At 36.1% G+C, this 65915-nt stretch overlaps 2 protein-coding genes, 1 long non-coding RNA gene and 1 pseudogene across 10 annotated transcripts; 2 read left to right on the top strand and 2 right to left on the bottom strand.

Moving 5' to 3' along the window:
• Nucleotides 1–9663: 9663 nt before the first annotated feature.
• Nucleotides 9664–11169, bottom strand: LOC115983474 (microfibrillar-associated protein 1-like). 2 transcript variants are annotated; one of them, XM_031106170.1, is made up of 2 exons: nt 10351–11169; nt 9664–10108 (listed from the first exon to the last, which is right to left on the bottom strand). In XM_031106170.1, the coding sequence occupies exons 1-2, from the start codon at nt 10815–10817 to the stop codon at nt 10105–10107; spliced, it is 471 nt and encodes a 156-aa protein (XP_030962030.1). In that variant the 5' UTR covers nt 10818–11169; the 3' UTR covers nt 9664–10104. The 2 variants fall into 2 exon arrangements, with proteins under 2 accessions (XP_030962030.1, XP_030962028.1); XM_031106168.1 differs by having other exon boundaries at nt 9664–10116.
• Nucleotides 11170–18821: 7652 nt separating this feature from the next.
• On the bottom strand, nt 18822–25023 carry LOC115985878 (annotated as a pseudogene).
• Nucleotides 25024–36017: 10994 nt separating this feature from the next.
• On the top strand, nt 36018–39658 carry LOC115983479. Its single transcript, XR_004090069.1, has 5 exons — nt 36018–36145; nt 37897–38002; nt 38773–39107; nt 39232–39363; nt 39586–39658. It is a non-coding gene; the product is annotated as an uncharacterized LOC115983479 (long non-coding RNA).
• A 4869-nt stretch (nt 39659–44527) lies between these two features.
• Nucleotides 44528–49888, top strand: LOC115983475 (hypersensitive-induced response protein 1-like). Of its 7 annotated transcripts, none has more exons than XR_004090064.1 (6): nt 44528–44757; nt 45238–45427; nt 45510–45592; nt 45960–46027; nt 48940–49036; nt 49126–49888. XR_004090064.1 is itself a non-coding variant. In XM_031106172.1 (5 exons), the coding sequence occupies exons 2-5, from the start codon at nt 45414–45416 to the stop codon at nt 49203–49205; spliced, it is 288 nt and encodes a 95-aa protein (XP_030962032.1). In that variant the 5' UTR covers nt 44534–44757; nt 45238–45413; the 3' UTR covers nt 49206–49888. The 7 variants fall into 7 exon arrangements, 3 of the variants coding, with proteins under 3 accessions (XP_030962032.1, XP_030962033.1, XP_030962031.1); XR_004090063.1 differs by having other exon boundaries at nt 44529–44757; nt 45931–46027; XR_004090062.1 differs by lacking the exon at nt 45510–45592 and having other exon boundaries at nt 44532–44757.
• The last annotated feature ends 16027 nt before the right edge of the window (nt 49889–65915 follow it).

Raw genomic sequence — 65915 nt, forward strand, 5'->3', positions numbered from 1 at the left:
AATCTGAATCATTGGCTCTACAAAAGAGCAAGCTATCATCCGCAAAGAATAAATGGGTGATTTTTGGCCCTTCTTTGCAAAGAGACACTCCACGTAGTTCTCCATTGTCAGCTGCCTATTGAATTAAAGAATGAAGACCTTCTGCACATAAAAGAAATAAGTAAGGTGATAGGGGGTCTCCTTGACGAAGACCCCTACTTGGGTGAAAAAATCCATGAGGTTCTCCATTAATCATGATAGAGAAAGAGACCGATCGAAAGCAACAGCCCACTAGATTCCTCCATTTACCATCAAACCCCAATCTCTCCATGATTTTATCCAAGAATGCCCACTCAACCCTATCATAGGCTTTACTCATATTGAGTTTCAGAGCCATGAACCCTGTTTTGCCTTTTCTTTTATTTTTTTAGGTGGTGGAGTGTTTCAAAGGCCACAAGAATGTTATCAGTTATGAGACGATTTGACATGAAAGAACTTTGAGTCTTGGATACGAGTTTAGGGAGGATTTTTTTAAGTCAGTTGGCTATGGCTTTTGAGATTATTTTGTATATGATATTGCAAAGGTTTATGGGGCGGAAATCTTTTAGGTTTATAGGGGATTTTGTTTTGGGGATTAGGGTAATGAAAGTGTGGTTTAAGTTTGGAGGCATTATTCCCATATTGAAGACAGATAAAGATGCATCTATAACATCAAAACCAACAGTATTCCAATAAGATTTGTAAAAGATTGGGGGCATACCATCCAGGCCAGGGGCTATCATAGGTTTCATTTGCTTGAGTGCTTGCTCTACCTCCATGGTTATGAAAGGTTGGGTAAGGTCGGCATTCATTTGCGTTGTCACTTTTGGTTCAATCCCCTGGAGGATTGGATCAAACCCGACTGTGTTGGCTGACTAGAAAATGGATTGGAAATAGTGCACAAAAGCCTCCCCGATCTTCTGTTCACCCTCCACAACTTCCCCACTGTCCAGGGTCAATTTGGAGATGAAATTTCTTTGATTTCTCTGGTTTGCACGACTATGGAAGTAGGCTATGTTAAGGTCCCCCGCTTTCAGCCAATTCACCCTTGATCTTTGCAGCCATAGGCACTCCTCCTTGACCATTAGATCATGCACCTCAGTCCTCAATCTTCTCACCTGGGAATGGTTGGATCCATTCATGGAATTTGCTTTCGCCTGCATTAGCAATTTTTTCTTTTATTGCAACACGTGGCGGATGTTGCCAAAAGAGTGCTTGCTCCAATCCTGAAGGGATAACCGGCATGCCTCTAATTGTTTTTCCACTCTACCCATCGGATTTTCCATTGCCTGGCTCTCCAATGAGTTTTTTTTGTCACTGCTTCACACCCTTCATCCCTTATCCAAACCGCTTCAAACCTAAAAGGTTTCTTTTTCCTGTAAAACCGTGCATTTTCATCATCAGTACAAATCCACAGTGGGCTATGATCCGAGAGCAAACCAGAGATATGATGAACTTTGGTTGATGGGAACATTTGAATCCAAGGGTTGGTTACTCCTTTATCCAACCTAATCCAAGTTACTGTACCATCAAATTGGTTGTTACACCATGTGAATGGAGAGCCAACAAAACCCAAATCCTAGAATCCACAGAAGTCTAGAGCATCCCTAAAGTCAATCATTTGTCTCTCTCGATGTATTGCACCCCTTAGTTTCTCTTCTGCTTTGACAATCTCATTGAAGTCCCCTGCAAAAATCCAAGGGAGATCCATCTTAAGGCTTAAATGTTTTAGTAGTGCCCAAGAATGTTCTCGGTTGGCCCTTACAGGGTTTCCATAGAATCCTGTAAACCACCAAGTGTCATCCACTCCTGGGTTCACCACTGCATCAATGTACGTTCGGGTTGCATCAAGTATGTGTAAGTTGATGTCTCTGCTCCAAAACAGTGCAAGGCCACCACCTGTACTATGTCTAGAGACTATGTGGACATTGTCTAACTACAGTTTTGCCCTTAAATTCTTCACGTGGATATCTTTTGATTTTGTTTCCATGAGAAAAACAGTTGTGGGGAGAGTATTTTTTCACCATCTCGGTGAGTTCTTGAACTGCACATGGTCGTCCCAAACCACGGTAGTTCCAACTCAAGGTGCTCATTGGTGTCGACGGAGCTGCCTGGTAGCCACCATCGTTGAGTAAGCTTCTGGGGATTCCTCATAGGGCACTAAGACTTTTTTTGTGGGACGGCCACCTTCTTCAGATTCATCACTTCTTTTGTGTTTTCTCTCAATCATGAGCACATCATTTGGGCTACTTTGTTTATCACGTGGAATTCTAACCCACGTTGTTTTGGTTGGCACAAGTTTTTGTTGGCTTTGTATGTTATTAGAAGGCTGGTGATTGGTGCACGACCCAATAGTGGTAAGGGTGTTTTGGGGTTAACTAGGTGTGTTGTTGATGGGCTGAAGATTGGTGCACGGCCCAATTTTGGTAGGGGTGGGTTGGGATTGGCTATGTATGTTGTTTTTGGGCTGTGGAATGGAGCTTGGCCCAATGTTGGTTAGGTTGTGTTGGGTTTGAATTTTTGGTTTTAAATCTAGTTTGGTATTGGTTTTAGTGTGTGTGGGATTTAAGTCTCTCTCTCTGCCATCAATGTTGTCATTGATTTTGGATTTTTCAACGGTTACCGCCCCAGTGCCAGGAATGCAGCCATTTTGGGTATTGAATGCGTTATTCTCCTGCCAATCAGCCTCGGATTCATGAGCATTTATGACCTCATTAATTGTCATAATAGGGATAGTTGTTGGGATTGTCGCCGGGGTTGGTGGGAGATCACGTGGCTGGGCTGTCGGTGGTTGGGTGGTTTGGCCGGTGAGTGTTTATGCTAGAGGTTTTTTGTTTGTTGGGTGTCGCGGTCTGGTTCCAGGTACAGTAATGGAGGTTTTTCTAGTAGTGAGGTCTATCTCTGCTCTCATCCAATCCCCAAAGTTCTGGTTTGACTTTTTCAGCGATCCTTTGCTTTTCAACCAATGCTCATAGTCTCTGTCATCATGAGAGACCAACTCGCACCAATAGCAGAAGTTTGTAGCCTAGTTGATTAATTTCAAACCAAATTTACCAACTTGATTAATATTATGCCAATTATATAAAGGTCCAATTTAGTTTAATAATAGTACAACCTTATTGCAAATATAAAGTGGAGTGAAAAATAAATTTCAATTACACAATATAATTATGAGGTTAATCCCTAATGGGGAAATTCCTTATGGGAAAAACCTTGTGGGGGTTTATCGTTGACCACTATACAGAAGAAATCACTAAGGATTTATTTGGTAGAAGGCTGGAAAAGTAGGAAGATAGAAAATGGTAGGAGGATGGAAAAGTGGGAGAATAGAAAAATAAAAAAGTGAGTTTATATAAATTACTCATACACTCTTGCTAAAAAATGATGACCAATTAAAACAAAAAAGTGATTAAAAAAAAGTAATCACCCAATTTATTAAAAAATAAAAATCATGTCCCCAAAAAAAAAAGTCTAATTAAACCAAAAAGAAAACTATCACACCCATAACCCAGGAAATCAAAAAAAGAAAAAAAGAAAAAGAAAAAGAAAAAAGGCAACATCTAGGAAAAATAAAAATAAAAAAAAGAAAGGAAAAAGAAAATAAAAAAAAGGAAGAGGCAACATGCCTAAGAAAGCACCAAAAAAAGAAGAAGGGGGAATTGGACTAATTGAAGCAGTCTCATTTTTTCCCTTCAGTTTTCTCTCCATTTTGAAGAGAAAACTTTTTGGTGGGCCTAGGGAGAACACATCTGAACCCCACCATTTATTTTCTTTCCTCCCCAACCAACCAAACACATTCCAAAAAAAAATTTCTTCTCATTTTCTCTCCAAAATTTTTCATCCATCATATTTCACCTCCAAACAAACACATCCTAAATATAATTTTGAAATTTTGCAATACAAGAATATGGACCTAGTCTTAGCATTTCTACTTATAGTAGATACTTGCTCATATGATCATATACATCTACAACCCAATTGGATTCTTCTATTTTTTAATCTCTTTGATGCAAATCTACTTAATTCGTGTCTAACATTACAACAATAACTTGATTGGTGTAGGTTGTTTATGCAGTAGCTTGGAACACTTATTAATCTTCAATATGATGCCAGAGAAGATACTTAATACAAAACTCTTGGCACACAACTGTTGTAACAAGATCTCTTCTTCTCAATGTATCATAACTTTATATACGTTTTGGAACCCTAGGGCATGAATCCTATGGCTTTGGTCATCATGAGCCAAAAATTAAAGATTTAATTTACCCCGAAACTTGATTAGTCAACTAGAATTGTGACAAGAATCAAACTTTAATGAAGCTCGATTGATAAAGCTACAGTTAAGGTTGCAGTCAAAGTGGCAGACTTGATAGCTTCTTGAACAATTCTTAAGTAGCGTATTGTGTTTTCAATTTACATCTTCAATCACACTTGAGACACTAATAACTTACAACTCATATAATATTTAATCCTAACAACATAAAATGGATAAAACCTTATCCAACCTAAGTCCTAACAATATCTCAATAACTTAATCTAAATTTTTATTAAAATTATAACCAAAAACCATATTTTCCAAAGTATTTAACCTTTTTTTAAAACACTTTGCAATATTCCTTCTATTTTTTCTTTCTATTTTATTTAAACAATCATTTTTATTATTTCATTTATATAATTATTTTTACTCTATACCCAAAAATTTCACAAGATCAATTGCTCCTCTCCTTATTTCCCTTCAACATTTCCCTTGTCTACAAACAAGCTCTGGATCACACTCTCTTCCTTCACAAAGTCAATCAGCACCTTGAGTCCTTACCCCCATCCCCCAACTTTCAAGCTATTTGATTTTATGATCTTCTCGGAGGGATAATGATATTTAAGTTTATTAATTATTAATTAAGTAATTATTAATTAAGTAACTATTTTTTGAAAAGGTTTTAACCATTATTGTACTTGTATATATACATCCATTGAATATGTGAATTTATTTCATGCACTTGTATATATACATCCATTCTTTAGGTTTGAACCATTATTCTACTTAAAAAAAAAAAAAAAAGGTTTGAACCATTAAGATTTTGCCACATCATTAATCATACTTAATTAATTATTTTAAAAACCTATAATTTATTATCCGTTATCATGTGTATTCAATTACTCCCACCGTCCCAAATTGTTTGGCCTGTATTCCATTTTGGGATGTCCCAAAATTATGTCATGTTTGAAAAGTTAATATACAAGATTAATATTATGGACTTTATTAATATTTCCTTTATGCCCTTATTTTATTTGTGGGATTTTTTTTTTAATTTAAAAAATTAAAAACCTAAATTTTGAAATCCACTATACATGTCATCTTTATTCAAATTATTTTTTAAAAAATGTTTTAAAATAATTTTTTGATAAATTTGTTTAAGGGAAATTTAGGAAATTTTTAAATTTTTTTAAAGAGATAAGACATTAAATGATGTTTCTCTAAATAATTGGGTTTTTCTAATTAGGCCAAACAATTTGGGATGGAAGGAGTATATTTTAAAGGATGTTTCTTGACCATTGAAATTTGATGTTGCATGATTTATCAATTTGATGTTGCTATTTTTACATGAAAAAAGTCCTTAATTTTTATTGTTAAAACTTAAAAGTGTTGATGATATTTTAAAATGAATTATCAATTCTTTTTATGGTTCAAAATGATATGTTTGTACCCTTGAACTTGAAATGATCATTTCACCCTTGAATTGGATTAAATGCCAATTGTAAAATAGGGTTTCTAGATTAATTAATTAATTCAAAGACTAAATTAAAGCCAAATGCAAGTTATAAAAGGTCTCACCAAATGCTCACACCACTTAATACCTTCTTTCCTTCTCCTTATTTCTAATATTCTTTTATTTTATCTTGGACATGTTTCTATGACAAAATGGCCCTTAATTGCTTATGGACACCACCATGTACAATATGGAAAATGCAACAGCCGTTACTAATTTTACTATATAATTTTTATAAATTGATGTGGTAATATTAAATATAATTATTCAATTTCAAAACATAATAAATATATATATATATATTTTTTGTAATTGATAACACATTAATTTATAAGCATTGTATAATAATATAATTTATAGAATACTATAAATTGAGAACAAAAGTGAAAATTAAACCGATTATTTTTTTCTAGTAGGTTCAATGCCTAAATTCTCTTGAAGACTCCTTGTCGGATAACATCGAAATTGTAAATTATACTCCTGTATATATCTGATGGAAGGTACACGTACGACCTTGCTATCGGCCTTGGGTCACCATAACCCTTTTAGCTGATTGCGGCCTCACAACATTTGGTAATTCAATCTCATTTTCCTGAGATGGAAAAAGAATAATAAAATGAAACCACTTTGACCTACAGTAATCGATGATGATGCATAAAATGAGAACTAGAAAAGGCACAACTATTACATACAACTTGAAAAAAATTATGATTTATCAGTTGGTTAATTACCCCCCAAACCTTAAACAGTTGGTTTTTCCACTTATCTATAATGATTAGAATAGAGGAGGACAAGGATTTGAAATTAGGAGGGCTGGAGTATAAGCCCAAAAAAAAAAAAAAAAAAAAATTCAAATAAGTATTTATATAGTGTTAACAAACTATTAATTAGAACAAATACACAAAATCATTGTTTCTTAGTCTTAATATATTAAGATGTAATCATCTACTAACAATGACAAAAGAAACAAAATACTATTGTTTCTTAATACATTATCTATGAAAAGGGTGAAAATGAAACTCGACGCTCTTTTAAATCTTCAAAATTATCTATGATTGAACATATTAAATGTCGAAACTATGTCCCTTTCAACGCATAACATCAAAGAGTCCATCAAAAAATCATTTTTCATTTTGTTATGAAGGTTATTTTTTACCATTGTTCTGAAGACTGTTTAAGTTTGTCAATTAGAACGAAATATTTCAATATTAGTTTATTTCGGTGTACCGTTTCGAAATTACTACTAACTAAAATAAATAAATAAATATATATATATATATATATATGTACACACACACACACACACACACACATATATATAATGTGATGAAACATGCATAAATTTAATATTTTGTGTTATATATATGGACAAAATTTAGCTACAAAATTGGTTGTAATTCACTCAATATATTTTTATTGGAAGTAAATTTTGATAAATCCACCATTGGATTATATCTTTTTCTTATATCCTCCATGTTTGCAAAATTTCAAGAAAATTAAAGATCAATAGTTATGTCATCAATAAATTTTTAAATTGCAAGTTTTTATAATTTAAAATTATGTATAAAATATAAGTTTATAGATTATTTAGTAAATAATATCCAATTGACACAAAATTTGACATGTGTATTAAGAGTGTAAAAAACATGCAATTCAACGATATACAGTAATATTTATTTTATTAAGTAAATTTATAATCTAAGACTATAACCAATTTTGTAACTAAACGATATATATATATATATATATATATATATATATATACACGCCAATACATTTAGGGGAGACTTTGTGTCTGTGCAAAGGAGCTAATAAATGCTTATCAAAAAAAAAAAAAAAAAAAGGAGCTAATAAATCACGCCATTCAAAAACTAAATAAAATAATAGTTTTAACTTCACCCTTAAAAGATTATTACCTAGGAACCTCCCGAACTTTACCAAACAACAAAAGTAGAGATAACCATTGTTCTCATAGCACTCTTGAAGCTGAAGGTTTAAGGAAACTTGAAGACTGAAGCGAGCGATGCAGTGAAAGAAAGATTATAAAGAAAAATGAAAAAGGAAAAGCAAAGCTTGGGCATGTAGATGAAGGTTGCCGATGACAACCATTTTTGTTAATCTCGTATTTTTTGGGATGTGTTTATTTTCTTTTGAAATTGAAGCTTTAGATCCTGTCAAAAATGTAAGCTAGATGTGTTAGGGTCTATGGGATGGAAAAGCAAAAAATGTTTTTTTCCTAATTTTGGTTAGTATGTACCTTGGGTTAAAACTTAAAAGGGTTAATGGGTTTTTAATTTTTTTGGTTTGGGCTGAGCTCTGGGCTGTTTGGGCAGGGCTGGTAATGGGGGCTAAGAATTTGGAAGATAGGTATCATATCTACTAATATACGTATCATATCTACTAAAAAAAAATGCTTTGGGCCAGGGGGCCCGGGCCCCCTTGGGCCCCGTACTCCCTGGACTAGAAGGAGAAAACTTCATAGATAGTGAACAGTGGTTTTCTTTCTAAAAATAATCACCTCCATTTGAAATAGAACACTTTCATGATTCAGATATTCTCATGACTCATTTAAAACTTTAAATGACAACAATTTGTACATCTTTAAATTTAAAAAATAAAATTTTGACCGTGAAATAAATTATCTCAATTTCAACTTTCAAGTGAAATGACTTTCCTACCAACTGAAACAATGCTAGTCAAAATGGTTAAACACATACATAACCTTACTTAAGATATTAGGGTAAATTCCATTAACATACCTAAGGTTTGGATTAATGCCAACTAAGTCCAAAATTTTTCAAAACTGACTAATTTTGTTCCTAAACCCGACTTAGGCCACATTTGGTACATTGTAGTGGTGATTATATAGAAATAATAATAAGTATTACAAGGAATGCAAGATGTTGTAATGAAATAATTATTACAATTAATTTGTTTGGTGACAACACATTAATACAATTCCTTGAATTTGTTTTTAAAATTAAATTTACTAAAATATTCTTATTTATAAATTAAATTTACACTTTTGTGCATCTAGCTTAACATCTTTTGATATATAAATTGAACACTTTTATATTAACGTCTCTTTTTTTCAAATTAATAACTCCATATATGTTTAAAAAAATGAAAAGAGTTTCATCCAAGCACAATAGCCTCTCTTCTTCCTCTTTTATGTTCTGCATAATCTCTGCATTTTGCTGCTCAAGTTCTTTGTTTTTCTTGACCAAAATTTCACACTATCGGAGATTCAATTGATTGGACCATGACTTCAAACCAAATTACTCAACAAATTCATTCGCAAAGGCATCAATTAACCTAACACTACAAACACCGCCTTTATTATACTTTCCAATATCACGAACCTAATGTCCCTGAAACTTTAACAATGCCAACTTCATTCAATGGAAACATCATAACACAAGCACCGTACTCCTACAAGCTTATTCCCTACATGATTTTGTGGGTGGTAGCGGCAAATCTAAAAATTACATTCATGGGTAGCATAAGGAATTGACAAAAAACTAGGACTACCAAGCTGTTGTTTGTTCATCTAATATGGCAGAAAGTGACAGCAGAAGTAGAGAGGACAAAAAAGAGCTTGCAGTAGACCAGCTAAAAAAAAAAAAAAATGCTGAAGGGAGCAGCAATTAGGGTTTTTTTTTTTAAGGAATTTTAGTTATAAGGATTTAAGGAATAAGGATTTAGTATTTTTAATAGGAAATACCTATTCCTCATTTTAAAGAATAGTTATTCATAAGAAATAACTATTTTTTGTAATAAAAACATAACCTAACAAGTAACAACAAAATAGCTATTACATTACCATGGTTAATGGTTATTAGAGTCTACCAAACGTAGTCTCTAAACACAACTTTCAAATGCAATTCAAACACCTTCTTTTGCTAAGTGGGAAGAAAACGTATGTATCCAACAACTAAAACATGCAATACATGACGTGACTGAATCGTAATCTCGTGTCATGATATTCTAAGGTGCATTTCTGTCCACAAAACTAAAGCCACCTTCACCTGCCTTAGCTGCTTTGAATTCATAATAACTGCCTTAGCCTGCTTCTATAATAAGATAAGTAGAAAATGATGCTATCAATCCTACATGTAAGTAAATAATAATAGCCAAAACATACTCAATTCTCCAATAAGATGATTGATAAAAAGCTACAGGAATGCTTTCCATATGTGCTCTAAAATCAACGAGACTCCCAATCCTTCAATTTCTTGCTCCCTTTAGGTTTAGCTATAGGTGCATTCATTCCAGCCATTTTTGCATTGTATTTTGTGCGTAGAGGATCATTGTATGTCTACCTGCTCAACTAACAAACATTTGATAATTGAGATCAAGAATAGAAATGGGTAAAGAATATTCAAGTAACAAAAAGTAGCATAAATTTTTTATTTTTGACTTCTCATACACACCATCAAAATATAGAACTGATGTAGCAAAGATTAACAAGAATCGGTAGAAAAGCAGATCAATATCAAAAGTAAATGTATATACGATATAGCAATTACTAATGAATGAAGAATAATCAAAAGATAAAACTTACGGGTTGTCCCAGTCGGTTGTATCCTCATTGACAAGATGAGTCCATTTTGTCCTTTCACTACGACCAAAGTGCTTGACCTGCATGACCTTGGGCAATATTGTCTTGTCCATCTTATCTTCTCCAGTTGGGGCAGAGAAATCCCGAGTGTAAATATTATCTGATGCAGCAGTTGCAGCAGTGTCGTCAGCATTTGACTGGAAGAACACACCCTTGTGGTAATATTTCTGCATGAACCTCCATTTCTGCTTTTGTGGCGCAGCAGGTTTTGGATTCTTCCTCTCCCACTCCCTCCTCTCTTCCTCTGTCATGTTTCTCACCCTCTCAATCTCTTCCCTCTCCTTCAACATCGACTCACGGTCATCCCTATCCCTCTTGATCCTAGCAATCTCCCTCACCTTCCAAGCTTCATACTCCTCTGCCTCATTCACTTCATCATCAGTATCCACATCAGCAACATCTGCCTCCATTTCCAAATTCCTCTGAATCTCTTCATCTTTCCGGATCTCCTCAACCACAATCTGCTTTGTCTGCACCTTCCTCTCCTCCAATCTCTTCTTCTTTGATTCCTCAAGGGCCCGTTCCTCAGCCTCAAGACGTTCCCGCTCAGCAATGGTATCCCTCTCCAACTTGGGAACAAACACAGGCTTAAAATTGTTTTGGCCAACAATTGTACACAAAATAAATAACCCAAACAACAACTTGATAATCTCTCTCCTTCTCTCAGTCTCAATCTCTCACGCCGATCTGCTCTGGCTCTTCTTCTTCTTCGGGAGAGCTGGCTGAGCTGACCAACCGATCTTCTTCCCTCTTTTCTTTTTCTTCTTCTTCTAAATATACGCCTTATATATTTTACCGTTTTCCCCTTTTGCTCCACAGGTTTTTTTTTTTTTTTTTTTTTTTGAGCGTGTGCCGATTGCCGAATGTTAAATGAGTAAATAATATTAATTTTAAAACTTTGTAGCAAAATGCACATTTTTCCAAAAAATTATTTATTAAAATGTTTTTGTCTTGGAATTTGATTTTGTTAAACATGTATTTTTAAATAAAACTCAACATTATCAATATTGAAGAAAATTTAAGTGGCAAAATATGCATAAAATTCGATATTACCTATGTCAAGTTTTACCAGTCGAAAACAACAAAATTTTATTATATACTTTGGAAAAAGAGGTATTTTGCTACATAGTTTTATTATGGGTATTTAATCATTTTTCCCTTAATATTGATTAATAAAATAATAAACATATAACATAATTTTTAATTCTTGTATAGGTAGACAGTAGACATGTATATATATTATTAGTGGTTAGGTTTTAATATTCTTTTAAAATAATTTTTGATAATAATTTTAAAGCAATTATATTTGTTATAAAACAAATTTTATAAGCATTGAAATATATATATATATATATATATATGTAAGGACTTAATTTGTAACGACCCCAAAATGATGTTGAGTTCGTACGTTAAAAGGCCCAAACAATAAAATTTGTAGAACGTAGGCTTAAAAAGCTAGGCCTTGGTCATTGAACGGTAGTTAGTCATGATTCTCGTGGTAGACACGCAGGGACGAGCCATGGTTGTCCATGGATCTTGCCCATCAAGCTTAATGTTCATATTCTTTTTTTCTCTCGGTCCCCCCTCCCCTCTTATTTGGCGCCTAAGCCTTTACATTATATAGCCTTTCACGGTTGATCCTGATCCTCGATCTGTTGATCAGGCAGGTACCTACTCGAGTACCTGTCCCATCAGCCGCCTCCCCTTTCTTACTGCTAGTTGCAATAACCGAAGCCACACTGTTCAGGAGTCTTTTCCCATTAATATGGCCAGGACGTTTGTGGGCGTATTTAATGCGGAGGTGATATCTTCTACTCGCCTTATCTTCTGGGGGCGTTTCGGAGGCCGCCTTTGACGACATGCTGCCCTTCCCCTTGAAGTCTTAGGATGCCGAGGACAGGGCCGTCCTCGGCTGCATCTCTAGGCCATTCGATCTTTCGCCACTCGTCCTCGGCAACTACACTCCTCGGCACGGGCCCTAGGTCTTAATGGGAAGTGGGTCGGGTCATAAGTCTTCTGGCCCCACAATAGCCCCTCAAAATCCTACTGTCCGGATCCTCGGCCGGATAGGAGGGTTTTGATGACATCAGGCCTCTGTCAAAACTTGTCAATCCTTGTCACCTATCGGTTCCCGAGACTCTTCGTCTACCCGAGGCACGTTCCTAGGGCCTTTGGAAGTTAAAACATGTCCTCATTAAATGCGGGCGGCTCTGTGCTTCCCACGTTCAACGGCGTGATGGTGATCTAACGGTGGAGATTTCCTTGCCTTTATGGGCGGGAAAAATTGTGCAGTTACTTTCGATAGGAGGTATAAATGATTTTTGGAACTGATTTGTCTCTTCACTTTTGCACTTAAGAGTTCTAGCGCGTATATCCTGGGTTCATCCAAACTTTCATCCAAATTCAAGTCTATCTCCAGCACAAAAAGCTTGTCCGAGGCACCTTTCCTCTTTTCTGTAAGTTCTCTACCTTCATTAACTCCTGCTTTTTCTTTTCTGGGTTTATTTTTCTCTTGTTCCTTTCCTTCTCCCGTCATCCATTGAGTTTGCTTAGCAACTCTTAGAGATGGTTAAATTGAGATTGAGAAAATTGGTTGACACTGAAGAGGCGATGAAAAAGTTCATCGTCGATTATACGATTCCCCCCAACGTGAGTTTGAGGCACTGTAAGATGGGGGAGTGGCATCTTCTGAGAAGGACGGGCGAGGTGGTAATCCCCATTCTCACCTTCGTAGAGGGGGGGATGAGAATCCCCATGGGACCAATAATGAAGAGTTACCTTAGGCATTTCCAATTAGCTTCCACCCAGTGCGCTGCCAATGTGTTTAGGATTCTAGGTTGTGTGGATGCCTTAAACGAGAAAATGGGGCTAAAACTAACCCTTCATGACGTAAATTGGTGCTGCAATCTCCAAAATTTGAAGGGCAAATCCTACTACATGAAGACGAGATACGATAGGGTTCGGCTAATCCAGTGCCTCCCCGACTCCAACAAGGGGTTGAATAAGGACTTTCTTATTATCTCCGGGGAATGGCATGATGGCCTTCCGTGCCCTATGGTGGAGGGAGAACCAGGTGGGGTATGGAGAGTAGAAGGGTGCCAATCCTTTGCGCCGTTTTAATTTGGTGCGGTTCAGTTACTAACCATGTACATGTTCTTTTTTTGCAGATCCAAACGCCTTTCACCGACACTTTCATCTGGTTAACTGGGTTGATTTGGAAACTGTTCTTCAAGCAGCAGTTTTTGTAAATAAAGAGGACGGTCAAGTCAGAGCCGCTCACAAAATCTTAAGGTACGATCCCATTCAGAAGTCATTTGCCGACCCAAAGCACGTGATTAGCGCTAACCGTCCTCGGCTTCCAAAAATTACCGTAGTTAAACAAGGGTTTTTGGTCTCCAAAGGATCTCCTGTCCCAGTGGGCATCCCATTGGTGGGCTCTTCATCGTCTCATCACGCAGCAGAGGACGAAGGTAATTTGGGTCTGTCCGAGGAGGGTTTTGGGGCATTTGACCATGCCGACCCATCCGAGGATCCTTCTGGTGATCTAGGTGACCCAGACTTGTCCGAAGTGGAACTGTTGTCAGTGAGAATATCCTCCCGAGCCGAGATGGGTCTTAAGAGAAAGCCTCCAACTAGCCTGTTCGACCTCATTGAAGGCCAGCCGGGGAAGGGTGCACAGGGAAGGCCGCAATCCAATGCTCCGTCTCCCCTGTCTCAGCCTCAGCCCGTGCAGACTAGGTCTTCCTCTACTAAGTCGCAGCCACAATCTCCCCGTCCCAAGCTTCCTGCTCCTCCCCAATCAGCTCTGCCTCCTCGGCCGGAGCCCACTGACTCAAAGAGAAAGAGGAGCCCCAAGAGTAAGGAGCCCATGGATGGGGGAAAATCTCAATCCTCACAGGAGAGGGACGAAGCCCCGCGAGCTCCGAAACAGTTAAAAATTGGGCACCAAAGCAAGGGGAAAGAGATCGAAACCCAATCCATGTCGAGCGCTTGGCTTCCTGCCCCAATGCTCCACGGGGAGCCATTGCTGGAAACCGTGTCCATGAGGGACCTTGGAGACGGTGATGACGGTTATGTAGCCGACGCATTAGGGAGAACCATGTTGCTTCCTATTGATGTGGAAGAGTTAAAGAACATGAGGATGTAGGAGGTTTTCCTTAGCGTGAAGAGGTACCTGGGTATGGTAAGACTCTTGAAACCTAAGGCTCTGCCAATTGTGGCTCCTAAATTTACATTCATAATATACTTGTCTCAATTGGCAGGCTATCCAGGCCACCTATAGGATGGAGGATGAAGTGAAGGGGCAAAGTAAGGCCGCCGAGGATGAGCGCACCAAACGCATAAATGCTTCGCGGACCCTCAAAGCTTCCGAGACTGACCTCGCAAAGGCTAGGGAGAACTTAAAGGAGCTACCCGAGATAGGGATAGTGCCTTGGCAGGTTTAACTGGTGCCCAAAAGCAGGCCGATGAGCAGACAAAGCGCCTACTCGATGTCGAGGAGCAATTGCAGATAGCCAAGAAGCAGATCAGTGATTTGAAGAAGAAACTGATCATGACAGAGAATGCCAATAGCGTGGCGGAGTTTGCTCGGGACGAAACCGTGAGGGCCAAGCAGGAGGCTGAGTTTGCCAGAAACGAGGCCGAAGCTACTAGGGACAAGGCCGAAGAGGAGGGTTACGAGACGGGGATGGCTAAAACCCAAGCCTCCCTTAAAGCTCAAATTCCTCGAGTATGCAGACTATACTACTCCCAGGTTTGGGAAAAGGCCTTAAAACGAGCTGGGGTGGATGCTTCGTCTGACTTGTGGAAGGCGGAGAGTATATTTTATCCTCCAGCCATCCGTGAGACCGCCCTCACCAGCTCCGAAGCTATGAGCGATCAACACGAGGCAGGAGTTACTCAGTCAGAAGCTGCACAGGTCATCATCCCTCCTAGCGAGTTGATTGAAGGAGGAGAGCCTCATGATACGACAGAAGCACTTGGAGGTATGAATCCCGAGATGCCCAAAGAGGGTGTCGAGCCTACGATCAGCGCTCTGATCCCTGATGCCGAGGAGCCAGCCATTCTTGTTCAGCCCCTACAGGCAATTCCCCTTACTGAGATCCCCAAGGGCATCGAAACCGACCCTGCTCAGCCTTCCCAAGAAAGGGATGTCTTCCAGGGCCCCGAGACTAGTCCTGCTCTGCCTTCCGAGGACGTGGACAAAACGACATATATAAAATTCTTTTCTTCCTTTAAATTGTATGTTAGTTACCCTTGCTGATGCTTACTATTGTTGCGGATCTCCTGATTTTTAAACTAGTTATCTTAACATGTATGAATGGTCGTGCATATGATGTATTAGGGATCATATCCCAGAATTCTAACTTACCTGCGTCCATAGGACGTTGAATTTGTGCCTGAACACACTTTTGGGGAGATATAGGCATCATTCGAGATGTCATGCATATTGTTAGGCCGAGCCTGGTATCTAGATCTCCTTTAAGTAGTTGGTTTCCACATAAGTTCGAGTCCGAGGACCATGCAATACCTTGGCTCTGTCGAAAACTTAGGTTTCTTTTAAGTAGTTGGTTTCCCCATAAGTTTGAGTCCGAGGACCATGCAATACCTTGGTTCTGTCCAAAACTTAGATTTCTTTTAAGTAGTTGGTTTCCCCATAGATTTGAGTCCGAGGACCATGCAATACCTTGGTTCTGTCCAAAACTTAGATTTCTTTTAAGTAGTTGGTTTCTCCATAGGTTTGAGTCCGAGGACCATGCAATACCTTGGTTCTGTCCAAAACTTAGATTTCTTTTAAGTAGTTGGTTTCCCCATAGGTTTGAGTCCGAGGACCATGTAATACCTTGGTTTTGTCCAAAACTTAGATTTCTTTTAAATAGTTGGTTTCCCCATAGGTTTGAGTCCGAGGACCATGCAATACCTTGGTTCTGTCCAAAACTTAGATATTTTCTTTAAATAGTTGGTTTCCTCATAGGTTTGAGTCCGAGAACCATACAATACCTTGGTTCTGTCCAAAACTTAGATTTCTTTTAAGTAGTTGGTTTCCTCATAGGTTTGAGTCTGAGGACCATACAATACCTTGGTTCTGTCCAAAACTTAGATATTCTCTTTAAGTAGTTGGTTTCCTCATAGGTTTGAGTCCGAGGACCATACAATACCTTAGTTCTGTCCAAAACTTAGATATTTTCTTTAATTTTGGGGGGACCAGCCCCTCAGCCAAGGTGTGGGACGTTGATGTGACGTTGGAAGCCCCAAGAACTGCCCGGGCCACAGGTGCTTCGAAGCGCAGCCCCTAGTGGGACTTTATGTTAGGGCATAACAACGGGCCATTGGAAATGGTGGGGGGACTTTCTCGATCCACCGCCTGTGCCAACGCACAAGCCTTCCCCACAGACGGCGCCAATTGTAAGGACTCAGTTTGTAACGACCCGAAAATGATGTTGAGTTCGTACGTTAAAAGGCCCAAATAATAAAATTTGTAGAGCGTGGGCTTGAAAGGCTAGGCCTTGGTCATTGAACGGTGGTTAGTCATGATTCTCGTGGTAGACACGCAGGGACGGGCCATGGTTGTCCATGGATCTTGCCCATCAAGCTTAATGTTCATATTCTTTTTTTTTCTCTCGGTCCCCCCTCCCCTCTTATTTGGCGCCTAAGCCTTTACATTATATAGCCCTTCATGGTTGATCCCGATCCTCCATCTATTGATCAGGCAGGTACCTACTCGAGTACCTATCCCATTAGCCGCCTCCCCCTTCTTGCTGTTAGTTGCAATAACCGAAGCCACACTGTTCAGGAGTCTTTTCCCATTAATATGGCCAGGATGTTTGTGGGCGCATTCAATGCAGAGGTGACGTCTTTTACTTGAACCACTCCCACTCTATACCCCCATATAGGTCCCATTCTACTCGCCTTATCTTCTGGGGGCGCTTCGGAGGCCGCCTTTGACGACATGCTACCCTTCCCCTTGAAGTCTTAGGATACCGAGGACAGGGTCGTCCCCGGCTGCATCTCTAGGCCATTCGGTCTTTCGCCACTCGTCCTCGGCAACTACACTCCTCGGCACGGGCCCTGGGTCCTAATGGGAAATGGGCCAGGTCATAAGTCTTCTGGCCCCACATATATATATATATATATATATTATTAATTAATTAATTAATATGCATGTTTCTATTTACTTACAGAAAATTTTAAAAACATGGAATTGTTTAACCAGTTAACTTTCCACTTAGCTGAGTATAATAATTAAATAATTGGATATATTGGCTAAACAATAGGTGAGACTTTCATTCATTTTTCAAATTTAGAGAGGGAAAGAGTTTAATTAACTAAATAGATAAACTAGACCCAGATTCTTTTCTTTTGCTATATATATATATATATATTTTTTTTTTTTCTTTCTAGGCATCCAAACAAGGGGAAATAAAAAATTCAAGGTGTATTGAGGTACATTGATCTTTAGAAATTGAGCTTGGTCCTTCCATTGAAGAATTTAGGAAAGAGGGCTTGCTTTTGACTTTTCAGTGAGTGAATGTAGTTTGGGGAAAGTAGGATTTAAGTACTAAATGTACACACAACGTTTGGATTTCTGGGGCAACCATATGGGTTCATTTAATCTATGAGGAAGATTGAGATTTATTTTGTATGAGTTTTTTTACACCTTTGGAGTGATTTTGATACATGTGAAAAGTTGATAGTGTTAACTATGAAATTGTTTTAGTTGTGGGTTTGTTAGTTGCATGTCAAGTGTTTGAGATTTTACCTCAATGAGTTATGAGGTTGGATTAAATTGACTTGTAGTTGTTTCTTTGATTTGAAGTTGGACTTTGTGATACATATAACGAGTTTTAGAACTTTGAAAGTGATTTGATGTTGTGATAATTGATTTTTATAAGATGTAATATTCTAGTGCTTGCCAAACAAGTAGTAATTTTCTTTAGGGTAACTTGAATATAGAAAAGATTCTTTGGGGATTAAATCTCTTTTTTTCTTATATGTCTCAATTGAATGGATTCTGTGACTATCACTCAACAATGTCTCACATGCCAACATAGCTTAAATATCAGGGTTAGATGCCTTGGTCAAACTCATTCAGTATTTCACGATGGTATATAGTGAGCAGATAAGTGAAAGAGTTAATTTATTTTCAATTATGAATTTCAACTAGTGAAATTTTAAATAAATAAATAAGGTAAATCTCCATGTGAAACATTTCTTTAACTTCTTGAATAGTGCGTCACATTTGATAGTGTTTTTGTCACAAGACACTTAAGGAATTATGGTGTCAAACTCACCAAAGGAAGATTGCAACATCCATGCTAAACAATTACATCCATGACTATATAAATACACAAAAATCTTTTAATTTACACACAAGAAAAAATTTGAAGAAAAAAAATGACGAATTCTCATCAACCCTATTTGATAGTATCACCAAGCACAGATTTAGAAGCATTTGCTGATGAATTCCCTACATCACCCACAATGCTTGTACTGGCTGATGATGAGTTGAAATAGCTAGTAACAGTTATATCATCATATTTCCAATTTGTCAAATATGCTGGTCTTGAAGTTACAGTGCTCACTTCAATATCTCTTGAGAGCATTGCCACCACACGTGACATTAATGGTCGCAATGTTGGGGATGCTTGAGTGCACAAAAGAGATACTCCTATTAGTCTTTTTACTTCTTCCTCATTGAATTCTGATAATTTAGAGTCTGCAAGATCAACTTCACGGTTGATTTCATGCAACTGCCAACCCTGAGAAAAGATATATATGTTATTAGAGTAGCTTTACAATGTTGTGTACAAGTGGTGGCAGTGAGTGATACTTTTGTTTCAATAAGACAATTTTCTTCAGGTTCAGAATATAGTAAAGAAGTGGTGGAAGTAAGAAATCCAATTGTTTCAATGAGTCTAACTATCCAAGTGTTCATAATATAGTATAAAGGTATTGGTAGTGAGTATTCAAATAGTCTGAATCACTGGGGATCTAGATAAAACCCGGATGACCCTAAATTCATCCACAAGCTCATTTGTGAATCTAATCAATCACTTCATTTTTAAGCACTCATTTAAATATTCTAGACATAAGGATTAGTGATAAATTAAGATTGACATATACTTCAACATCAAAGAAAGTGTAAACTTCAAAACCATGATCACCTCAACATAATGAATAAATATGAACAAAAACATAACAAAAAAAACTTATTTCTTTTCTTAAATTTCATAAAAATAACTTTGAAAGAGGCTATTAAAAAATGTTGTTCACACAAAAGTAGGCTCTTACAAGCATAGCTTTGGGCATGGAGACTCATTTCATTCCCTATTATGATGCAAAGTTGACTTCTTTTCAAATAATTTAAATTAGCAATTAAAATAATTGCTTCCTTTGGACGTCCAAACTTTGTTCTTCATAAGATCCAAGTTTTATTTTTTTATTTATAAAGAAAAAAAAACGTTTTATATATTTACTGATCTAACTTTTAATGATACTTCAAATTTTGGTAGAAGCAATAAAATAAAATAAATAAATAAAATAATTGTGGATGGATCGTGACTATCATGAACCCAAAGCACGTATCCAAACAAGCTACTGATAAGTTTTGAAGAACAAAAATCCATCTAATTAAAGAAAGATAACAATCTCATATATGGAGCATGAAAATATTGTTCATACCCATTCAAGAAGATATATTTTTTCTTCTTCTAAGCTTGAGTCAGAATTTAGCCTCCCACTAACAAGCTCTAGAGCAACAACACCAAAGGTAAACACATCAGCCTTCTCTGTAAGGTGCCCACGCATGGCGTACTCCGGTGCAAGATACCCACTACATCAACAATGATCACATGCATAGTTTAGTCTTAACATTACTAAATAATATAAAATAAAATAAAGAATTGTGTAATTCATAGGGACAAGGTGACAAGCTATGCCTATGCCTCTAGGATCTTACATGGTCCCTACAACACTGGTGCTTATGTGGGTTTTTTTTTCATCATAAAGCTTGGCCAAGCCGAAGTTTGATATCTTGGGGATGAGATCAATGTCAAGCAGGATAGTACTAGCCTTCACAACTCTGAGTACAATTCGAAGCCGTGACTCCTCATGAAGATAAGCTAAACCTTTTGCTACACCCAAGCATATATCAAAGTGTGTTGACCAATTGAGATTCAAAGTTCTTTTTCCTGTCTCATTCAAGCATATAAATTAAATCAACATTGTATAAACAAATACATAAAAACACACACACACACACACACACACACACACACACATATATATATATATATATATATGTGCACGCACACACACACACACAAAGAGAGCAAAAGAGCAACAACAATGATACATTCACATACAAAATAATGCTTGATCAAGACTTTTATTCTCTAGATACTCATACACAAGGAGTCGTTTATCTCCCTCAATGCAACATCCATACAACTTCATAAGGTTACGGTGTTGCACAGTCGATATAGTAGCAATCTCAGTTATGAATTGGTTCTTTCCTTGGTGTGATGTAACCGAGAGTTGCTTTACAACAATTACTCTCCTATCATTAAGTGTTCCCTAAATAATACAAAGTACCAAACAAAATATCAATGAAAATCGTTTAAAATAATTACTCATCTACTCATGATTTTAATCTATTAAAGTAAAAAAGGAGATATGTAAAAGAAAACCACATGATCATTTATACATTAAATTGATTAGGATAAAACTCAAAACATTGTAGTTGCTTAATGATTATTTTTCACCAAGAATTATATATCCAGTCTGATAGTTTTTAGACCCCTTAAAACACAATTGATTTAACCTAGGTAATTAGCCAAGTTATTACTTAGTCCAATTTAACAAATCTAGGTTATCACAATCACAAAGATCATATCATGCAAAGCAGCAGAAAATAACATAAGATATGATCACCCAGGAAACCAAACCGGTAAAAATCTGGGGAGGATTTGACCTAGCTATCCTCAAGGTAAACTTGAATCTACTATCTTGAAAGAATCGAAGTTCATACAATAAGACTTACAAACCCCCACGCTCGACTTCTTATTGCTACCAACCAGTAGAACTTACTGACACGACCATGTGCAAGCTCCGAATCCACGGACTCCTTCTTTCTTAGATTCACCACCAAATACAAGCACACCCGCTTGTGTTTTCTTTAAGCTTCAATGGTAGCAACCGAGTTGATCATCAAGATGTAGATAATATCTCCTCCTTGAAAACCCTAAGTTTGTGTAAAAGAAAGCTTCTCTAGATCTCACAAGAGATTTACACAAACCACAATATGAGCAACATTAAAACGTGGCTAGGGTTTGCCTTTTATACTTAGGATAAATTAGAAAACCCTAAAACGTTTTAAACAACTAGGACTGAGTTGGAAATCTGCAGAAAAAAACATTCTGCTCGAGCTTCGATCGATAGAGCCTAAGCTTCGATCAATCGAGCTAGGCTGAAATGTATAATGCTTTCTGCATTAGCTCGATTCCAACTTTACATAAAATACACAACTTTGAGCAAGACTAAAACACTTCTAAACACATTGTTTTGATCATGGTTTGCCAACAATACACATTAGAGTTCTAAATATATAAATACGTAAGTCTTTAGAACCTAACACAGTCTAATCATTTTCAATTTTATATCTCATACCGTTCAAAGGAAAAGTATCATATGGGGATAAGATGACAAGAATACCCAACATAAATGATCTACCAAGCTCTAGATTGCTCTCATTAGGTCCAAAACTTTAATTGTTAGATTAAAAAACTAGCTTTCTAGAGTGGTTTTTTCTCCAATGATACAAGCAATGAAGCAATGCATGTAGCAAGCTAAAAACTACCAAAGAGATAATCGTATGGAATATGGATCCCATTTCATAGATCAGGTAACAAACCATACAAATGTCTAGGAAAAAAAAAAAGAAAAAAGTTCCCTTTATTTGATGCTCCTAGCTAATAAACTAGTAACAAAAAGTTTTCTTGTTTACTGATGGCTTCAATTATTTTGTCAGAATCTCCTAATACTAAAACATTTTGAAAATTCTTTATTCATACCATTTTTTTAAAACAAAATAGAAATTTTATTTTAATATAATCTAAGTGTATATGTACGTGAAGCTCCCTTATAGAGACTTGAATCCTGGCCTTTATCCCCCACACCTCACTATTACTTATACTTATAGAGTGACCATTACATCAATGGTGCGTGGTAGTTATTCATACCAAATTTGATTACTCAAAATGTGATACCTTCTACAAGATGTAATTACTCATCTAATGGTTCCCATTATTATCAAATCTAGTAAATGTCAGCCATAAATGGTTTTTTCTTGACCATTTGATTTTTAACAATCTATTTTAAACAACTACTCAAACTATAAACCGTCCATGAGGATATAATGTTTTTGAATCATCAATTCAAGATTTGTTACTTAGTTTGTTTAAAGTGAGACTACTTGACTACTTAGGATATGCCCAATAATTTTTTTTTTGGTGAAAAAATTACATCATTTACCAAACACAAAAAATTGACAAGGCACAAACTAAATATATAAATATAAATATATATATATATATATTAAGGCATTATTTTAGACTTAGAAAAATGCACCATTTTGGACTCGTGTAATTAAGCGACATTATTGGAAACATGGATGGATGGGGTTAACTGAAACTTTGAGAAACTACAAAGTTTTAAATTTAAGTTTAGGGTTTATTTGAAATCAACCACAAACTACAAGGTTTAAAATTTAATTTTCCCCATTTTCATCAATTCATCACCCTCTATAAGTAGTTTGCTGTAAATGAGTGACTTATAATTACAGATTCAGTTCTTCTTCTTTTTATTGATAATTCGATTGTTGGGGGATGGGGGGATTTGAACCTTCGACATCTCCATTGGAAATAACAGGAGGTGCTGATTGAGCCATAAGGCTCTTACCATAACAAATTCACTTCTTGAAATTGAGATATACAGGAAAAATTGACATCATTTCACCATCTTATGCTTTCTTTTATAAGCATACCAAGTGTAAATAACAAGTTGCACCGAAGACTGAACAGCCCTACAAATCCACGATAGCCCCCCAAAAAAAGGAACAAAAACCATTATTTTAAATGTGTAACCAGGCCAAATAAAGGAAAAAAAATGTGTTACAGATTTTATTATATTGCAGCTTAGAAAAGTGAATTTGGGAAAATTGCCCGAGTCAGAAAATAGGTTCGTTCATTTTTTTTTTTTTGAGAAACAAAAATAGGTTCGTTCATTTTTAATATGAACTTTGAATAATTTTTTACTAATACTAAAGTAGAAAGATAATAATAGCAGAAGATGCATGTGCATTATAACTAGTAAAAGAAATAGAAAAGGAATGGATATGAGGTTAAGCATCTTCATTTATTTATGGATCGATTTACTTTTACAATAATTGCAATTTCCAGCTTCTCGCCAATCACAGGAACAAAAGATCATGGCATGAAGTGCTATGCAAATTCACAACAAAAAATTAAAGAAAAGAAAAGGTAAGAAACAAAAAGAAAAAGGTGATGTTGCAATCTGTGATTTGATCATTGTTATTGCTTGAATATAGAAATAGATGTATAGCAGCTCTAAACTTATATCAGACAATAATCTTTAAGGTAATCGCTTGGGTTCAGCCACTAAAGTTTTTACTTAGAATAAGGGCTTACCTTATAAACAGGTCCAAAGCCTCCCTCTCCAAGCTTATTATCAGGACTAAAATCTTCTGTAGCTGCCTTTAGTTCAGCATAGCTGAAAGTGAATGTTTTAGCATCTATCCCAAGGAGCTCTGCAATTTAACATAAACACAGGTTGTACTCTGAATCTGTTATCCGGTAATAATTGATTTGCTTGAGTGGTTTAAAGCAGAAAATGTAGCAGCCTTTTTGCATGCTAAAATGAGAAACTATCCTTTTCTTAAGCATCAACCACAAATGTGTTTTACTACAGAAGATTGTTGGATTGAAGCTGGAGATTCAGTAGCAAGATTAATATATGGAAAGTTTTCTATAGCCAGGGGCTTCATTGGCCATGTTACTTATGTTTCTCTCTACCCCTTTTTTGTCGTGTCTTTTTTTGTGTGCATGTGTACTATTATTCCGAGACATGTATTATGCGTAGAAGATGTTTTGGTAAAAATGCCTGTATAAATGAAATGATACACTGCATTTTGTACTTAACCTAATAAGGCTAACATGCAGCATGCAGAGGCCACCTCACTAATAGTTAGTAATGTTGGGGAAAAATCCTAATTCCCTCTATGTCTATGTATGAATTAAAATTAATGACTATCGAGCAATAGCAATATTATGGAAACAAAAATCATTCCAGCAAGCACCACATAAACACAATCACATAAAAACACCAAATCTTACGTGGAAAACCCTCTAATGTAGAGGGAAAAATCACGGGACAGCTCCGAAAAATATCCACTATGAAATAGAGATTATAACTATCAAGTTTATGCTAAACTTGTGTTCACAATAAATTGGATATACAACAAATAAATCTCAAGAAGTAAATACAATCTCACCACAAAGATAGTAACAAAATCTTCCTTTGAATACTCCAACTCTCCATGGTTGTAGCACTCAAAAACTCTATGAGAACTCCACCAATTTATCTTCCTTGTGTATAACTTGAGCAAAGAAAAATATCTCCTTTTTCTTTTTCACTCACTCACACTCTCACTGTGTTTCTCTCTATTTCTTCACACGAACTGCAACTCCTCAAGCTGAAGCTCTCACTTGTGTTTCTCTCACAATGGCCGAATGGCTCTCTTTTTGCTTCAGCTCTTCTCTCAAGTGTGTTTCTCTCTATCACACTCACTGGCCGAATGGCCTTTCTTTTCTTTTCCTTCTTTTCTCTTCAGCGTGTATCACACACTTGCTCAGCTTTTGCATTAAACCAAAAGCTGACTTTGGAACACTTCTCATTGAGAAGTCAGACCTCTCTATGCTTTGGTCACTTCTCATTAAATGGAAAAAACTTGCATTGAAGACTTTTGGAACAAGCTAATGAATGAGCTTTGACAATGCATGTGGGCTGGACCCACACGGTAAGGCACCCAACAAGTAATATAGCATCACATAGTATCTGTTTGGATCCAGCGTTTAGCTGAGTCTTTCTACGTTTGCGTTTTACACTTCGTGGGACCCACACTACAGCGTGTAAAAATAAACGCGCAACTCTTCCCAGCTGAAACGCAGGATGAAATCAGCTTAAATGCACCGTTTCAATGCTGGGCGTGTGCGTGTATTGTTCTTCACCGTTCTTCATGTTCTTCACCGATCAAACCCAGAACATGACTATTCATGTTCTTGAAATCCAGCAAACCCATCAACCAACAAGTGATCAAAACGGTAAAACCAAAACCATATGAATCAAACCCATGTGAAAAAAAAAAAAAAAATTAAAACGCAGCAACCGATCAAACGATCAAACCCAGCAAACATAATCGAAAAAACGGGTCTACCCAGCAAATAGAACCGATCAAACCCAGCAAACCCACCGCCAATCAACCCATCAACCACCACCGACTTCCGATCAACCCATCAAACCCCCCGCCGATCAACCCATCCACCACCACCGAGTCCCTAAATAAAACCCATCAAACCCACTGCCGATCAACCCATCAAACCCACCGCCGATCAATCTATCCACCACCACCGAGTTCCCAAATCAAGAAACTAAAACATTAGTTCTTCATAAGACCAAACTCCATGGGAGAAAGAGAGAGGAAGCTCCACCTCGTGCATATCGAAGAGAGAGAGAAATCGATGTCTACCAGGAAAGGAGTAAAAAAAAAAGGCTACTGAGGAAGGAGTGAAATAAAAAAATATTAAAAAACAAAACAAAAACAAAAACGCGCTACAGTAGTTTCAGTCCCAAAAACGCGCTACAGTAGTTAAATTATTTGATACAGTGTTTTCAGTTTTTAGTTTTCAATTTCAGCAACAATAAGTTCAATCCAAACAGACCCATAAAGTAAAGAGTTCCATTTTTCTAATATGTAGAGCAAACTGAATGAAGTTAGACGATTATCATGTATGGGTAATGTAACGTCCCAAAATCATAAGCAATAAAAGTCTATTCAATCTGAATAATTCATTAGAAAAAATATTAAATAAAAATAACCAACAACCTAAAATCTCATAACAAATGTCAGAACTCTAATCAACCAAAAACAAAACATCCTCAAAATTCTACTCCAATGTTATCACTTAATACAAGAAATACTACTACCCCAAGTTTTAAATATTCATTAAATCCTAAACCTCATGTGCAACATACCTAATTTATAACCTTATAATTATTATTAAAAAAAAAAAAAAAAAAAAGAAGGGAGAACAAAACCCAACTCACCACCAACCTAGATAATGTGTCCAGAACTATTTGGGTATTTTGCTTAAGGGACTTAATTATAATGCGATCATACTCATATTCCTAGTGATTTTAGGCTACCAATGCAGTGAAGCCAACAAGTGCCCAACAATTACCATTTCTGGAGAGATCCGCAGACCCCACAAAATAGCTCAACTTGACTGATTTTTTTTTTTTTTTTCCTTTTTCCTATAGCCAACGAGTCCTCGTCATGTTAAAGCATTCACAATGAACTTATCACAGTTTTAGTTTTTTTTTTTTTTTTTTTTTTTTTTTTTTTTTTTAAATCTAGAAGTCTATTTAGCAAACTATTTTTTCTCTATTTAATTATTTGTGTGTGCTTTACACTAATATTGCTTTTGTTTTATAGATCTGAAGCTCGGCCTCTGAATCCAAACATGGAGGTAGAGGGGATAAAAAGCCAATCCTTATCTAGCTCAACATTTGCAGCATTGGTCAAAGAGCAATATGTACCCAATATAGGAGAGATGAGTTCTGGTATGAGGGTTCAGGGTTCATGGTGATGATTAATACGTTCCACTATATAAAGGCCCAGTCTCACCTTCTGCCTCTTACCCAAATTGGGGATTTTGTTCAATTAAGCTAAAATTGATGAAATTGGCTTGTGTTATTGATTAATTTTATTATTATATATTGTTATCCAACTTGTGTAATGATATGTGATCAATTTGTTGGGATTTTTGAAAGTGGGTTTTCAAAATTTGGCGTTTTTGATATAAACTCTATGTTCACGCCAAATTTTGTGTTTTTACAGTAAAATTGAACTATTCTCATTGCATTAGAGCATACATCATGTGTTAATACAGTTCATGCATCATATAGATTGTTATTTTAAATATTGTTTTTGCTCTAACTGTGTCTGATGCAGTCTGCCTTTGGGTTTTTCTTCTTTTTTGTCTTTTGTCTCTTTTCTGTCTATCCTTTCTGATCTTTAGAATCATGGTTAGGAAGACTAGAGCCCATGGGACATTCACTTCTTCTTCTACTCCTTTTGATAGTGAGAGGTTTCTTAGTGAGAAAAATCAGGAAACTTATGAGAAGCTGAACATTCTTAGGAATGTGTGGGCTGAGAGAAAGGTTGTTTTAGATGAGCTTGACCTAGAAATTAGGAGAAATTTTGAGGGTAAGGGCTGGTTGCCTTTGCTGGATATTGACCATCCTCCTCTGGCTACCTTGATCAAAGAGTTCTACTCAAACTTCTCTGTCCACTCCAATGATTCCAACACTCAATTTGTGAAGAGTTGGATAAGGGGTGAAGAGTATGTCATTACTTCTACAGTAGTGGCCTCTGCTCTTGGGGTGCCTAAGGTCCAACATCCCGTCTATCCTTATGATGAGTCTCCTCCCCTTGATGACATTATGTCATATCTTACTAGATCTTCTATCCAGTGGGGTTTTGATCCTCAGATTACCTCTCACGAGTTGACCGAGATTCATTATCTGTTTTTTCCGGATTTCTTGCCATTCTATCTGGCCCATCTCTCATTTGCATACTATTCTTATTGAGAGATGTGCATTTTTTTATGCTCTTGTCACAGATGCTCCTATGAGTTTTCCTCATCTTTTCGTTCAATCTTTGGTTGAGGTTTATAGGAGTAGTTCTTCTGCTCATGCTCTTTTCTTTCCACTTTTTATTCATTGGATTTTGTTACATTTAGGTTTAGATGAGTTTCCTGCTTCTGAGGTCGTACATGTTATAGCTCCTATAGGTGCCACCTTCCTTAGGCAGAGGGCTGCTCAGATGCGATCTAGCTCTAAACGCCCTAGAGTTGAGTCTTCTTCGGGTGTTGCACCTCCTTCTCCTCCTTCTTCAGGTGATTTGGCTGCTGATGCATTTGTTGATTTGACTGTTGCTGCTGCTCCTCCACCTTCTACTTCGGATGATTCCAGCATTCGTCGTATGTTGGACACTATCATGACTGTTCAGTCGGCTCATGGTTAGCTTTTGGTGGACGTTCTCATGGAGCTTCAAGCTTTGTGTGCAGAGTTGGCGAGTTTTAGACGGTCCCCTCCACCACCTCCTTTTGATGATGAGTCTTAATTGCCCTTTGGCAATTCGTCACAAAAAGGGGGAGTACATATGGATGGAGATAGGGGGAGATTTTTTTTTGTTTTGGAGCTTTGGAGCTTTAGATTGTATCTAGGTGCTTCACTTTGTACTTATTTTTTGGCTCATGATGTATTTATTTTGATGTCTTTTTTTATTATTTATGAGTTGTATATAATAAGGGGAGACATTATTGTTTTATTTCTGTTTCTTGTTTCACATTGTGCTACATTGATTATTGATTTATATTTATGAGGTTATTCATGATATATGTCTTTTATTTTATGTTATGTGAAATCAAGAATTTATTTTGTTTTCCACACGTGCGTTTATGTGTTTGTTAAGTGTTATAGGAATATACAGGTTGATTCAGCTGTGCTGCTGTCTACACTTGCAGCTGATAGATAGTAGTTAGGGTGAATTATTTTTGTTGGGCAATTTTTATTGTAATGGGCGATTTTTTGTAACTTTGAGCATTTTGTTTTATTATGTGTTTTGTCATGGATTGCCAAAAAGGGAGTTTGTTAGGTTCTAAAGATTTTGGATCTATATGTATTAGAACTTTAATGTGTAATGTTAGCAAACCATGATTAAAATTTAGAGTCTAGAATTAGGCTGCTCAAAATGTGTTTATGTGTAAAGTCGGAATCGAGTGTACTGCAGGATTTATTGTGTAAATCTGCAAAGCTCGATCGATCGAAAATTAGTCTCGATGGATTGAAGCTCGTGCAGATTTTTTTTTTTGCAGAATTTCCAACTCAACCCAAGCCCATATAACGTGTAGGGTTTTATATTTTGCCTTAAGTATAAAAGAATAAACCCTAGCCACGTTTTGTAGTTGTTATTTATGCTGTGTGTATGAATCTCTTGTGAGATCTAGAGGTGTTTTCCTTCATACATACTAAGAGTTTCCAATCTCAAGATTGATGTCGAGAGCTTGGTGATCGCTTCAGTTGCTACATAAAGAGTTTAAAGAAAACACAAGTGGGAGTACTTGTAGTTGCTGTGAATCCAAAAAAGAAGTAGTCCGTGGACTTGGAGTTGTCACGTGGTCGTGGTAGTAAGTTTTCTACTCGATGTAGCAAAAAGATATTAGTGGTCTAAGTCGCTATTGTAAAACTTCAATTCTTTCATAGTGGATCTATTTTACCTTGAGGATAGCTAGGTTAAATCCTCCTTAGGTTTTTTACTGGTTTGGTTTTCTTGGGTTATCATATCGTTGTGTTATTTATTTTTTGCACTGTTTCAATGATATGATTTATCTGTGTTAACCTAGATCTGAATAATTTACCTAAGTTAATCACTTGGCTAAGTAATTAGGTTAATCTGTTTGTGTTTAAGGGGTCTAAAAACGTACAGTTTCTTTTAACATGTTGCTTTGAAATAATTTCTTATCCTAAAAACAAAGCAAGACTAATTCCAGTGCCCTAGTGGGTGTAGACAACACCCCCCCCCCCTTTTCCCCAGCCCAATGTACACAAAGAAAAAAAAAAGATTCTATCGTTAGCATCAAGCATGGCCTTATAAGAAGTATACAACATCACCATCATTTGAAAATTCTAAAACTAGAGAAAAAAATAAAATAAAAGCAATAAGCTAGCTAAACAACATACGAGTCAAATGCTTCTCTCTCTTATTTGTTAGGTATTCCTTTCCTATATTATTTTTATTTTAACATTTCCTTTCATTCACAAGGAATAAAAAATAAAAAATTAAAAAAAAAATAAAAGGAAGAAGAAGAAGAAGTAGAAGAAAAAATGATAAAGATAGTGAAAGAAAGGTAATGGGTCTTGCTAATTAATCTTAAATCAAGAGCTAATTTCCCTTTCTTACCATTTCTTTTTCTATATTTCTATTACTTTTCATATTTCTATTTGTTTACAATATTTTTGACATCTTCTGTGATTTTTTTTCATGATGAATGACATTTAGAAACCAATAGACTTTGAGGAACTATATAACTTTTATTTTTGCTCAAAATACATTCAATTAATTTTTAGAATCAATCATTTCAAATATGGAAGTTATATTGCATGTACCTAATCCTGTTAGAGCATTATTCACCTTGTTTACTATAAAGAAAATTGTAAATCATGGCATTTTCAAACTTCATTAGTAAATTCTAATTCCTTTTATATGTTTACAATTTTTTAGATTATATATATAGGTTTTCCTTTTATATGTTCTAGTTTTTTTAGAAAATGAATTTATAGAATAGGGCTGGGAGTTATATAACTTAAATTAAAACTATAGCATAGGCAAAATAAAATTATTGGAAACCAATAGATACTTTTAAATTTGTGTATATTTGATAGGGCACTGGAACTCAAACTACGCTCACAAAGTCCACAGTCCTCAGCTCCTCTATTGCTACGATGTCTCCAATCTCATGTGCTACTCAATTTGATGTGCAAAAGTAAGAATTATACACTATAGGAAAGAAAGTGTGAAAAAGATTTTATGAAGGGGAATAAATGTGTGGACATAAAAAAATTGAAATTTGAAATGATGGTGGGGATTAGTTTGGTTTATTCTCGCCTTATGCTTACCAAATATTAAGCTAGTTTATCATGCTTTTCAATTATCAATGTCACTAACTAAAAAGACTCACTAATATATGACAAGCTTAATTTTTTGTGTGTATTTTTGTATTCCTAAATATATTAAACAAATAAAAATAATATCATATACTTTTTATCTAAGTTGCATTAGATGTCTCATGAACCAAACCTATTAGCAATAAATATCATTAATTCAAGTGAAAATTAAGAAGGAAATAAACCCAAAATTCATTGCATATATACACTTATATACACTTAGATTAGGCTAGAATATGAAAAAAACTATATCAAAGAAAGGGTATGGAAAAAACTGCAAGGATGGAAAGGGAAGCTACTTTCACAAGCAGAAAGGAAAGTTTTGATCAAATCTGTGATTCAAGCAATTCCTACCTATACTATGGGGTGCTTCAAGATTCCATTGGGTTTATGTCACTTAATTGAATCCTTGGTTAAAAAGTTCTTTTGGGGACAAAGGGGAGACCGTAGGAAGATTCATTGGGTGAGATGGGATGAACTAACGAAGTCAAAGATGGTGGGAGGAATGGGGTTTCATGATTTGGCTCTTCATAATGATTCACTCTTGGCTAAGCAAGCATGGCGACTACTACACAACCACTCATCCTTATTCTACAAGGTGTTTAAAGCTCGCTTTTTCCCTTTCCCACATTGTTCTATTATGGAGGCAACGGATTCGAGATCTGCCTCATATGCATGGAGGAGCATTCTCAAGGGAAGAGATGTCTTACAAAGGGGTGCTAGATGGCGAGTTGGAAATGGGAAATCAATCAAAATTTGGCAAGACTATTGGCTGCCAAGAAAACACTCCCCTCAGGTTCTGTCCTATCCATTAGAATCTATGTGAAAAGGGAAATGCAACTGTCTCTACCTTGATTAATGCAGGAACACGGCAATGGAATGAGGAGCTGATTGATGGAATTTTCGCGCTTGAGGAAGCTGCTCTTATCAAAAAAATTCCATTGGGCCGAACTGAATCAAATGATGTTTTAATGTGGCCTTACTCTCCTGATGGGCATTATTCTTGCAAATCGGGTTACAGGTTTCTTAAGGAGGCAGCTGACATGGAACTCTCATCTAGGAACACAGAAGCTGATACTAAGCTATGGAAAGGCATCTGGTCTCTTCGAGTACCAAACAAAGTGAAGAATCTATTGTGGTGTGCTTGCTGTGATGCTTTGCCGACAAAAGCAAACCTAGTCCGTCGCACAATAATTGATGATCCATTATGTGCTCGATGCCAAGATGTTCATGAAACACCGCTACATGCTTTTTGGTTGTGTAAGGAACTTGACTTGGTTTGGGATAGCTCAGGCTCATGGAGCTTTCGTCGCCGTGTTCACTTCCTGAACTTTAAGGAGTTACTGTCCTGGATAATTTTGCAGCAGCGACACACGGAGCTTTTTGCATGGATGGTTTGGACGATTTGGTCTCAGAGGAACAAAGTTCGCCTTCACCAGCCAACTTGCTCAACTCTCCAGATTGCCCAACTGTCCAGCGAGAGGTTCTCTGAATTTATGGCAGCCCAGGTAACGCACTCTCATCATCAAAGCCAACCCAAACCCAAATGGCGTTTGCCACCAGAAAATTATGTCAAAATCAACTTCGATGGAGCTGTTTTTCCTGGCGCAAATAAGTCAGGTATTGGGGTGGTGATAAGAAATAATAGGGGACTTGTCATAGCGTCTTGCTCTCGTGTTTTGCATCAGGAGTTCAACAGTAACGAAATCAAGGCAATGGCTGCTACAAAAGCTTTGTCCTTCGCTGCAGAGTTAGGACTTTCAGATGCGGAGTTGGAAGGTGACTCGATGGTGATTATAAAAGCTTTGGAAGAGGAACATAATCCGCTGTCCCCAATAGGTCCGTTGATTGCAGATTGCTAAGTTTAATTCTCGTTTTTTTACTCATTTACTTTACTCTCATACAAAGAGAGAATGTAATTCTGTTGCTCATGGTTTAGCAAGATTTGTTGTTAACATTCCGGATTTTTTAGTGTAGATGAAGGATGTTCTGCCACAATTTCATTTTGTACTTCAGGTTGATTTAGCCAGTTAATTCAATAAGACTTAGTTTTGTCCCTCAAAAAAAAAAAAAAAAAAAAAGATTAGGCTAGAGTAGAATTCTATCTTGTATAAAAAAAAATAAAATAAGAAAGTAAAGCAACCTATTGTTTATGAATAGTATTAAAAAAACCCATAGACGTACAACAAAAGTTGGAGAAATAAACATTAATACTTACAAGAACAAAAATCAAACTTTGGCTTTAAAACACCCTTAGGGAAGTTTCCAAGTTAGCCCTAATTTGAATTTTGTTAATGTGAAATTTATATGGAGTTCATCCAAGTTTCTACTATATATAGATTTGATGGTGTTGCTTTATAAGGATAAATTTATCAAATTCCATCATGCCAAAACAAAAAAGCATCTCCAACACCATAGACAAAGAATTGGAGATAGAAAAAGAAAAGCAGATGCTTGCCTTCTATATGCAAGAAAGCAAAGAACTTGTGCTTCCCAACCTAGATGTATATACTAGTCTTCTCTTTTCTCTAATCTTTTTTTTTTTTTTTTTTTTTGAAGAGAAAAAAAAAACTTTTGTTCATGCCTAGATGTCATAATAATATTTATTTTTCCCTTCCCCCCCCCCCCCAAAAAAAAAAAAAAACATGTCTACACTAACATTTTGTGTTATTCATGTTATGAAATTTATTTGATCATCTTTATTTATGTTATACATCATCACTATCAATGCTATTGTCACCATCACCACCACCCCATTTTTCTCATCTCATTGTTGTCACCATCACCTCCAACATCATTCACCACTATTGTCGTTACCACCAATAACATCATGATACCATCACCATAATCATTGTTATAAAAAGCCTTAATTCTTTACCCTTTATTTATGTTTTTAAAAAACCATAACAATCTATTTTTTTTCTTTCAAAAAAGACATTTTGAATACTAAATTCTTAATTTTTAGATATACTCATTTAATTAATGAAAAATTAATTGATGTGTTTAAAATTCCCATCATTTAGTAAATTCTAAGAATTTTTGGAACTTGGAAGTCTTTTTTTTAATTATTTTTTTTATAAGATTTCCTTTAATATGTTGTTTAAAAAATATTTATTATGTGTAAAACAAATCAAGCATTGGTTTAGGCTTAAACACCCAATTTTTTATTTTTTTATGAACACCATCCCAATTTCACCACACAAAACATTATATATATATATATATTGTCATATGCCACTCTCACAATCACGTCAAAGTCATACTCACACCATCCTAACAAAACACCCCCCTTCCCCCTCCCCCCTAAAAGAAAAGGAAAAAAAAAGATTTTGCTGCATGTTCCCCTCAAAAGTCTCATACTTGCAATTGAAGGCTTATTCTTACACTTGAAGGCTATTAACGTGGAGATTTTGTGGGTGAAGGTGAGCAACCTATCCCTAGGAATATATATATATATTTTTCATTAGCTTCACATAAAGGCTCATACTTGCACTTAAAGGTAGAAAGGTATTTCTACTTGTTAAGCAAACTAGATTCATATGCCATTCTCTCTTCTTTCTTTTTCTATATTCATATTACCTTAATGTTTTCATTCTCTCACACGATGTCTTATTTTCTTTTTCAGTTTTTTCCACTTGACTATATCAAAAATTATGCTTTAATGGAGAGAGAGAGAGAGAGAGAGAGAGAGAGAGAGAGAGAGAGAGTCTACTAACACTATCTATCAAAAGAAGAAGAAAAAAATCTTGACAAAAAAGTTCTATGAAACCCTACGTAAGACATATAAAGCCATTCATTCTTAAGAGAGAGTCTACTAACACTATCTATCAAAAGAAGAAAAAAAAAATCTTGACAAAAAAGTTCTATGAAACCCTACGTAAGACATATAAAGCCATTCATTCTTATAATTAAATGTTTAGGAACTATTTTTTTTTCTTTCTTTCCCTCCTTTTTTTTTTCTTTATTGCATTTAGGATTAATAACATAATAGCTAAGCGGAAATAAATCCAAAAAATGTTTGTGTCACAAAAAAAATCACAATTTTTACCACAACTTGCCATATGACGAGTTATAAGTGGAGAATAATAGTGGGTCCATGAGGTTCTATATCTCCACAACTCACAAGCAAAAGTTGTATTATTTTTTGTAACACTAGCATTAGCATTTTTCAAGTAAGTGTAGGTCTCTTTCTCAAAAAATAAAAAGTAAGTGTTGGTCCCCCTAAAAAACATAAAATAAAATAAAAATGAGTGTAGGCCCATTTTTATCTATTTTTTATTTTGAAAGGATAAGTGATAATTTTGTAAAAATAAAGTGATTTGTAGTTCGAAACCCAACAGCCCTAATTCGTTCCTTTTATTTTCTTGTACTTTTTCCTCCTTCGCGCACCACACTGCAAAAACTAGTGAAGGAAAACGAAATCAATGGAAGAGGGAAAAGAACCTCCAATGAATAAATATAAGAAGAAGGATGCTCCACCATCGGATTGCAATGGTGATAGGGTTGTTACGGTTTTAGAGTTCGATTATTGTGTGGACAATCACTTCAAAGCCATCGAAATCATCTCTAAGCTCTGTGGAGAAGATGATGAAGATTATTATGCTCTTCAACAAACTGAAATTCAGCGTTTGTCTTCCTCACTCACTTTCTTAAGGTCAATACTAAACAATGCTCCTCCTACTTTTAAGTTTTATGTATGTATGTATGTATGTATGTGTTAGAGATATGAGTCCAGTTTTACTTGTACTACTGAGGTGGTATTATATGTATCGGATATATGATAGATTTTCCATCTTGAATAGGCAACAATAGCATCACACGTGATAGTAATTTGGTTAAAATATTATTTACGTCCCTAAATTTTTGCATGTATTTTGTGTTTTAGTCACTGAACTTTGAAAAGAGCTTTTTTCAATAGTTTGTAGCAAAAATAAGGATGAATGACCAAACTTTTTTCAATATTTTAAGGATGATTTTTATTATTATTAATTTTAAGAGACAGAAAGTGAAACATTTAAATAGTTTAGGGATAAAAAATGATGTTTTAAAGCTTAGGGTTGACAAAACTTGTGCAAATTTTAGGGATGAAAACAATATTTTAGCCGTTTGAATTTCATGTCATATCAAACAATTTCATGCCCAAAAACATTAGAAATACATAAAAGGATCCATGTATCGCTGTATGCATACATGTATGTATATGCAATGTTGAAATCTGTACTAGGCATTGCTTGTCATGGTTTTCGTACTTGTTATTATAATTGACTTTGGATTAAGATTTGGAAAAAAACATAGGCAGTATATCAAGTAAAGGAGGGTGTGTGATAAGCTAACCAAAGCTTATATTGTGCTCTGCAATCTTGGACCTTTCTGTTTTAAACTTAGTTAGTATTGCCACAAATTATAGTTGTAGCTGTTTATCCTTAATGATATGTATGTCTTGATGGGTGAAAGGGTAGTTGAATACATATGGTTGCCAGTTGTATACTCCCTGTATACTTGGGTAACTCTTTTTTTTTTTATCTTTAATATCAATAAATTTTTAATTACCTATAAAAAAAAAACATTCAAATGATGCCACCCTATTCATGAGCCCATTATCTACTGAGGTTTATTTTATTCTTATCATAGATGTGTGTGGATAAATTCAAGTTGTAAATTAACTGGAAGAAGGAATAAATAATGAGCAGAACATGCATAGCATGTAGCACCCTCTTCTAAATTTAGTGCAGTCACACAAGTGAACTACTGGACTGCTCATGTCAACAAATTTAGGGTGATAGTCATTTTTGGTTGGATAATGTTGAAAAATTAAAAGTATCTTAGGGCTTTATATTGACTTCTGAATCTCTTATATGAATATTTCTAATGATGCAATGAGTTCTAACTCATGTGGCATCTCCTATCTTGTAAGGTCAAGGTGAAGGTTGAGATTATCATCACTGATGATATGATGTTGTTCATGATTGATGCTTGTTTCCTTCCTTAATCATGTGCTAGTATTGCACATAGTTATGGGGCCTACTCAATTGTAATTGTAGATTTTCGGGTTGGTTCCTTTTCTTGTAAACAGAAAATTTTGGGTTGTGGCTTCTTGTAGCAAGTTGAAAGAGTTTTTTTCCTTTCAATACTTTCTTGTTTATCTGTGTTAACTGCTACTCCGAAATGAATTGTCTAATATAGATTTACTTATTTTATTACAGTACATATAACTGAACTATGAGGGAACCTTCTTCTCCTGCTTTTCTTGTGTTTTAAATGATGATGTTATTGCTGAATTCAGACTGTTTTGAAATTTCTATGAATAAAATCACGTTTCAACTTGGTAGTGCATTGTAATAGTCTATTTACAACAACTATATTATTTATGATTGATATGCACATTTGCTAAATGTCTCTCGTTAGATCTTGCTGCCGCAAAGACTTTGTTCTGTATGTTGGAGGGCATGTTTGGACTTTGGATTGGTGTCCTAGAATTCATGAAATGCCTGACTATCATATTAAACGTGAGGTACGTGTATCCTTTTTCCTTTTATACCTTGTGTGTGTGTGTAAATGTGACTTTGTTGGAAGTCTGTTGGGGTTGCATCCCTGCATTTGTGTATGCTTTTAATTCATACTTGTGAAAAGGATCTTTGCTATGATGTTCAGATAGCTTATCCTTTTTATTTTTTTATATATGAGTAAGAGTTATTTTATTAAAGAGAAGATTCCTTATCCTTGTTTGTAAGATTATGTTAAGAAGTTAGATGTTGGAATTCATCATCATCAGGGAAGCCTTGCAGCCCTTGCCTATTGAATCTTTACTAGACAGTTTAATGAATATTTTATAATAGCTTATAAATATTATTAGATAGGCAATTTGACTTTGGGAATTTTTGGGAAGAATTTGGGAAAATTTATAATTCTTACCTCATTGATACTTGAACATTTAGGAAAAGTTTATCCAACTTCAATATTGACCACAAAAACAGCAATTTTTTTTTTAAAAATCTTCATCATGCTGTATTATTCCCAGTTGCTTTAAAAGTGCCTTCCACACACAAACATGTATGTTTTTTTGTTTGCATGTATGAATGTATGTGTTCTTAATGTTATTTGTAAAAAGCCAAATCCTTTAATTTTTGGTTAGGCAGTGTACCATTTGATAAATTTGATGTAGTTTCATTTAGGCAATTGTTTGTGATATTATTGGTAACAACTAAATTGGTTGTTTGGGATAGTTAGAGGGCATTGTTAGGGAACACCATAATTGATAATCTGGTGTATTCTAAATGTCAGCGTAAATGAGGAAGAGGTGCCACCTTCAATAGAAAAGTCAAAACAGGGAAATAAAAACAATGGGGCCATGAAGGACAAATCAACATTATCAAAGAGGCCAAGAGGAAGGCCTAGATAGAAACCAATAGAAGACAATGACGCCGTAGCAACTCAATCAAAGAGGCCTAGAGGAAGACCTAGAAAAAATCCGATGGAAAATTCTCTCGATAATTTGGACTGCAACGACCAGTATGTTCAAGGTCTTGCTGTTCAACTTTCAGAAAATTCATCAGAAGCACATGCTGTGGATGGGGTTCCTAGGGATGCCCAAGAACATTCTGTACAAGAAGAAAGTGGTAAAAAACAAAAACGTTTCCATGTTCCTTAAATATTGTCTCAGCTTCTCTTGTTCATATATATCAAGTCTTCTTTAGATGGTTTTGTAATTTCTTCTTTTCCTTTCCATACCTATCAATGCAGGTGGGAGGTTCCTCTTCCTTGTACAATGAAAGTTATCTATTCTTCTGTGCATCAGGAGGGTACTGATCCCTGCTTTGTAAAATTGGAGTCTGTATTCAGATGCTCAATGTTGAAATGCGGTGGCATACAGAGGTAGAAGATTCTACCTTTTTGATAACTACTTTGGAATTTTACTGGAATGGAACAAAAAGTTAGCTTTGCCAATGAGCTCTAGCTCATCCGGCATTTCCTCCATCCATAAAGAATGGGGTAGAGGATTTGTAGAACATGAAAATCCCCATCCCTTTTGGCTACATCCTACAGGGAACTGGACATAATTAATATTGAATTGTAACAAGTTCCTATTTGTTACAGGCAACCGTCTTTGTTGACCTTGTTATTTGGTTTACTTTACATGATGAAAGGATGATTTGCACGCATGATTTTCCTGCTTGCTGGATGCCATGATGGAACTGTAATATTTTCATTTCAAATATCTTGTTCTTTTTTTTATTTATTTATTACATTTTTTTCTGCTTGGCTTCACATTGCATCCTAGTTGTTACTGGCCAATACTTAACCAGGCTCTTGCATGTTGGGAATAAGGAAATAGGTTTTTGCTTTTGGTAAAATGACATGTGATCTGGACATTCTTGGTTTAGAACTAAAAATGTTTGTCTTACATTCAGGTTGCTTTATGGAAGTTTTCTGCAAGTTGCTCGTCTAAAGGTAGTGGGCATATTGTAATATTGTTTCAAGGATTGGAATCATGGTGCAATATGAATTACTTGTGTGAACTTAATTTTCCAATTTTTGCTCCTCAGTGCAGATACGGTTCCCATTACAGCACTTTTCTGGTCTCCACTTGAAAGGCACTGCTAGAAGATGGAATTTTATTAAATTCTTCTTTTAGTCATCTTATAAAATATTCAGCTCTATGATTATCGTTTAGGCAAAATGTTAACGGTGTTGGTTTTAGACCACCGGCCTAGTAACCTAGTGGTACCCGGTTCCATTGTAACCGTTAGGTCGGGGTTTTATCCCCCACAATTACCCAGCAAAAAAAAAAAATGGTGTTGGTTTTAGATGGGACCCAGTAAGTCCGGTTTTTTACTTTGAAGAGAATAATATTCAATTGCAATTGTTTTTTCCACTCTTTGTTTAGCTGAGATTTTGGGGTGTATGACCGACAGCCTTATCTGCAAACTGTAAAATACACATGTTTAGGCAACAACCATCAAACCGCAAAAACAGTAAAGACAAAAAAGACCAAGTCTTTATGAAGAAGTTTCATATGGGTACAATTAGATTATGATAAAGTAGAATTCTATCTAAGATAAAAATAAAAATAATTTTTTTTTTTTTTTTTACACTTATTGTCTAGAATAATGGAAATGAATAAGAAAGATGGAAGATATTTCAAATTGAAACAATTTTATAAGTTTGTAATTTTAATTAACAAAATTAAAAGTGTAGGATCTAATATCTTTTTCCCCCCCCTTATTTTATTGCATTTGGGACCTAATATATAAATCCAAGCCCATTTTACCTTTAAAAAAAAAAAAAAAAAAAAAAAAAAAAAAAAAAAAAGAAAAAAGAAGAAGAAGAAGAAGAAGAAGAAAATAAGTGGCAATATTGTAAATAAAGTGATCCCTAATTCAAAACCCAGCAACCCCAATTTGTTCCTTTTTTCTTTTCTTTTTCCTCCTCCGCAATGAATAATAAGAAGGAGAAGGATGCTCTGGTTGTAGACTCGGAGGATTTCAATGGTGATTGGGTTACAATTTCATAGTTCAATTATTTCATGGAGAATCACTTTAGACCTATGGAATCCATCTCTAAGCTCTGTGATTACGGTTTCAGAGGAAGACAAACTGAAATTCAATGTTTGTCTTTCTTAGTCACTCTCTTAATAATGCTTCTTCTACTTTTATGTATGTATGTATCTATCGAGTTAGAGATGAGTCCAATTTTACTTGTATTGCTGTATCATTTTTAATATTGTACTCAATCTCAGTATTTGTATTGCACATTCTTACTAGCTTTACTCTATTGCTATCATATTGAAGTAAAAAATTAATAAGTTCAAAAATATCAAATTATTATTTAAAATTTTGATTATCTTTTTATATTGACTATGTTATTTATTTGGGTTAGTAATCAAACTGTTAAGAGCCAGATAAAAGTAGTGTTCATTAAGTCACATCGCTTATATGAAATTGAAATAAAAAATGAAGGACCAAAAATGAAAATTTTGAAACTTAAAGAGCTAAAATGAAAACAAACTCAAACTTTAAGGGTTAAAAACTTAAAGGACCAATGGTGAACTTTTATATATGATTTGGCCTGTATAGATTACAATCCTAGTGCTAACATTGTTTTTCATAGCATTTGATTATTCAGCATATCACACTGACTCTGTCATTCAATCAATTGGTTCTCAAAAATTTTTATTTAGATCCTCTATTGGAACTATTGAATTATAAAAAGAAAAAGTTTCTTTAGAGCAATTTTCTTAGACTAGAACTCAAATCATACATCATACTTTTCCAAGCCTAGTTTGTTGTGCAGGAATCCGTAGTTCCAAATCATACAGCTGGTAAGTTCATTTAGAAGTCCATACCAATGGGATTAAAAAAGTACGCTAGCTTTAATTGTTATGTTTACATTATTGACTATGAGCAGATTATCTGGTGTTGATTGCGGATTAGGAACTTTAATTGAAAAGGTGCTAGGGAACTTTTTTTGTGGTGTTAGATAAATACAATATGGACATCAACTTTTTTTCGCAAACAGTGGACATTCAGTCAATTTTCATTTTAATTCCTGTGCCATGGCTGCACTCTAACTCTATACGAACAAGGGCTATGACATTTGGCATTTTTTACTTTAAAAAACTCTTATGTTAAGTCTATATACCTGATAAATTCTAAATGAAACAAAAGCACAAGTTATATGGATTTTATTTGATGAAATAGGCATTTGTTCTTCATTTAACTATGAGAGCCACACATAGGCAGTTTTGGTTCCTAATTTTAAGAGATAAAGCCAATAATTAAACTTTTCTTAGCTATTAGTTTGACAATCTCGACCTTGTTTGATCAGTTTTGTGTGTTCTATTCTATGCAAATTTTTTCCATTACAAATAGGTAAATGGATGGGACAGATTTTGCTCGTCCCATCGTATCTTGCATAAAATGTACATATTCATTTAAATTATTTAATGTATAATATCCTATTTATTTATTATCTTGCATATTTGTTTTCTTATCCCCTAAATATTCTCTCTCTCTCTCTCTCTCTCTCTCTCTCTCTCTCTCCACTGTAGTATTATTAAATTTTATGTATATCAGTAGAATTTTTGTGCCATAAATTAAAATTTTATGTAAAAAAAAAAAAACATTTGACTAATACTATCAAAACCGTTTTAATAATTAGTAACTCATGAGTAAATTAACTATCTTAATAATTAGTGAGTCACATGACAAAAACTCTTTAATTTAAAGTGCAATAATCTTGAGTCACTCGGCTGGAGACATGGTGTAACATTTTTCAAGATTAGTTGTTGTTGTTGTTTTTTTTTTTTTTAATTTATTTATTTTTTAATATATATACAAGATAGAATTTCTACTCTAACCTAATCTAAATATATAGGTGTGTGAAACTCCTTCCTAGAGACTTGAACTCTGGTCCTTGCCCTTAACACCCCACAAGCATTTATATTTGTGGACTAACCACCGCACCAAACGTGCACATTGGTCAAGATTAGTTAGTAACTCTTTAATTAGTTATTACAAGAGACATGGTGAAACATTTTTTCATGATTTTATATCTTTGTACCCCATGTTTTCAAGATTGAAGGAATTTGACTAATCAAAGACTTAAAAATAGTGGTGATAAATAAATAAATAAATATATATATATACATATATATGTATTCTCTCTCACACTAATTTTAAGAGATGAAGCCAATAATTAAACTTTTCTTAGCTGTTACTTTGACAATCTCGACCTTGTTTGATAAGTTTTGTGTGTTTTATTCTATGCAAATTTTTTCCATTATAAATAGGTAAATGAATGGGATAGATTTTGCTCGTCCCACTGTATCTTGCATAAAATGTACAAATAGGCCTAATGCATCAAGCATTGAACAACTTTGATACGGTCTAAAAAAGATTATATGTTAGTTATAGAATTGGCATTTCAGGCTAATTAGATATAAAAGATGGAGTAATCTAATAAGTAGCTCTTGTGATTTAGAATGAAGTAAAACAAAAGTGACAACAATTAAATTTTTGTTAATAGCTGATCGAGAGATTTGACTTACTAAAAAAGCTTTAGAAATGTGTCATTGAAAAGGGATGAGAATACAACTAGAATACACAAAGAATGTTATTGGTATATATATAGTTTCCTTAGCAAAAAGAATGGAAAATATCTTCAAAATTGAATCCGAGTTCTGTTTTTTGGATACTCTCAAAAGAATGTAAGTTTATAGCTCTATTAAACCAGGCAGTTATGAAATTTTTTTCCATTACAAAAGGAAAGAAAAAAAAAGAAAAGAAATAATCATCTATTATTATTCTAACTAGTATGTAACCTATGCTTATGCACATGAACGATGAATTGTAGTGGTGATATTGATGTTAGTTTGAATTATTAAATATATATAACATTAGTTCAACCAGTACATTTGGAAGTACTAAAATTAAACTCTAATTAAAATCTAATTTTTACACTAAGTTAACTCACTTGGCACAAAAGTTTAAAATTTTAGATTAGATGAGGCACATGACATAAAATTATACTCTAATTGAATTTTAATTTAAAATATATTTGAATTTTCTCTCAACTTTAGTGATTAATACATATGTGTGTATATATATATATATATATATATTTATCTTTTATTTTAAAGTATTTTTAATACTTACGGAGCTGTGCGGTGAGCACAAAGTGAACTATTCTTTTGCCTTTTACTAAAAAAAAAAAAAGTATATTTGCTTGAATAAAATTGTATATAATCAATCATTAATTACATCCTCCTACTTTTTTCCCAAAAAGAAACCGAGTACGATGTTAGCTTCACCACTGTATGCATGAATTGAAATTTTATAACACCAAATTAGACCTGAGTAGTGTTATCACAATGTCATATAATCTGTAATACACACTTTACCTTACACATTTTACCTCATGAACTGAAATTCTAGTTAAAAAAAAAAAAAATGATTTGTTAAATTGTAAAATAAGAATTTTAAAACACGACTTCACAATGTTGGTCATGAGTGTACCTTACAGGAATTAAGATCAATACGGTATTCCTTAAGGATATTTCCAGAAGTACTTGTATTTACGATACTCGATAGGCACGCGCGACTGCACGAACAAGATTTCCACCAAAAAACAAAAAGTGACCCAGAAGACCTAATTATTGTTCCTCTTCTCTCTTTTTTTCACACCAATCCTCTGCTATGCTCCATTTCAAAAACTCTTTTTCTTTTAAAGGGGCAACTTCACTGCTTAGTTGCAGCGTCCAATAATCAGGTCATATTCTAATATATATTTCAATTATTATTATTACATCCTTGTAATATTACCTTCATTTTACAGATTAAAGAGGAGTGGTTTTTTTTTTTTTTTTTTTTTTTTTTTTTTGAGGGTGGTGTTAATTACTCTATATTTTCTCTATGTTTCTTGTAGAGTTTCATTATTAAGCCGAGTTCCGCTATTAGGGTGGGTTTATGTACATTTGTTGCTTTCTGTTTTCTGATGTGGGTGTTTTATTTATTTTACGTTGCCTAATATATGGCCCAGGAAGTGACTTTTGATTCTGAATTATGTTGGCTTTGTGAATTTTTGCATTGCTTTTCTTGTGCGTAGTGTGAGTCTTAGTATGCGTATGAAGTTTTTTTTTTTATTAAAATATTAAACAAGACAGAAAATTTTATGTTCTGATTTTTGGGAGTATTGATTCGTTATTCTGATTTAATCTCGGTGTTGTGATTTCTTGCCATTTATTTGCAGGTTTTAATTAGTTGGTCTTAATGTTCTGTGGAATTTTCTTGATCAGGGCTGTCATGCTTCGGTCCCTTTGGATGACAGCAATGGTTATAAAAATCATTCCATACCCAATCATACCTTGAAAAGGCTTGGCCAGGGTGTACTTTCATGTGCTGATATTGTTTCTATTGCCACCAGAGATGGGATTATGCTGGTCTGTTCTCTATCCTGAATTTTCATATGTTCTCTCTCTCTCTTTTAGATATCTTTTTTGTTAATATTAAGGGTCCTTGCAGCTAACGGTTTTAGCAACAGCTTAAGGTTTAGGATTTGATGATTGATTGTGGATAATGATGCTTAAATGAAACTTGGGGAAAATGTAAGAAACAGAGTTTAAAAGAGTTGGCATTTTCATTACATTTTTATATGTTGAGGAAGGTATATATTGATTGTGGGGAAAGCTTAGAAACTTAATGAATTGAAAATATGTTCCTAGTGATTTTTGCTGTTTTTGTTTCCACAAATTGTTACATAAAACTTTACTAGTTGTTTCGGGAACTTTTTGGTTATAATTTTTCAGGCCTAAAGTATCAAAAAATGAAAAAAAATGAAATACTTTACTTATTCCAAATTCAGTTAAACTGACAATAAAGAACAGCTCTTAGTAACTCTTTTTATTGGAGTGCTATGATGTAAATTCTATACTTAACATCACAGGCTGGTGGCCCTTTCTATCTCTTTAACAGGACGGAGGGAGAGCATTCATTCATATTTCAAAGCACTGGCCGACATTCCACAACCAGATGAGAAAAATGTATGTTCTGATTATTGGGAGTATCAATTCATTATTCCAATTTAATCCTGCCGTTTAGTTTTAAGTATTAATTTGTTGGCCTCAATGTTTTGTGAGATTTTCTTGATCTGGACTGTGATGCTTCCGTCCTTCTGGATGACAGCAATGGTAATAAAATTTATTTCAGACCTCAAAGGATTTTGATAAAATTGATTTCATCAAGGAGGAGCCTGAAAAGGCTTGTCCCGGGTAGTTACATGCGCTGATATTGTCCAGAGATGGCATTATGCGGGTCTGTACTTGATCCTTAATCTTCCTACTCTCTCTCTTTTTTAAGATATTTTTGTTAATATCAGGAGTCCTTTCGCCTAAGGGTTTTAGCAATAGTTTAAGGCTTAGGATTTGATGATTGGTTGTGGATAATGATTCTTAAATGAAAGTTGGGTAAAATGTAAGAAACAGACTTTAAAAGAGTCAGTACCTCTTTACAGTTTTATACGTCGAGAGGAGTCTATCAATAGATTCTAAAGTACATAATAGTTTTTGGGAAAGCTTAGAAAGTTAAATAATTGTGATAAGTTCCATTTTTGCTGTTTTGGTTTCCTCAAATTGTTAGTCACCTTTAATTGGCCAACTATTTGTTTCAGGCACTTTTTGATTATGATTTTTTTTTTTTCAGGTCTAAATTGTCAAAAAAATTCAACCCAAAAAAAAAAAGAAAAAAAAGAAAAGAGAAATACTTTTCTTTTTCCAAATATTGTTAAACAGACAATAAAGAACAGCTCCCGGGAAGTTTGATGATGTGCTTGAGCCCGGATGCCATTGTTGGCCTTGGGTTTTGGGACAGCAGTTAGCTAGCCACCTTTCGTTGTGTGTGCAGCAGCTGGATGTTTGATGTGAAACAAGGACAAAAGTTTGTTACATATTTTTTTTTCTTAATTTCTCATTTCTTTTTCTTCTTAGGAATTTAGTTGGAAAATGCTTGTAAACTATTTTTTTTTGTATGATAGCCAAATAGTATCATTGGGTCTTAGATGGATTTAATTTTTTTTGAATTAGTAATTATGTGAAAAAAAGAATCATATACTTTGGAAATTATATGGGAAGACAAAGGTAACATTTTAAATTTGCAATTTACAATAATTTTTCTGTTCTGTAGCAATCAATTTGTCTCTATATAAATGTTGTTTCTTCTTTTCTGGGTTTGAAGCAAGGGAACCCAAAACTGATTGGAAATAATTAGTATCATACTGATTTGCAAGAAATGTTTGTCTGAAGGTGTGTTTTGCTTAATTGTTGTCAAATCATGAGTGACTGCAGAATGGATTTGGAACTTTTTATTTTTATTTTTTGAGTTAAAGGCAGTAATGCACGAAAATTTTAGGCTAAGCACTATCATTTTGTTTTAAACTATTTTATATGCTTAATAACATGATCCTTTAGGCTTCGCTTGGGAGGAGGGAATGGAATGGAATGAAAAGGAATGAAAAAAATCATTTTAGAATATTCTTTTATTCCCTCGTTTGGGAGTTTAAGTAGGAGGGAACACTCATTCCTCTCTATTCCCTTAAAATCTCAAATTTTCATTCCCCCCAAAATTGGGAAAAATTGGAGGGAATGAAATTAGATTTAATGATTTTTTTACTGAAACTCCCAAAATATCCCTATATATTCAACTCTTTATTTTAAAATAGGGGTCTAATAGTAATATTGTCAAAAATGATTCTGTTCCATTCCCTCCATGTTGCTTCCAAACAAGATTACTTACATTCCATTTATTTTCATTCATTTCCATTCCTTTATTTTAAAACATTCAATCAAGGTTATTTAATTCCATTCTTTTCCTTTACTTAAATATATTCCATACCGTTTCATTTCTTTCCATTCCCTTATTATTATTCCATTCCATTCCCTTCCCTTATGAACTCCCAAGCGAAGCCTTAGTGGCTTCTGATCTATATATTTATATATTTTTTGGGGATAATGTGTTTGTTACTGTTGTTACTTCTATTCAATACCGGGCCTTGTCAGACAAAGCTGCTGATGCTTTCTACAAACTCAGCAACACCAGAGCACAGATCCAATCCTATGTCTTTAACGGTATGGATGTGTAACTGGACCTTGAAGTTGAAAGTCACCATGTTAGTCTTAATAATGAAATTAAAAGAGTCATGTCCTTTACTATTAAATAAGGTCCCATGGGTCCGTATTTGTAAGGAAAATAAATAAATTCTGAGAAGTCTGGGCTTTTCTAACTTGATATTGACTTTTGAAGTTTATGCTGAGAAGTATTTAATTCTTTTCTAACTTGATGTTGATTTTTTGAAGTTTATGCTAAAAAAATTGAATTTCTATTCTTAGTGAAACAGCTGTATAGGATAATCGTTTAATTTTTTATTGTTCTTTATGATTTGCTTAAAGCATCGTGATTAACTATGTATATGATATGCTTTATTGGACTTGGAAAAGTGATTATATTTGCAATAATGTTCATGTGGAGAGGACCATGGAGGTAATGTATCTGATGTGAATATTATGAGGACAAATAGTGGATAGTGACGGAAAAAGAGAAAAAAAAAGTTCTTATAGTAGTTATGAAATTTGCTGTGTAGAATAATGTCTTTAGGTTGGGGAAAGTTTTTAGTCACTATCAATGCATATACTTGTTATGTCATAGTTTCCATTGGAGACAATTTTACCTATTTGTATATCGTTTGGAGAGACTAACAGGCTTATATCCCTATTCTTCTAGTTATTAGAGCAAGTGTTCCTAAGTTGGTGCTGGATTCTGTTTTTGAACAAAATAATTAGATCGCGAAAGATGTGGAAGAGGAACTCAAAAGGGATTTCCCTGTCTGCTAATCTGGTTTAGTATTAGTCAAGTTACAAGGTAAATCTGTTTCTTTTTAATATTTTGAATTTTACATGCATAGGCCAAGTCAGCTTATGGATTTGAGATTGTTCAAATGGTTCTTGTGGACACTGAACATGATGAACATGTGAAGAGGACTATGAGTGAGATAAATGCGAGTAAGTGTTCATTTTGAATTGAATATTTTTTCTCCTTTTTCTTTGAATACTAATTAACTTGTCATTGACCTTTTACATGCGATGAACAGTTGCAAGAATGAAGGTGGTGGCTAACGAGAAGGCTGAAGCAGAAAAAATTCTGCAAATAAAACATGCCAAGGGAGACTGAGCATGGTAAGCATGCCAGCATCAGACCATTGAAGTTGGGCTGAGGGACAGTGTGCTTGCTTTCTCTGTGAATGTACCCGGGACTATGTCAAGGGATGTCATGGACATGGTTCTGGTGACTCAATATTTAGACACAATGAAAGAAATTGGCGCATTGTCATCACATACGGACCAAGTGCTGTGAAAGACATTGCTTCACAGATTAGAGATGGCCTCCTTCAAGCAAATACCACTCAAAATTAGTGACTTTGTCCCAACATATATGTTGCACGAGTGGCTTTTCTAATGGTGTATGAAATGATTGGTGCTAGTATCTAAGAGTTGTCTTTTATTCTTCTTTTACTTTCCAAATTATTTACTTGAGTGAAGATAGGAGCTAGGGATTGTCTTGCAAGTTGCAACTTAGTGGTGTGGTGTGTATTCATGGTGTTGAACTTGGCCATAGTATTCGCAATATTCTTTTATAGGATGAGATGGTACTGATTTGGGTAATTTTGTGGAATCCTCTGTTGTTATATGATATTTTGTAACTGTTGTCTGTATTTTGTGAATGGTTCCCTTCGGTAGGTTTGCTTTGGGAACAGACCAAAACTTGCAGTGGTTGTGGTTTTTGAGAACAGACCACTGGACGATAATGGCACAAGCCATGGAAGTAGTGAAATTCATCTGTATCTTATCAAGCCATGGCTGAAGCTCAATGTCATTGTTTAAGTTTCCCTCCCATTAGTTATTTTCATAATTTGGTCAGTAAACATATTGGTGCCACTGAATGGACATTTAGAGAATCTAAAGACAACCAGTCTTACCTTCTAGATGTATTATCTTAATTAAGGTTTGATATATTAGTAAATGGGATTAGCAAATTGCATGTTTTGTGTAGTTTTCACCTATAAGGCAATAACCCCCATTTGGTGGTTTCCTCAACAGCTCAACTCCAGACCATGCGCTAGATATGATCTTTAAAGCAACCTATAACAAAGTCAACAATCGAAATCAATGATCACTCCCAAGAAGTGGGAAAAAAAGGAAGTAAAAACTAACAGCATAGACATTGATTTACTTACTAAAGAAATTATGATAAAATTAAAGTTTGCATTGTCCCTTTTTGTCAACAGTAAGAATCAAACTCAAAACCCACCCCTAACGGATGTCCTTTGCACTTAGGTGGGAATTGGAGAAGAGGTTCCATTTCAGCCAAATCTCTTTGGCTTCATGCACAAAAAATTAAAGAACAAATAGAATCTCTGATCATTTTGATGCAACGGACATCCTAGCCAATTTTGTTGTCCTTTTTTTTTGTAATATAAAAATTATGTTTAAGCTCTTCCAAATGGAACAGATTCTCTCCATTTTATGTTCTGAAGCAAATTATTATGGGGCTTTTCAAGGGCACTCATTAGCATTTACTAACTTATCAAAGGGAGAAAAGAGATTATGACCTCCTTACCACTTACCAGAGCACTTTGAAGATTTCTTATTAGGGGTGTGCAGAAAACCCACCGACCCGACCCAACTCGCCGGGTTGGGTCAGTTTTTAAGGCTTGGTGGGTTGGGTTGGGTTGGGTTACAAAAAAAATTTCTATAGCGGGTCGGGTTGGGTTTGGGTCATAAAATTACAAATCCACCAAACTCGACCCGACCCCACCCACCCATATTTAATATATATTATATATTTAATAATTTTTTTAAAAATCAACTGTAGGACACTTATTTATATATAAATATATATATATATATATATATTATATATTTAATAATTTTTAAAAAAAACTAGCTATAGAGTAGCATTTCCTCGGTTCCTCCTACTAATACTAATTTAATATATATATATATATATATAATATTATATAATTAATAAAATTTTTTAAATAACTAGTTCTTCTTATCCTATATAAAAGCCAATTAATTCACATAAATCCTAATAAATTACTATTGTTGTTTAGTCATTAGTATTGTTTGTCTTTAAGGAGTTACAATTATACTAATCTTTAGGTTTTTTTTAATATATTAATATTTATACTTTTTTTCTACTCAATAATAATTAAAAAAAAAATTTGTGAAACTCATGGGTTCAACCCGACCCATGTGAGTTCGGTTGGACTTATGTGATGGGTTGGGTTGGGTTGGGTTGAATTTTTTTTGACCCACCATGGTGGGTTGGGTTAAAAAATCCCCTCAACCCGACCCATGCACACCCCTATTTCTTATTATATTGTCTAGAAAAATTAGGCCTTTCATTTTCCTCTTTTCCATGAAGGAGCTTTGTTTCTTAAAATGAAAGGCCTACAAAGTAAAAAACACACTTCAACTAAATGAATAAATATTTTAATCCCAAGGTATGATGAAACTGTTGCAAAGATCTATACACTTATATTTCTTAAAGAAATTCACTTGTTAAAACTCTTAAATGTCAATGTTCTTTTCAATTCAAAATTTATTTTGAGCATAATATAGGTTACACTGATTATGAATTCAGTAAGTTGTTGCATGCTTAGAACAACTAGTACGTTGCCTATGTGATTCATGGATAATGTTATAATGTTTTACGTAAATTTGTTTTTGGAAAATATTATACATAAATTATAGCATATTTGTTATAAAACTTTGTTAGTAATGAATTCATCATAAAAATTAACAATTATAAATTGCACACATATATCTATTATAATTATTTTGTTTAAGTAATGAGCAATAATTTAAACTACTTTGGAGTCGTATTGTATAATAAAAGTTGATAAAAACATATTAATTCATTCTATATTGTTGATTTTTATTATGTGATGTAATAAAAAGCTTCATTATGAAATCATTTTTTTTTTTTGTTTCTTTAATGCTTTGTTATTGCGGTATGGTGATGCTTGTTATCATTATCAGTTTCTCCATCTTCAACGTTTGAAGTTTAGTCCGTCAATATTTGTTCAATTTTTGAGCTTTCATCACTTTTTCCTTTTGTTGCATCATTTGTGTTAATCACTAATGAATTGGCACCGGGAGATTCTTGATTGGATCTTAAAAAGTGTGGACTTTGTCGCTAAGATTTTTCATAGGTATTTGCATTTATGGTAAATTTCAATGATGTGACAGTTTTTTATAAATGTTTTTATTTTTTATTTTTGTTAATTTTGGAATAATGCAGCAAAAAGAATTAATATAGCATATTGGATTGTGTATATATATTTTTTTCTTTCATACCTTTTTTTCATTTGAAGGTGAATAAAAAATCTTAGCAACTGTGTAATTTTCAAAACCATCCTTTAGATTGGATTCACTCAAATGAAGTAGGAAAATCCATTTTTTTCCTAATTTTTTTTTTCAAATCACATGGGATTCCTTCTCCAATATCAATAGTTTTACAATAATTTAAATAAGTTGTACCTCAGTTTACTTTTTAGCTAGATCTCTTGTAGATTTATTTAGGATTTTCTCGACATCTGAATCAAATATCACAAAATTTGTTTTGTTAGTTGCATCAAAAACTTCAATTTGAATCTTGTATCTGAAGTGGTTTGCAATTGTATATATATAGTAGTTATAGTGAGATAAATATATTATAAATATTTGGAGAGTATGTAGTTAATGTGAGTGCCTCTAACTTTGGGATAGAAAGATTTGTTTTTGTTTCACATTTTGCACACCAAAATGATCTTGCTTGTGGCTTGACATTCCTTTCACAAAATATGCACAAAATGTAATACCAACACGTTGTTGTATCAATGTTACTTATTGTTACAATACACTAGCAATTCACATCTTGCAATGCACTTTGAAATTAATATGTATTATTTTTCTAATGAAAATAATATGACGTATCATTATTTTTTTAAGTAAATGATGAGTATAATTTGAAATGATTAACAAACTTGTTTCGTAGGATCTCATTCAATGCATTTTATCTTTACTATTGTCTTCATATTATTTAAAGATAAATCCTCCTATGAAAATTGTTTTGCATGTATTTTTGGTATTTCTTGTATAGGATTGTGTTTTTTACCATTCCTATCATTGCATTTTTTTAAAGAAAATATTAAGTTAATGGAATTTTGTGAGATAGTATATACTATTTATTAGACTTTTTGTTATTATAAATTTTAGAAATATGCACTTGTCAATTATTTCAGCAACCTCAAGGATCTCAAGATTTATATAAATTTTTGTTGCACTGGTCAATGATAGAGAATTTGTATGCATAAATTGCATAGAACATTATTAATAGACAAAAGCATATTGAATTGAAATTGGGGAAAAATTGAGACATGATTTCATGAGAATGAGATTTTCTAGAAGTATCATCTATACATGGGGGAGGAAGAAGAGAGTTTGTAAGAGAATTAGAGTTTTTGCTTTGATTTACACATGAGAAGGGTCAAACTTAGGTCATAATATGTAAGTGGGCTTGAGTTTTTCATAAGGTTTGGTCTACTTTTAAAAGGTAGTCCATTTTGTAGTGAATAACCTTTGATCTAATTGTCAAGAACAGCTCATATTTTATATAATACTAAAAAGAAGTTACTATGATCTATTAGGTAACAGTAAAAAAAACTTAATAAAAAGAGGTGAAAAATGCTAAATTTATATAATAGTAAAAAAAAGTTACTATGATCTATTGGGTAACAGTAAAAGAACTTAATGAAAAGAGATAAAAAAATGTTAAATGCAACATTAGAGTGTCACGTGGCAGGACCTCATGCACTCTCACATGAGGTCTATGCTTTTATATATATACTAGTAAGTTGCCCATGCGATACACGGATAATGTTATAATGTTTTATGTAAATTTTTTTTTTAAAAGAATTTTATACATATATTATAGCATATTTGTTATAAAACTTTGTTAGTAATTGAAAAAAAAAAAAAAAAAAAAAAATCAACAACAACAACAACAGCTTTGGAGTAGTATTGTATATTAAAAGTTGATAAAAGCATATTAATTTATTCCATATTAATGATCTTTATTAAGTGATGTAATCAAGAGCTTCATTACGATTTTTGTTTCTTCAATGCTTTGTTATTGTGGTATGGCGACGCTTGTAAAGCTTATTAAGGGATATATTATCATCATATATTTCTTCATCTTCAACATTTGAAGTTTGATCCATCCCTATTTGTTCAATTTTTGAGCTTTCATTACTTTTTCATTTTGTTGCATTATTTGTAATAATCACTAGCGTTTGAAGTTTGATCCATCCCTATTTGTTCAATTTTTGAGCTTTCATCACTTTTTCCTTTTGTTACATTATTTGTATTAATCACTAATGAATTGGCATTGGATTAGAAGACTCTTGACTGGATCTTACAAAGTTTGGACTTGCAGATTTGTTGTCATTAAGATTTTTCATAGGTATTTGCATTCATATTAAATTTCAGTGATATGACAGTTTTTTGTAAATATATATATACATATATATATATATATATATATATTGTTAATTTAGGAATAGGGTAGCAAAAGAGTTAATATAGCATATTGGATTGTGTGTATATGTTTTTTTTCTTCCATACCTTTTTGTCATTTGAAGGTGCATCAAAAATCTTAGCAACTGTGTAATTTTCAAAACCATCATTTAGTTTGCAATTTTATACATAGTAATTATAATGAGATGAATATATTATCAATATTTGGAGAGTATGTAGTTGTTGTGACTGCCTCTAACCTTGGGATAGAGAAATTTGTTTTTGTTTCACATTTTGAACACTAAAATGATCCTGATTATGTAAATAATATGATGTGTTATTATTATGTAAATAATTTTATGATGTATTATGATTAGTGTGGTGGGACTTTTTGGTTAAATTAGGCTGGATTGCCTCCTGCGGTACTAGGCCCAAATATTCTGAGTAAGAGAGTTGAGACCGGTCCAACTGCAACTCAATTTGATCCGGCTTGTGCGCAAACTATGCCTCGTTTGCCAGAAGCACGCTTACGACGGCCAGAACTGTTTCAGATGAGTCGTGGCAGGCAAATATGAAAATAATAAGATAAAAGAAAGTACTTTGACTTCTTTATTAAAGTAAATAGATAATCCCTACTTAAGAAAAGATAATCACAATTTAACAACAGCTATTTTTATAAGGAAAAAGTGGGTAGTATATGGGTTAATTAAAAGATGAAAGAAATCAGATTAAATCTGATCCGCAAGACTAAAACCAGAGAAGGAAGTACGCCTCTTCTCAAAGTGAATAATCTCCCAAGGAGATCCTACCGTGGAAATTAATGACTTTGAAGGAAGCGGATCTAAATGGTTGGTGCACAAGAGAACTCTTTGTTTCTGGCAGGGAGCAGGACTTTGAGAGGGAGAGAGGGAATCGACCTATTGGTGCATGTCTGTTGCTCTAACTCTCTATCTTTTTCTTTTCTTCTCTTCTACTATTCCCCTTTCTTTTCTTTCTACTTCTTTTTCTTAATGCTTGTTTTCTATTTCCTGGTTTTCAAATTCCTAATACCATGGTGCTTGTGTTGTCCCTCTTCCTGTACACAGCAAGGTGCTCTTTATAGTGCCTGCCGTGATTGGATTTTACTATTTTAGCCCTTAACCACATTTATCTAGTCTGGGTGTACTTACCGACCACCACTGGTTCGTCTGTGTGCTACTCCTTATCGCCAGACAAAAGAAAACTATTTTGTTTGTTTGTCTGTCGTGGCACCCTTTCCTGATATGGCGTGGGTGCCTTCTCTCTCCTTATCCCTCATGGCATGCACCTAGTGGTTCCAACTCAGCTTTGCTTCTTTTGGGTGGTATGTCATCCCAACAAGATACTTCCCCCAAAAGAACTTGAGTAAGAACCTCAAAATAGGTTTTTCCCCTCTCCCCACCGCCAAACCATACCCTCTTACCTCTAACCCATGACCTCACCGTGTCCTGTATTGGCTGGTACAAGCTGGTGAGGTCTGGGCCTTGCGCGTGCCTCTCTTCCATGAATGTCCAAAATCTGCTTGTTGCTCATGCGTTTGCCGTGGTTAGCCTGCACAGTCTACCATCCGTTGTTTACTATTTTCTGATTTCGCTTTCTTTTATGGCTTGTCCCACCTAGGGGCTGGGCCTTGCTTGATGGTGGGCCTTGCCTTTCTTTAGCCTACCTTTTTTTTGCTACCATCTCCTGTCGTGCCATTCCATCATTCCGACTGCGAATTTGTTTACCTCAATCCTACTGGGCCCTTTTGGGCTTGCCGTTTATTCTTCTCCCAATGGCCCAATATGGCCCTTGGTTCCTTCATTACATCACTGGCGGGCTCTTGTGTCCCATTTGTTTTCTCTAGGGAGTCCTTGGCCCATTTGCTTTCCTTGGACTTCCTCGGCCCTTTTCTTAACTTTACATTCCCATGGGCTTTTTCTGAGTTCTTTGGGCTTCCCTGGCCCAATTACATTATTCCTCATCCTTGAGGTTCATGGGCTTGCCATCAATCCCTTACTTTCTTTGCTTTCATCCTTTGGGCCTACTTTGGCCCATTCTCACTTTTCCATACCATATATTGCCCATGATTTGCTTATTTCTCTCTTTTCGGGCTCCTTTAAACCCATTTACCCCCTCAAGGCCCATTTGTTTATCTCATGGGCCTATGATATATTATTCCTGCCGCTTGGGCTTAATGGGTTTTCTATCCATTTACCAATTCTTTTCTGTCCGTGTTGCTAGGCTTCTCGTTTCCACTTGGGCTTCCAAAATGGCCATCAACATTTAGCCCCCTGAACATATGAAGCGTTCCTATAGTTCATATGTGGATAAAAGACTTCCCTGCCCTTTCTGTCTTTCCATCTTCCTTTTCTTCGCAGGCTTTTTGAACAGTGGTCCCTACCTTACACATACATATATATTCATATATATATATATATATATATATAGATATCTACCGTGAACAATGTTGTCTCTTTAAATTCCCCAATTTAGCAGTTATTTTGAAACACAGCCATCGTTTCATTAATTTCATCCACTTTTTGATGGCTGACCCGTCACCTCCTTTCATGTTGGTATTAATGACCTGGGTATTTAAGAAGGAGTCCCTTTGTAATCCAAACACAAACCCCTTCTTCCTTTCCAAAACTCTCTTTTTGTTTTCCCTTTCTTCTCTGCTTCCTCTTCCTTAAATACCTCCATCTGTTTTCTTCGATTAAATCCTTGTACAATGACTCCGGTGAAAAGCCAAAGCTCCTTCCACCGTAAAGGAAAAGAGGTTATATCCGATCCTCCTGCCACACAAGATGTAGGCGAGGAGGCTGTGTACTCCGAGTTGGACCATTCCGATGAAGAAGAAGTGTAGCGTGCCCCAGATAGTGAGTACGCTCCACTTATTGATCCCTGGTACGACGTCCATCCCCATTTCCCAAAGATTCCCGGTGATTATGCACTGTCGCCGGTGGGCCGTGTGTGGCTCGCTCTTTACCGACGAAATACGGACGTTTCTTAGGCCCCGTTGGCCTCCTTGATCCCCGATCTTGTCATTCGTCAAGGCACTTCGCTCCCCAAGCCTATCCATTTCGAGTTTAGATCGGGTACCGCCCTGGGTTGAAGGGAGTGGATGAATAGTGAGTTATCCGACATCGGCTTCATGGGTTGTTATAGTGAGCCGGTGTTTTGAAGGCCATCGTTTCATCCCGTTGCTTATCCAACTTTTGGGATCTCTTCAACCTCCGTCACTTGGTCCACCGGTGGTGTACCACTACCCATACCTTCTTCTTCTCCTGTGGTGAGGATAGTTCTTCTTCTAAATTCTCTATGGCTGCCCGTCGTGCGGCATTTGCTGTGTTTTGGATTTGCAAGTTTGTTTTTGGGTCTCACCCCTATTACGTCGTGAAACCTTTATATTTTCGTTTGGCTATTAAGATTTTTGCTAGTGTTAGTCTACCGTTGGCTCTTATGTTCTTGGGGCATTTGTATGTTTAACTAGACATCCTGTGGAGCGATGAGAGCCAGGCAGGCTCCTGCCATATAGTCACCTTCTCTGTTCATAGTACTATTTTGTAACACCTACTGTACAAGCGTTGTGCTAAGCATTTGTCAAAGTGTAGGCCCTTTCGCTTCACGGAAGAAAAGTATCAGTCGTGTCCGCAGGCCATTATTGATTTTTGTGGCAGATTTGAGTCAGACTTTCCATTGGCCTTTCGTTAGGTTGGCTTGAAGCCAATTGAACATTCTGCTGTTGAATCCTTTGATCAAGGCGTCGGATTTTCTTGGAGAGCTTACAGAAAATTGGGTACCGATTATACATGTGTAGATTCTGCTATGGGTTTGTTCGTTGACACCGCCGAGACTACCACTCCCTTGACCGGTTTTGATGAGACCGAGATTACTTACTTGGCGGCCACCAATGCTAGTTGGCTGCCTTATTTGGCTAATGAAGGAATTAAGTTTGTTCATTATCCTGCCAATCGGGTGAGAAGGCGATTCGGATTAGACCAGTACATCCCTGATGGCCTTTCTTTTCTTATGGAGTCCCCTACTTCTGTCCGACCCTTTCTGTGGCCCATTGCCTTTGAATTTTGAAGTCAGCGTTTTACTGCAGTTACCGTTCCAGGCTTACTAAGGGAGGGCTTTTGTACCCCTGCCATGCATGGATAATGGCAGGCCGTGATGACTTCGTTTGAAAAAGAGTTGATGGTAGTTGTGGTTTCTCCCTCGTTCCTCCTGATGGGCTTAGCATAATTATCTCGACTAATTCTCGATTGCTTTTGCTTTCCAAGTCTGTGTTAGCCTATGCCAGGAAGTAGAATCGGTATCTTTAAGTGGGATAAGGACAAAAGAGAGTGGCATTGGCACGCCAATGATTATCCTCCGGGTTGGGAGAAAAAGGTTAAAGTGATGAATATTTCTATGCCGAGTAAGAAGGGTCCTGCCAAGCTTAAGTCTACAAGCAAATCCAAACTTGCTACTCCAAGGCCATCTACAGATGCTCCCCCTTCCAGCAGGACACGAGGAAGTAAGAGAAAGACAACCCCTCACCCTGCGTTTGCTGCTGAGCGGAGAGTAAGTTACCCCTAATCCTGCTTCGTCTTTTATGCTTTTGACTTTCTTGTAGCTAATCCTGACATGTTTGCTGGCTTCTCTCCTTAACCTTATCTTTTGCCCCCCCCTCCCCTTCCTTTTTTTTTGCAGTCTAAGCATAAGGAGGATACATCAGTCACCTGTCCCATTTTGCTTGATGAGCTTGAGTTTGAGGTACATCTCCTTTCTTTTGTTCTTCCCTCTTCTTTTTTTTTCTTTACACGTGTTTCATCTGCCGCATGCTTTTGTTTGTCTCATCCGCCTAAAAGTTCCTTTGATCTTCATATCTTTTTTTTTTTTTTGTCTTCTAAGATGAGCCCGAGCCTCTTTCTATATACCACCCCACAGCCGAGGAACTTTCTGCCTCCATGGGTGTACCCATAAGAGGCTTTTTTTATGGGGATGACGTAGCATTTGCATCACCTGCCCCTTCTGCTACTGCACACGGAGTTCCTGTTAAGGCTCCTACCATTCCCACTAAGCCGGTACCCATAGACGAGGGTACTCATACTGGGAAGGTTAGTGAGGCCATTCCCATTCCTATCGAGACACTTACTCCCCAAGAGATGGCCACTCCTCCTACTGCTATTTAGACTGAGGTTGCTTCTCCTGTCACACCCCTTGTCATCTCCACCAGTGACCCTTTCGCAGTTCTATCTCAGGCTATGAAGGATGGTTCTTCACTGGTAGTTATCCTTTCTTCCATTCCTAGCTCTGCCACACGTGGACCTGATGTGGACTTGTCCTCTGAGGGGTCTAATGACGTTCTTAAGGACCCGAACGATGAACCTGTCTTGAAGAAGAGGATTTCTGACTCTGACGTCGAGAAGAGTGCTCCCCCTGAGACTGAATTCATGGGTATGTGCCTTTTTCCCTTCCCCTTTTTTTTGTTATCTCTTCCTTACACGTATGTATTTGCGTCTCCCCTTTGCTGCAATCTCCCTTTATTTGTATGTCTATTTTCGTGCTTTGTAGACTTTTGAGGGACCAAGGGTCACAGTAGTATGCCTTCAGCCGCTGCTCCTGCCACACCCAGAACACCCGTTTCTTCCATTCCCACAGCGTCCGTTTCTACCGTACCTTCTGTACTTGTTTCTGCCGTTCCTACAGCCCCCATGCTCCTTGTTAGGTCCGCTGCCTACTATCCTTTCTCAGTTTGAGGTGGGTAGCAGTTCTACCACGATTCCAGAGCCTGTGGGTGAGGCCGCAGCCTTTTTTACGCATTTTGATCAGCCTGAGATTAACGACCTCGATCCTGCAGACTTCTGGGGTTCCGGCCTTCCTTATGTGGACTTCCATGGCTTCAGGGTTCCCCAAGATTGTGTTTCTCACCTAGAGGCAGTTTTCAGTAACCGGGGAGACTTCATGCAGGGATTCCGCTTCGGTCATTCTACCAGGGAGTATTTCTTGAAGTCGCTGGGAAGCGTAAAGAATGATATTGAGCATAACTTTGTTGATATTGTCTCTTCCGAGAGGATCCTGCAGTGGAAAGCTGCAGTTCAGGAGCTGATCAGTGTGGGTTTTGCTGTGGAGTTCATCCTAGACCATTTCTGTGAGATTGCCTAAGCCTTTTTTTATGAAAAAAGTTCAACCTGCTGTAGATGCTATTGACACACGGATTAAGACTTTGAAGAAGGAAGTGGCAGACTTGGAGGGCCGTCGCGAGCGTCTTCTTACTAGCATTGGTCGGTTCAGCCGCTTTGGAGACCAGCCCCTTATCTCTGGGCTTCGTTGATGTAGTTCCCTTTCTTTTCTTTTCTTTTTTTATTTTTTTTATTTTTTTTCTTTTCCTTCTCTTACTACCCCACCTAGTACACTTTATCTATATTCTTCTTTTTACAACACTTATTTGGCTAGTTTGACATAGTTGCCACAGTTTGGGTTTGTAACTTTTAAGATGCTACACTTGGTTGCTATTTCTGCTATTACTTATGACATGGACTGCTTTTTATAATACTTCATGTCTTTTCATTGTGTACTCATAAAAGCATGTTACAAATTTGTCTCGTGACATGGTCACTTGAAGGAAAACAAAAAGAACAAAAGGTAAACATCAAACTCATTGAATGAAAGGGACAACTCCATAACCCCAACTTAGGCATAATAACGCTTCAGCCATTTCCCATTGATAGGATCCATTAGATTCTTGCCATCCATCTGGGCTAGACGATAATACCCGCTTGGGTGTGCTTCTCTTATCACGAGAGGTCCTTCCCATTTTGGTGTAAATTTAGATGGTCTTGCCTTACCTCGCCTGACATAGTCTACCACTTTTAACACAAGTTGTCCTTCCGCGAACACCCTTCTTTAGTCATCTTGCCATAGGCTTCTGTCATCCTTTGTTTGTATCTGTGGCTACACTCTTGGGCTTCCTCCCTTCTTTCATCAAGTCCTTCTAAATCTTCACACCTTTCTGCTGTAAAGGCTTATTCATCTTTTTGCTTCCCCTATATCTGCATAACTCTCAAAGATGGAGTCATCACTTCTACTAGGCTCACTACCTCTATCCCGTATACCAAGAAAAATGGTGAAAATCCTATGGCAGACTTTGGTGATTTCTGTAAGCCCAAAGGGCGTCTGGCAGGTACGTTGCCCATCCTCCTGGGTACTCTTGGCTCATTTTACTGATGATCTTTATGAGAACCTTATTTGTTGCCTCTGCTTGCCCACTTCCTTGAGGGTAATAGGGCAATGAACGATGGTGCTTGACTTGGTAGAACTCTAGCATTTTCTTTACATCACTATTGACAAAGGGTGTGTCATTGTCGCTGATAATCCTGTGGGGTACTCCAAACCTCACAATTATGTTTTCCTTAATGAAGTTTTCCACTACACCTCCTGTGGCTTTTCGGAGTGGCACTGCATCTGCCTACTTAGTGAAGTATTCCATAGCCACTAGTATCCATATGTATCCACGCGATGGTGGGTTAACTGGTCCTACCAAATCAAGCCCCCAAGTGTGGAAGGGTCATAGGGTGACCATGCTATGTAAGTTCTGCGGGTGAGTATAAATCAAGTTGGCTTGTACTTGGCAACTGTGGCATTTTTTCACAAATTCTGTTGTATCCTTCTTCATGGTAGGCCAGTAGTAGTCCATTTGCAGTAGGCATTTGTAAAGCTTTTTCTTCCCCTAGTGCTCCCCACACTCTCCCGAATGCACTTCTTTTATCATTTCTCTTGCTTCTTTAAGGCCCAAACACCTTAAGGGGTCCCCATCGTACCCTTTTTTGAAAAGGACTGTATTATGTAAAAAGTAACGCGTTGCCAACCTCTTAAGCTTGTATCTTTCACTGTGCTTTTGTGGCAGAATGTCTTCTGCCAAGTACTGTACAAATGGGTTTCTCCAGTCTTCGCTGATGAACATAGTGTAACTTTCCTCTCTGTGTGCTACGAGCTAGCAGGTCCAGTACTGGGTTTAGACTCGGTCTGTGTCTTTACCCATGCTTGGCCAATAGAAGCCTGTCCTTTGAAGTCTACGGTAAAGGCTGACCTCCCTGCAGGATCCGCAAGTCTTGTCATGTACTTCTTTCAACTTTCTCTAGGCCTCCTCTTGCCCCACACATCTGGACAAGACCCCACTGGGCATTCTGCGATAAAGTTCTCCTCTTACCAGGGCGTAGTTTTTTAGTACCTTTAGTTCTGTGGCACCTTCTCCTTTCATCAAGGCTTCCCTTATGGGGATCCGCCAATCCCCTTCGCACCATTCCTCTAGAAACCTTTCCTTCAATACCTCAATAATGGATTCTTCCCTCTTGCTGACCTTTACCCTGGTGTTATCCCCTTCGAACATTATTTGTAAGCCTAGTGTGGCCAACACATCCGCAAACTGGTTTTTGTTCCTTGGAGCATGTTCTATTTCGAAGGTTGAAAATTTCTCCTCCATCTTCTAGACTATTGCTCTATATGGGGCTAGGCTGGGTTCCTTTAGGGAGAAGATCCCTTTGGCCTAACAGACCACCAGGTTTGAATCACCCACTACCCTTAAATGCTTGATTCCTATTTCAAGAGCCGTGGCCAACTCGATTAGATAGGCTTCGAATTCTGCCATGTTGTTTGAATAGGGGAATTCCAGTTTAAACGATAGCGCCACTGCCTTATCTTCTTCATGGTACAAAACTACTCCCACTCCTCCTGATTAGTGGTAGAAGACCCTTCAAATTTCATTACCCATTATTCTTTGATCTCTTCTGCCATGACTACTTCCCTTGGAACTTCATCATCCAGCAGGAATTCTTCCTCTCCTAGAAACTGTGCCAATAGATTTGCTATAGCCTGGCTTTTCACCGCCCTGGTGTCCCCATTCTCAAGTTATACTGTGACAATTGTAACAACCACTGGGATATTCTACCTGAGAGGATTGGTTGCTGCAACAAAGTCTTGATGGCATAGGACTTGGTCATTAGCCATACTTTGTAGGCCAAGAAATAATGGCGTAACCTCTGCGAAGCATAGACAATAGCCAAACACGCCCTTTCTGCCCTTGGGTAACGAGTTTCTGCATCTTTTAAGGCACGACTGATGTAGTATACTGGTTGCTCAATGCCACCTCCATCCTCTTGGGCGATTAATGCACCAATGGCATAAGAGTTGGCGGCCAGGTAGAGTAGCAATGGCTTTCTGTGGACTGGGGCCTGTACCGTGGGGAGGTTCATCATGATCTGTTGTAGCCTCCTAAAGGCCGTCTGCTGCGCTTCTCCCCATTCAAAGCTTTGCCAGTTCCTGAGCAATTTGGTGAAAGCAGAGGTGATTGATGCCAACCCAGGGATGAATCTCCGGATATACAAGACCTTCCTTAAGAAGCTCTTTAACTCCTTTACCGTGACCGGAGGTCTCATAGTGGCTATGGCCGTGGCATTGGCCGGGTCTACATCTATTCCCTTGCTGTGAACCAGGAAGCCCAGGAATTTCCCAGAGGACACTCTAAATGTGCACTTGAAAGGGTTCATTCTTAGTTTGAATGCTCTACACCTTTCGAATACCCTTTTCAACATGTGGAAGTGCTCTTCTCTTCTCCTTGATTTAACCACTATGTCATCCACATAGTCCTCTAGTTCCTGATGTATCATGTCGTGAAATATGACCGTCATCACTCGTTGATAAATTGCACCTATGTTTTTTTAACCCGAAGGGCATCACAGTGTAGTAGAAGTTGCCCATGGGTGTTCTGAAAGCAATTTTCTTCACATCCTTTGGTGCCATTCTGATCTGATTGTATCCACTGAACCCATCCATGAATGAAAACATGACGCTTCTTGCTACAGAATCTATTAGCAAATCCATGTTTGGCAATGGGAACTTGTCCTTCGGACAGACTTAGTTGAGATTTCTGAAATCTACACAACACCTTATCTGTATGTTCTTCTTCTTACTGGTACTATGTTAGATAGCCAGCGCAGGTGTTGAATAGGCTTGATAAATCCTGTGGCCAACAATTTTTGTACTTCTTTGACTATTTGCCCTTCTATTTCAGTGTGGAATATCCTGGCAGGCTAGGCCACTGGTTGGCTTCTAGGTCCACATTCAACGTATGCGCCACTAGCCCGAGGTCTAGCCCTGGCATCTCACTGTAATCCCATGCGAAGACATCTTTGAATTCTTTCAACAGCAGTACCAGCTCTAATTTTTCCTTTCCTGTCAGACTTACACTAATTGAGATAGGTCTTGGTCCTTATGAACCAGACCCCAAGTCAACCTCCTCCAACTCTTCTTCTGCCACAACTTGCACCTCATTTTCTGCCACGATTTTTTCATCTTTCTCTATATTACCTTCTTCCCTTGAACTTTCTTATGCCACGCAATATGCCAAACTCTCGTGCTGCCACTCTTGGGTAAGGCCCGCATGTATTTCACTCGTGGGCCCCGCATGCCTTCATAATTTGTACACAATCGTGCCATCAAGGCCTCGGACCCTGACACATTAGGATGTGTCATCTGATTCTGCGGCGGATGCTTCTTTTCTTTTCCTTTTTCATGTTAGAAACTCCCTTAGATTAGGCTTTAGGTCACCTTGGATGTCCTCCCACTTAGGCACGAATGTACCTCGTGGCTTTGATACTGAGCTTTCCCCAGACGAAGCCCATTAGTCGTAGAACATAGTTTCTACTAAATGAGCCTCCGCTTGTTCGAATGGTGAGGGGTTTGCTGCTATGCATATCATCTTGCCATTCAACCTTCCTTTCACACACTGGTGATAGGTGGACGGGATCAATCGGTGTTTGTGCAACCATGGCCTCCCCAAAAGCACATGATAGGAGACCTCCATTTTCACCATATGGAACCGAGCCAAAGAAGCTATGGGGCTTACTTTCAACCACAACTAGATGTGGCCTGCGGTGTATTCACCCTTTCCGTCAAATTCTGTTACTTCCATTGGGCATCCCTAAATCTTTCTTTCTAAAATTCCTGCTGCTTGTAAAGTGCTCAATGGAATGAGATTTACAGAAGCACCTATATCTACCAAGGCTCTCTTGATGGGGACTTGGGGCCTCCGGTGATCTGGGTATCTTACCTCCATATCCTCATTACTAAAAGTGATCTCAGTCGACTCTTGTAAGAGGGCTCTGTCATCTAGGATTTTTACTGATAAGCATTCTACCCTTGCCCCGGAAGTGATGCTCACCAGAGCCTCTGTGGCTATCTTTCTTTCCTTTGCTGTGAGCCCCAACTGGTCAAACAAATTTTTGAATTTGGAGCTTCGTTGTAAAGTGGTAATTGCTGCGGCAGGCAGGGTTGGATT

This window comes from Quercus lobata, chromosome 4 (genome assembly GCF_001633185.2).
Source record: "Quercus lobata isolate SW786 chromosome 4, ValleyOak3.0 Primary Assembly, whole genome shotgun sequence".
NCBI classification, from domain to species: domain Eukaryota; kingdom Viridiplantae; phylum Streptophyta; class Magnoliopsida; order Fagales; family Fagaceae; genus Quercus; species Quercus lobata.

Coding starts and splice junctions, on each gene's coding strand:
- LOC115983475 (XM_031106171.1), top strand. CDS start 47,990: ATGTGTTTGTTACTGTTGTTACTTCTATTCAATACCGGGCCTTGTCAG. Junction 48,107..48,939: donor CCAATCCTATGTCTTTAACG/GTATGGATGTGT, acceptor TTACATGCATAG/GCCAAGTCAGCTTATGGATT. Junction 49,037..49,125: donor TATGAGTGAGATAAATGCGA/GTAAGTGTTCAT, acceptor TGCGATGAACAG/TTGCAAGAATGAAGGTGGTG.
- LOC115983474 (XM_031106170.1), bottom strand. CDS start 10,817: ATGGAGGCAGATGTTGCTGATGTGGATACTGATGATGAAGTGAATGAG.